Here is a 72089-nt window from a genome sequence, read left to right on the forward strand (position 1 = left end):
ATCTAAGAATTACAACTTAAATACAGAGAATGAAATGTGCTACAATACTAAACTTATTTCTAAGTAAAGCTATTCCTTCAACGGATAGCCAAAATGGTCTTATCCGTTGAGGCTACAAATACTAGATTTCTACTTAAGTGTTTTGTTTAACTTATCATCAAACTAATACACATATTCCTAACAACCTCCCCCTATTTATGTCTACTAGAACTGTAGGCATAAATTTGGGTTTAACTTGATGATAACAAAACACTTGACAAACATATGAACTGAAAGAAAGTAGAAATTCAAAAGTGTTGCAAAAATGTGTATACTGAGATAGAATTGAAGAATTACATTGTTTCCAAGGGTGCTCCTTTGGCCTGAGCAGATTAATTCCTTTTTCTTTGATCCCTTGTTTTCTTCCCTAGCCTCATGTCATTCTCCTCTATTTGGAGTTGGAGTTGTCTGTAGAATTCAGCTTCATCTTCTTCATTGATGTCCAACTTAGATTGCATATCCTTGAGAGTTTCATTACTGACAATCTTTAGCTGATCTTCAAGTCTGAAAAATCTTCTGACTCTTTATTGTCTCTGAACTCCATCAACCAATGAGGTGATTTATGAACTATAATTCCTCTCTCTGGGATGAGTAATGTTCTAGGTAAGGCATTGGACTCCCACCAAGTTTTCCTTATGCTGGCAATCTTGTTGAGAATCTCAGTTTTGGCAGTCCTGGTAAAGCCAGAATCCCTTTTTATAGCTGAGTAGACTCTAACCAAGGTAGAATAGCCTTCATTCAGAATTCTGTAAAGAGGCCAAGTCCTTTCCCCACTTCCTTTATATTTGAACACTAGTCTTTCTGGAAGCTGTCTGTAGGCATCTATTCCCCTTACTTCCTCCAGCTCATCCAGATAGAGTTCAATGTCTGTAAATTCCTTTATGTCACAAATGTGAACATAATCATCCTTTGAGGCATGTGGCTTAGGCTTAGGTTTCTGAGTGAATTTGATTGAGGTTAGAGGAGGTGTTGATTTGATTTTTCTTTTCTGTTTCTTTGATAGTGGAGAAGTGGTTAAGAAAGTGGGAAATTTGATGGTGTCCCAGTCAATTGGTTCCTCCTTAGGAGTGATTGTTTCACCATGGATGTTTATGAAGGGGTCAGACACAATGGGTTCAGGAATAGAAGGTAGTGGTTTGGATTTTTATTGGGTTTCTTCAGTTTCATCTACAATCTTCCTTTTTGCATTGGCCTTCTTTTTGTTCCCTTTCTTCCATTCCTTTCTTTCCTTGCTTCTTTCTTCCACATCATCATTAAGCATGTCCCCCATACCTACATCTTCACCCTTGTCTTCAATTCAATTTCTTTATTTTCTTCAGCTTGACTTGACTTTAGCTATTTTTCAAGCTTTGCTTGTGCTCTTTTGTCAGCCTTTAGCTTTTTAGCTTCTTCCTTCAACCTTCTGGCTTCTTTCCTCTTGGCTATTGAGAATTTGGGATGCCCTTGTATCACACAGATACACTTTCCCTCTCTAAAGATAATAGCCATATTCATTCTTTCAACCACATCCTTGGTCTCCTTGTGCTTCATGATATTACCACCCAAAACCTTGTCTTCATCAGGCTTTGGAAGAGGAAAATCCACTCCTTTCAACTGAACAAGGCTCAGAGGGTTCTTTGTAGAGTCCTTATTGGATCTGTTGTTGGGCTTGAGAACCATAGGTTTCAGATTCTTGGAAGAAGTCTCTCCAACCTTATTCCTCCTTACTGGCTTGAGCTCCATAATGATTGGCTCCACCTTTGTGCTATGCTTCACAGATTGTGATTTTGAAGTTGTAGAACCAAAAATTTGTTACATCCTTTCATCAATTTTCCTCCTTTGCTCTTTGACTTTCATATCAGCTGCTGCTATCTGGATTAGATCAATTCCATCAAGTTTTCCTTTGATCCAAAGAAATAGAGTCATCATCATTAGAATTTACTTCAAATTCTTTAGATGGCTCACCAGCTTGAGAAGGCATCCTATTAACAGCAGCTTTATCTCTTTGAAGAGATTCTGAAGTGTGCATTATGTTCAAAGTCTGCCCTGCCTCCATATTGCCCTGAGCAGCCAACAGTTGATAGGATGAAACAGGATGCGTAAAAGTGTCAGCATCCAAGGAAATGTTATCAATTTCATCTTTGTAATGTTGCTGAAATTGTCTTTCCTTTTCAGCATCATCCACAATCATTGACTCACTAGCAATGGCTGGATCCACCCTTATAGCTTCTGTACCTGCTTTTCTCTCATTTTCTCTATATTCTTGCATCAGGGGCTCCCCCTGGCTCACACACACCCTCACACCCTCACCCACACCTACTAAGGTGGCACCCCCCTCACTCACTTTTGCCATGCTGGAAGAAATAGCATGCATAGTTTGACTCTCAACCTCTCCTTTTGCCTGGGAGCAACCCAGCCTCTCACTCAAATTATCACTCCCTTCCCTCAATCCTAGAAGTGATTGTACAGTAACCATGTCTTCTACACTTGGAACTGATTCAGTTATATGTGTAGAGACCATCAACGGATAGGGAGTATCCGTTGAAGTGGAAACTGATGATATTAACGGATAACTGCTGTTAAGCTTATCCGTCGAAGAACAACCACTTGTCAACGGATGAGAGATATCCGATTAAGAAGGAAAAGATGTAGATATTGAAAGTGACATAATTGTTGAATCTGTGTGAATTGATTTTAAGTGAGGTGACACAGATTCTTCAACTAAGTCTGAAAGAATTGGCTGATGATCCAACAAATCATCTAAAAGATGATGATCACCAGGATTTGAGTGGGGCTCCTCCCTGAGTTTTAAAGAGGGAGAATCAGGAATTAATGTGAATATCATATCCACATCCAGAGATGGTGATGGAGAATTTGGTGATTGATGTGTGTCTATTATGAGAGAATGGGGCTGTGACTCCACATTTGCTGGAGCCACATCAAGCTGAATTTGAGAAGGCAAAGATACAGGTGGATGTATCTATGCAGTGTGTGCCCCCTATGTTGAAACTAGGGTTTTAGCCTTCTTTCTTCTTGAAAAGGCTTTGATAGGTGACTGTGTGGCTTCAGTGTCCCTCCCTCTTTTGTTATGTGTCCCTGGTTGGGGACTATTTGCTATAGCTGCATCCATTTGGGAGGATGCAACTAGGGATGTGTTTGACTCCTTTTGAACCACCACAGTCTTTTGAGAAATTGTGGCTTGGCTGGCTAGGGTACCACTCACCTCTCCCACCTTATCCTGGAGGGTTTTTTGATGTTCACCCCTCCCCTCACCACTCACACCCTGTTCACTCCCTTCAGGGTTTATGGTAGTTGCTACAACTGTTGTCTTTTGAGAAACAACAGAGGTGGTTTTTTTTACTTGTGTTTTGGAATTTTAGGTTTGGTGGTTTTGGTAGTGATAGGTATAAATAAGTCCTGATTTTATAATTAATGGGCTGATAGGCCCAATAAGAAGATGTATGATATTCAGACCAGAAAGGTTAAGCCTGATGGACCAGATCAGGTCTGATGGAATAAAAGAGGCCCAAAAGCCCTGATTATTAATTAATTTCGTAATTAATTAATAAGGGAAAAATCAGCTATTGAGAAGAGTCCTGATAAGGATATAAATCCTTATAGATTATCCTCAAGGGGACCTAAAAGGATAAGGAATCAGTTTCCTACTATCTAGGACTCCAAAGTCCATTCTAATTATGAGACTTGCCCACCAAGTCTCCTATACCAAGTCCAATTCAAGGACCACCAACATCTATATAAGGGGCCTCACCCCACAAATCAGAACTACGTTTTTTGGCTTGATTCTCTAATTCACAGAGATACGTAGGCATCTCGTAAAGGCAGATTGAGTCACGAAGCACGAGAGCAGCCATTAAAGGCCTTGAGCTCCCGAATCTTAGTAATAAATACAGCAAATAATAACCTTAGCTTTTTATCCATAACATTTGGCGCCGTCTGTGGGAAAAACAACAACCATGGAGAGAACACGGAGAACAATTGGAGCTCTAGAGGAAGGAACACCATCAGAGACAACCCAGGTGATTTCATCAACCGTGGAGGTTCCTCCCCATTCAACTTATGCATCTACTCAGGGGGAAGCCCAGACAGGGGCAACTCAACCTCAGCCACAAGGGACAACTCCCCCGACTATTCAAGGTACGAATCCTCAAGTTCAACAAGTACATATACCTGTGAATTCTCGACCCGTCGGGTATGAATATTCAACTGTTGTTACTACTAACCCCCCTTATGGGATGCCCCTTCACCCTGAGGTTGGAGGAAGCGGATATGTTGGGCGAAGTGAAGCACGAGGGCGGTCGCCCCCCTATATACGAGGTTTGGATCCTATCCCTGAGGATCGGGAATTTTCTGGTCCATACACTGAGAGAGACTCCGAATCTTCGGATGATGAAGTGGCCCCGAGAAGGAGGCGTCCTGGAAAAGAGCCAATGGTCGATGGAAGGCAACGCCCCCAAAGCACCCCAGGGGTGAATCCCCAAGAAGTGCAGGAAAAGATCAGGGCTCATGAGGCTGAAATCCAAAGGCTGAGGCGTGATTTGGAGGCTCACCAAGCCACCAGACCCCACATACCTCCTAGGGGGAGAAATCATCCTCCTATCATAGACCTGGATGGTCCGGTAAGAAGAAGGGCTGCTGTCCCAAGAACTGATCCAAGCAATCTCATTCCCCTTGGAGATCCTGACGATCCAACTCCACCCTTCACAGAAGAGATAATGAATTCCCATATCTCAAGGAAATTCAAGATGCCCACTATCAAAGCCTATGATGGCACGGGAGACCCCGCTAATCATGTTAGGACATTCTCTAATGCACTGTTGCTGCAACCCGTGAATGATGCTATAAAATGTCGGGCCTTCCCTCAAACCCTGTCGGGTATGGCTCAAAGATGGTACAGTCGCCTACCCCCAAATTCTATTGGATCATTCAGAGAATTAAGTCAGGCTTTTATTAAGCAATTCATCAGTGGAAGAGTCCATGAAAAAAGTTCAGCATCTCTTATGAGTCTTGTGCAGGGAGCTAAGGAATCCTTAAGAGATTACCTGAATCGTTTTACAAAGGAAGCTTTAAAAGTCCCAGACCTTGATGATAAGGTAGCCATGATAGCACTGCAACAAGGAACTAGGGATGAGTTTTTCAAGATGTCTTTGGCCAAATGACCCCCTGAGAGCATGTTGCAGCTCCAAGAGAGGGCAGGGAAGTATATCAAGGTTGAAGAAAGTATGAGGAAGACCGTAGTAAGTAATGAGCCCACTGGAGGCAAGAAACGAAAAACTGATTTGGAGTATATCGCTAAGGACAAATATCCTAGAACCGAACAAAACCCTGATTCAACCCCCAAGAAGGGAGGACCTGGGCAAAAGTTCACTGAATACGCTAAGCTGAATGCTCCCAGAAGTCAGATTTTGATGGAGATTGAGAAAGACAGAGATATTCGCTGGCCTAAGCCCTTGAAGGTTGATCCCGCCAAGCTAGATAAGGGCAAGTATTGCAGGTTTCACAAAGATGTTGGCCATGACACCGATGAGTGTAGGCAATTGAAAGATGAAATTGAGTTTTTGATTCGAAAAGGAAGATTGAACAAGTATACTGGAGATGGAGGGGACAGAAATAATAATGGAAGGAAGAACTTTGAAGATCGTAGGAGGGACCAAGATGATCAGGGGCGAAACCCCCAGCCTAGAGGACCAGTTATAAACACCATTTATGGAGGGCCGAGACCTCGAGGGCCTGTGATAAACACGATCTTTGGAGGTCCAACTGCTGCTGGATTGTCCAAAAATTCCAGAAAGGCATATACTAGAGAGGTTATGCATATTGTTGGAGAAGCCCCGAAGAGGGCCAGGACAGAAGTAACATTGGCTTTTGATGATTCCGACCTAGAGGGTGTGAAGTTTCCCCATGACGACCCGCTGGTCATAACACCAATAATAGGAAATAGCCCGGTTAAGAGGGTCCTTGTGGATAATGGTGCTTCTGTGGATATCTTGCTCCACGACACCTTTCTAAGGATGGGGTATAACGACTCCCAGTTAACACCAACCGACATGCCGATATATGGATTTGCTGGAGTAGAATGTCATGTGGAAGGGATAATCAAATTGCCAACCACCATAGGTACGGAGCCAAGGCAAGCAACGCAGATGCTGGATTTCGTGGTGGTAAAGGCTAGTTCGACTTATAATGCTATCATGGGAAGAATAGGGATACATGCCTTCAAGGCAGTTCCCTCTTCCTACCACTCAGTCATGAAGTTTCCCACCCGAAACGGGATTGGAGAAGAAAGAGGAGATCAAAAAATGGCTAGAAGCTGTTATGTGGCCTCTTTGAGGGCAGATGGAGTCGGGGGGCAGGTTCTTCCTATTGAAGATATGGATGTTCGAGAAAATGATGAGAATAGAGGAAGGCCAACAGAAGAATTGGTCTCGGTTCCTTTAGACCCCGAGAATCCTGAGAGGACGACTTTCATTGGAGCCACATTAGAGGAGCCCCTTAGAGGGAAGTTAGTGAAATTTTTGCAAGAAAATAGTGATGTGTTTGCATGGTCAGCAGCTGATATGCCAGGCATAGACCCGGAGTTGATTACTCACAAGCTAAACGTAGATCCAAGCCGGAAGACAGTGAAACAAAAGAAAAGAAATTTTGCCCCGGAAAGACAAGAGGCTATAAAGCAGGAAGTGGAAAAGCTCTTAGAGGCCGGTTTCATTGAGGAGATTCAATTTCCGGAGTGGTTAGCAAACCCTGTAATGGTGAAGAAGGCTAATGGAAAGTGGAGGATGTGTATAGACTTCACCGATCTGAATGATGCATGCCCCAAAGACTATTTTCCGCTGCCTAGAATTGATACTTTGATTGATGCCACCGCTGGACATGAGATGCTGAGTTTCATGGATGGGTTTAGCGGATACAACCAGATCAAAATGCATAAGAATGACATTCCAAAGGTATCATTTATCACTGACTTTGGTGTTTATTGTTATCTTGTTATGGCGTTTGGTCTCAAGAATGCAGGAGCCACCTATCAGAGGTTGGTGAATAAAATTTTTAAGGATCTTATTGGGAAGACGATGGAAGTCTATGTTGATGACATGCTAGTCAAGAGTCTAGTAAAGACTGATCATATAACCCATTTGAGGGAAGCTTTTGAGGTCCTGAGGTACCACAAGATGATGTTGAATCCTACGAAGTGTGCTTTCGGAGTAGGATCTGGAAAATTCTTGGGATTGATGGTCTCAAAGAGGGGAATTGAGGCTAACCCCGATAAAATAAAGGCAATCCTGGACATGGAACCCCCAAAAACTGTCAAGGATGTTCAGAAACTCACAGGAAGGGTTGTTGCGCTAGGACGATTCATCTCCAAGTCAGGAGATAAGTGCTTGTCATTCTTCAAGTCATTAAAGAACATTAAAGACTTTGTATGGAGTGAGGAAAATCAGAAGGCATTTGAAGAGTTAAAGAAGTATATGGGCCAGGCCCCGTTGTTGGCCAAGCCAGTTCTGAGTGAAGTTTTATTCTTGTACTTGGCTGTTTCAGAAAGCGCCTTGAGCGCGGTGTTGGTTAAGGAGGAACTGAAAGTCCAGAAACCCGTATACTATGTCAGCAAAATTTTGCATGGTGCTGAGTTGAATTATTCAGCCATTGAGAAATTCGCTTTAGCCTTGGTAATGGCTTCAAGAAAGCTGCATCCTTATTTTCAAGCTCACCAAATTGAAGTGCTAACAAATCAGCCACTGAGAAATATCATTCACAATCCCAAGGCAAGTGGGAGACTGATTAAGTGGGCAATAGAGTTGGGAGAGTTCGATCTCAAGTATAAGCCATGTACGGCCATAAAAGCCCAGGCACTAGCTGACTTCGTGGTGGAATGTACCATACCCAACCAAGAAGTCGGGGGGCAGGAAGATACCATACCTCAAGACAAGAGAGTCGACAATGGGGACAGGGAGAAGAATGACAAGGAGAAAGAATATTGGGTTCTCTATTTTGATGGAGCATCAAAAACAAATTCCAGTGGAGCAGGGTTGGTTTTGCAAAGCCCTGATGGGTTCTTAATTGAGTATGCTATGAAGTTAGATTTTCCAACCACAAACAATGAGGCAGAGTATGAAGCCCTGATAGCTGGCCTTGGTCTAGCTGGGACACTTAGAGTCAAAAACTTAAAGGTCCGTGGAGACTCGAAGCTGATCATATCCCAGGTAAAGGGAGAATTTGAGGCAAGGGATGATACGATGGCTAAGTATGTCCGCCTAGTAAGGGCTGTGATGACCCAATTTAATGAATGCCATGTTGAACACATTCCGAGGGAAGAAACTGTTAAGGCAGATGCGCTATCAAAGTTCGCTTCGTCTGAGATTGAAGAAAGTTCAGGAAGTGTGTACTTCCGTGTTTTGAAGACACGGAGCATAGATGTTAAGCTAGTGGCTCCCATAGGCTTGGGGACGTCATGGATTGATCCCATCAAGGCTCACATTCAGACCGGTTGGTTGCCAAGTGATGCAACTGAAGCACGGAAGTTAACTGTTCGGGCACTAAGATACTCTTTGATAGATGGGATTCTTTACAAAAGATCTTTCGTGGTTCCCTACTTGAGGTGTCTCAGGCCCGATGAGGCACGCTTGGCTCTTGAAGAAGTGCATGAAGGTATTTGTGGACAACACTTGGGGGGCAGGGCCTTGGCTCATAAGATAACTCGTTTAGGCTTCTATTGGCCAGAAATGATGGCTGATACCAAAGAATATGTAAAGAAGTGTGACCGCTGTCAGAAGCATGCACCAATTGTTAGACAACCCCCTGAGATGCTGACCTCTATCAACTCGCCTATTCCCTTTGCCATGTGGGGGATGGATATTCTAGGGCCTTTTCCTATGGCCACGGCACAAAGGAAATTTCTGATTGTAGCCATTGATTATTTCACCAAGTGGATCGAAGCCAAACCCTTGGCCAAAATCACTACTAAGCAGGTTGCACAATTCCTGTGGGAAAACATTATGTGCCGATATGGAATTCCCCGTGAACACAATTCAACAATGAGGAATTCAAGAAGTATTGTGAAGAAAATGAAATTGAGTTATGATTCACCTCTGTGGCTCACCCGCAAGCCAATGGACAAGCAGAGGTAGCAAATCGGATAATCCTGGATGGACTAAAGAAGAGGATCGAGAAGTCAAGAAATAATTGGGTAGATGAGATACTTCCAATATTATGGGCCTACAGGACTACTTGTAGAGTCACGACAGATGCAACTCCTTTCATGTTGGCATATGGGGCGGAAGCAGTAGTTCCCATGGAGATATCACATTCCTCTCCAAGGATTCAGGCTTTCGATGAGAAAGAAAATGAGGAAGGGCAGAGATTAGCCCTGGATTTAATTGATGAAGTGCGAGATAAAGCACATGCAAAGATAGTAGAATATCATAAAAAAGCTTCATTCTACTACAACCTAAGGGTTAAAGAAAGGTTTTTTAAACAAGGCGATCTAATCTTGAGGAAGATAGAAGCATCTGGTGTAGGACAAAAAGGGAAGCTTGCCCCGAATTAGGAAGGGCCGTACAGAGTCAAGAGTGTTCAAGGTAGAGGAACCTACAAGCTAGAGACTATGGATGGTTTTGAAGTCCCGAGAACTTGGCATGCACAAAACCTGAAGGTTTACTATGTGTAGGGAAGCCGGATACGATTCTCACTCGTCAGGATGGCGAGTAGGTTGAAAAGCACCTTGAAGCTTTGCTTGCTTAGGATTTATATGTTTTAGTTTTATTACGAAGTTTATTAAGACTTGTGTAAGGGACGAATCCCAGACAATTTTATGAAATTCATGAGTTCTTCAAAGTATGTTTGTGGCCTAACAAATAAAAATCAAATGCATGGATGCAAGCATAAAAGGTGATAAATGAAATAGATCTGATAGATGTTACAAAAGTTTGATAAATAAAGTCTCGAAAACAAGCCACGCAGGGCTGAAAAAGCTCTAAGGAGCTGAAGTACCCTCGGCATCCATATCATCATCCTCTCCACTCTCGCTGGATGTCTCTGTCGTCTCGGAGGAGGAGGAAGAGCTGTCGTCCTCAGCAGGTCTGGAAGAAGACTCGGGAGGAGGAAGGAGTGGATCCTGAGGAACATGGTCCGAGACAACTACTCGGGTACGAAACCTCTGTAGCAAAGCCTCGTCATCAGGGCAGATATAGTCCGCCGGGTTAATATCAGGACAAGCCTCGTTCACGGTCCCAAGGGTCGTGTCCCAACCAGTCCTAAAAAACCCAGGAAAGACTGAATCATCCCTAATCCTCATGGATTGGGCAAACTCCTCCGAGTCCAGATAGTTGTCTATAGCTTTATCCTTCTCCGCCCGAAGTACCACCAGCTCGGCGTTAGACTCTCCGAGTTCTTCCTCCTTGCGCTTGAGCTTCTTCTCCAGGGTAGCGTACTTCTTCTGTTGCCTCCTGAGGGCATTATCGGCCTTATCAGAAGCCCGCTTCCATGATTCGGCTTGCCTCACAGCGCCTTGAAAATAGGCGTTAGACTGAAACAAAGCAATTAACAAAGTATAAGGCAAGAAAATGCTACAAGAACGAAAAATAAGTTCAAAAAAGAGAAGGCATACCGAAGCCAGAGACTGAGCTCCCATGAGCTTGATCCTCTCAAGATCAGGGGTGGCCACCACATCAGTAAAATCCTTGGGGGTCACTCTATGGTAAGACCAATCCCAAGCATGTTTCGTGGAACCAACTACGGTGTCCCCTCGGCGGAATCCCCAGAGAGGCTGAAAGGCGCCTGTGGCAGCAGCAGTAGGGGCAGCAGCAGTGATAGGAGTACCATGGCCTCCAGCTCCTTCAGTTGAGGCCTCCCCTATAGGCTCTTTGTGCTTCTTCAAAAAGATAGGCTCCGTGGCCTTTCCCCGGGTGTCTAGGCCTGCGAGCCGAGTTTCTTCATCCTAGCTGTTTCCTCAACCAAAGGAACATTGTCCTCGTTAATCTCCTTAGCAGCTGAAACAAAGCAAAGGACAAAATAAGTGAAGTTAATAATGCATGAAATGAAGTAAAATTGAGAAGGGAAGAAAAATACCCTGTTGAGAAACAGAGGATAGTCCCACATGAATCAGGGAAAACTCCTCTAAGAGAGTCCAGCTGGTGGTCGAGCCATCATCCTGAGTAAGCCCATTATAAATAATAGTTTCTTCAGGAGTTAAGTGAATGGATTTGAGGCTACCATCACTGACCTTCCCAAAAGAAGATCGAAAAAGTGTGCCCCGGTCACCATTCTCCCAACGTAACCCGACGAAACTATTCCTCCAATTTTAATTATTATCAGGAATAGAGGCACTGTTAAAGATATGTTTGCTTTTGGGCCTTTGCTTGACATAGACCCAGCCGCAGATATTGGAAGAACTATTGTAACACTGAAAGACTTTCCTAAAAACAGCTACGGAAAGAGGAAAGCCCTCCCTAAGACAGCAGACCATAAAACATAGAATGTTCCTCCAGGCGTTTGGAGGAAGCTGACACGGGTTGATTTGTAAATCATCCAAAAGATGAGGAATAAAGGGGTGAAAAGGAAACCTAAGCCCAGCATTAAGGGCATCTGTGTAAATGAAAAGAGTATCGGGTCTCCAGTGGCAAGTACGATCACCACCAGAGACTGGAACTAATCTAAGAGGAGGAAGGACGTTATAACGAGCATTTAGTTTATTGAAGTCTATGTTGTGCCAAGTATTACAATGATTAAAAGAGTCGAGATGTGCAGTGGAGGGATATTCATCCCCCCTAGTGTTAATCATATCGATTAAAGACATATACGAAGAAAGAATATCGATATCCTTACCTCGTTTTGAAGCCGAGGCTATCTTTGCCGCCCTCTCAGAATTCTTGTCAGCCATTAGTAAGCTAGAAAAAGCCTGAAGGAGAGGTTGGAAAACTAAGGGAGGGGATTTGAGAGAGGAAAGGTTAGAAAGTTGGAGGAAGGATGAGGAGAAGTTGTAGAATGAGTAGAGAGGTGAAATGAGAGGTGTGGAGAAATCAAACTCTCACCCCACCTTTATATAGCCAAGGAAGGGGGATAATGGGCCTTAAAAAGCCCATTTGGGCCCAAAACTTAGAAGGTTCTGGAATTATCCAGGAAATTCCTGGAAAATTCAAGAGAATTCTAGCAAAAATCAGAAGAAAACTTGATTTTTTGAAGAATCTGGAAGGATCCAGAAACACCCCAGAAGAATTTGGAGCCTATAAATAAGAGCCCAGTAAGAGGTTTGACCCGAAGAGAGCCCAGTGAAAGGTTTGACCCAAAATAAAAGCCCAGTTCAGGAAAAATAATGAAATTAAATATTATTGGGCCTAAAAAAAATATCAAGCTCAGATAAGGGCCCAAATATTCAAATCAAAGCCCTGGACCAGGGTCCAAAATCTGGAAGAAAATATATGTGAGTATTATCTTCAAAAAACCAGGAAAAACTAGGGGCCCAATTAACAAGGCCTGTGGAAAAGATGCCCAATAAGAAACAAGCCCAGAAAAGGGCCCAGATAATTGAAGTTGGAGGCCCAGGGATAAGGCCCACTATATTTAAGAAAGGGGTTATATCAGGCCCATGAGCCAAAGCCCTGTTGAAAAAATAAGCCCAAAGATCAGCCCAACAAATTCAGCCCAGGGTTAAGGGCCCAAATCCAAGTGTATGCAAAAAAATAAATAAATAATATATATATAAATATGTATATATTCCTGACCTGTTCGACCAGAAAACACGAAGAAATCCTGGTCGAATGGCCTGAGGTCGAAACCCTGTCGATCAGGGGTAAAAAACGGCCTTAATTCGACCAGGACCAGGACTAATTCGACCAGAAATAATGAAGAATTCCTGATCGAAATCCTCGAGCCCGAATTGGCGTCGACCTGGGCAACCAAAAGGGGGTTAATTCGGTCAAAAATGGAGATCCTGACCGAAAATTCTGATCGAAATTGAATCCTGACCGAAAGAAGAAAATCCTGATCGAAATAGAATCCTGACCGAAGGGAGGAAATCCTGGCCGAAATTCGACCAGGATTCCTGATCGAAAGCATCCTGCCCGAAACCCTGTCGACCAGGGCAATCTGAAGGTTAATTCGACCAGGATCCTGGTCGAATGGATTCCTGGTCGAAATTTTTATATATAAAAAAAAAATCTGAAAAATTACAGAAAAATAAGGAAATTCCTTAAATAATTTCTGAAAAATGTTAATATTTTCAGAAATAAGGAATAAATCCAGAAAATTAAAGGATAAATCCCAGAAATTAGGGAAAAAATCCAGAAAATAAGGAAATTCCTTAAATAATTTCTGAAAAATGTTAATATTTTCAGAAATAAGGAATAAATCCAGAAAAATTAAAGGATAAATCCCAGAAATTTAGGGAAAAAATCCAGAAATTTAGGGAAAAAATCCAGAAATTAAGGATAAATCCCAAAAAATTAGGGAAAATCCCAGAAAATTAGGGAAAAATCCCAGAAAATTAGGGAAAATCCCAGAAAATTAGGGAAAAATTCCTGGAAATTAAGATAATTTCTGAACAAAAGGAAGATTCATTGTAAATGTGTAGGTCGCTCCACACTTTACGCAAAGACGAAACCCTGAAAGGGAACGAATAGATTTAACTTCTGCGAAACCTAATCAATGTTTCCCAAAAGTTGGGGGGCAAATGATAGGGATAAATAAGTCCTGATTTTATAATTAATGGGCTGATAGGCCCAATAAGAAGATGTATGATATTCAGACCAGAAAGGTTAAGCCTGATGGACCAGATCAGGTCTGATGGAATAAAAGAGGCCCAAAAGCCCTGATTATTAATTAATTTCGTAATTAATTAATAAGGGAAAAATCAGCTATTGAGAAGAGTCCTGATAAGGATATAAATCCTTATAGATTATCCTCAAGGGGACCTAAAAGGATAAGGAATCAGTTTCCTACTATCTAGGACTCCAAAGTCCATTCTAATTATGAGACTTGCCCACCAAGTCTCCTATACCAAGTCCAATTCAAGGACCACCAACATCTATATAAGGGGCCTCACCCCACAAATCAGAACTACGTTTTTTGGCTTGATTCTCTAATTCACAGAGATACGTAGGCATCTCGTAAAGGCAGATTGAGTCACGAAGCACGAGAGCAGCCATTAAAGGCCTTGAGCTCCCGAATCTTAGTAATAAATACAGCAAATAATAACCTTAGCTTTTTATCCATAACAGGTAGGAATCTGTTGGGACAAAGACATAGATTCCATTGCCACTCTAGAAGGCAAAGAAACAATGGGGTTGGAAGAGGTATGAGTTGCAGAAGTATTTACCTCACTTACCTGAGGTGCATTCATTATTGGCAAATATACCAATGGCACCTGGCTGTTGAAATTAATTCTCAAAAGGTCTGCACGGACCCTTTTCTCTTGTGCCCAACATTTGAGTTTATTGCTCTCATTAGTTATGACCAAACCGTTATCAACATGGTTAGCCAATAACATAAAGAATCTAGCATAGTAGATGTTATGAGGTCTATTAGCTTTGTTACCTAACCTGGAACCTAATTCTAGCATGACATAGTTGCTAAAATTAAAGTACCTATCAGAAACTAGCATATAGAGCATATTAACAAGAGATGAAGTTATGGCATCAAAATTTCTAATCTTCCCAGAGAAAACCTTGATAAAGGCATCTCCAAGAAAACTCCATTCTTTCCTAAGGCCCTTTCTTCTAATGCTCCCTAAACTAGCATAATCAAAAGAATAGCCTATGGAATCTAACATAGCAGATACATCATTATCAGTGTATGGTGTCATGGCATTATTCTCAGGTAACTTAAAGCAAGACTGTATATCATCACAGTTAATACAGTAATCCTTACCTTTGAGAGAGAAAGCAATGGTCATATATGTGGAGTTGAACTCTGCAGTTGTCCAAATCTCCTCAATTACCTCACAATAGATAGTTGGGGCTTCCAGCATTGCATAGCTTAGTTTGCAGTTCTTGATGAAGTCCATCATCTTGTGATAATCTGAGTGGACTTCATTCTTTTCCACCAAGGCTACAAAATTGTTCTTTTCATAAACAAAGCCAGACTGAGACATAATCTTGACTACTGGTGCCATTGTTGTGAGTAGAGGTTGCAGAGAAAAGATTGAGAGTTTTGGGAGAGAAAGAGAGTAAAAAATTGCAAGAAAGCGTAAAGTGAAAATAAGAATTCAATGGGCTTTTATACTTTCTCGAATTAAAACGTAAATAAAATGATTAAATGATACTTTTAAGTAAATTACAACTGTTTGAGAATAAAGAAAACTGTAAAAATTCTGAAAACTGCCTTTAATACAAATACATGCAACTGTGTATATATGTATCAACGGTTAAGTAAATGAATCAACAGTTGTGACTCACTTAAAGTAACTGATGTGACACTTCAACGGATGAGGTAAATAGTTATTCATTGAAGATTAACACTATTTTATCCGTTGAAGGATAAAATTACCAGAAATGTATTTGTCTTTTAACGGATAATGAACATCCGTTGATAGAACAATTTTGGCTTTCAACGAATAGGGAATATCCATTGATAGAATAATCTTTACTTAAAGCCAACTTTGTTCTTGCAATAAATTCATTTCAGGCTCCAAAGCAGATTATAATGAGGACATGAATTTATGAATAATTAATCATACCTAGCTCACTTACTAATCTTGTGAATGTTGATTCATCAAGTGGCTTGGTAAATATGTCTGCAATCTGCTTTTCACTTATAACAAAATGAAGTTCCACTGTACCTTTCATCACATGTTCCCTTATGAAGTGGTACTTGATGTCAATGTGCTTGGTTCTTGAGTGTTGCACTGGATTTTCAGTAATGGCAATGGCACTTGTGTTGTCACAAAATATAGGAATTTTGTCAACAGTTAGACCATAGTCAAATAGTTGATTCATCATCCACAGTATCTGTGCATAGCAACTACCAGCAGCAATGTACTCAGCTTCAGCTGTTGATGTTGAAACAAAATTTTGCTTCTTGCTGAACCATGACACAAGCTTATTCCCTAGAAATTGACAGGTGCCAGTTGTGCTTTTCCTGTCTATTTTGCAACCTGCATAATCTGCATCTGAGTAGCCAATTAGATCAAAACCAGATTCTCTAGGGTACCAAATTCCTAGATTTGGAGTCCCTTTGAGATATCTGAAAATCCTTTTAATAGCTACTAAGTGAGACTCTTTAGGGTCAGCTTGAAATCTAGCACAGAGATATGTAGAAAACATTATATCAGGTCTACTAGCAGTTAAATATAAAAGTGAGCCAACCATGCCTCTATAACTTGAAATGTCTACAGACTTTTCAGCCTTGTTTAATTCAAGCTTGGTGGCAGTGGCCATGGGAGTTTTTGCAGATGAACAATCCATTAAGTCAAACTTCTTTAAAAGATCATAAATATATTTAGTTTGACTAATGAAAATTCAACCACTAACTTGTTTAACTTGTAAACCAAGAAAATAAGTTAGCTCTCCCATCATGCTCATTTCATATTTACTTTGCATTAACTTAGCAAACTTTTTACAAAGCTTATCATCTGTAGACCCAAATATAATATCATCTACATAAATTTGAACAAGTATTGTAGAGCCATTAACATTTCTAAAGAAAAGAGTTTTGTCAACAGTACCTCTTGTGAAGTGATTATCTAGAAGAAATTTTGACAAAGTCTCATACCAGGCTCTAGGTGCTTGCTTTAGTCCATAGAGTGCTTTCAACAGATAATACACATAGTCTGGAAAATTTGGATCTTCAAATCCTGGAGGTTGGCTTACATAAACTTCTTCCTCCAATTCCCCATTCAGAAATGCACTCTTGACATCCATTTGATAGACCTTGAAATTGGCATGGGCTGCATAGGCTAGAAAGATTTGATGGCTTCAAGTCTTGCAACTGGAGCAAATATCTCATCAAAATCTATTCCCTCTTATTGAGAATAGCCTTTAGCAACCAATCTGGCTTTATTCCTTATGACAATGCCATTTTCATCCATCTTGTTTCTGAATACCCATTTTGTGTCAATAAAACTCTTGTTCTTTGGCTTGGGTACCAGCTTTCATACTTTGTTTCTTTCAAATTGGTTTAGCTCCTCTTGCATTGCTAAAATCCAATCTGGATCCAATAGAGCTTCTTCCACTCTCTTAGGTTCCTCCTGTGATAGAAAGCTACTATACAGACATTCATCTTGAGTAGCTCTTCTAGTTTGCACTTTAGATGTAGCATCACCAATGATCAGTTCAAAAGGGTGATTCTTGGTCTATTTCCTTTGAGGTGGTAGATTAGCTCTAGATGAGGTTGCCTCAGTATTGTCATGATGTGAGATAGAGTGTTAATTGGTTGAAACTCCCCCTGAGTTGCTGATCCTTTGAAAGGAATTGGGAGTTCTATCAACTGATGAAGTGAAATGATTATCCGTTGACAGACTGTGATCAACGGATGCTTCATTATGAACTTCAACGGATGATGCACTTTGTCTTTCAACGGATGCTGCATTGCTTCTATCAACGAAAGCTGAATTATGACTTTCAACGAATGCAGCATTCTGTGCATTATCCAAAGGCAGATTTTGAATTCTTTTCGAGGTGCCTTCTCCATCATTCTCATCTTCACTATCATCACAATATATTACAATGTTGTCAAATTTGAGTCCTTCATGATGTCCCTCATCTGTTAGTCCATCAATCTTTTTATCATCAAACACAACATGCACAGATTCCATGACAATGTTGGTTCTTAGATTGTAGACCCTATATGATTTTCCAGCAGAATAACCAACAAATATTCCTTCATCAGCCTTTGCATCAAACTTCCCTTTGTGATCAGGTTGATTCCTTAGAATGTAGTATTTGCAACCAAAGACATGCAGAAAGTTTAAAGTTGGTTTTCTTCTCTTGAACAATTGATAGGGAGTCATGCCTTTTGCCTGATTAATTAGAGAAATATTCTGAGTGTAACATGCACAGTTAACAGCCTCAGCCCAAAAGTATGTTGGGAGCTTTGACTCTTCAAGCATTATTCTTGCAGCTTTAATTAGTGATCTGTTTTTCCTTTCCATCACACCATTTTGTTGTGGAGTCCTTGGAGCTAAGAACTTATGCATGATCCCATTTTCTTCACAGAACAACTTCATGGTTGAATTCTTGAACTCAGTTCCATTATCACTCCTGATATTCCTTACTTTGAAATCTGGATGATTGTTGACTTGCTTGATATGATTGATAATGATTTCACTAGCTTCATCCTTTGATCCAAGAAAGTAAGTCCATGAAAACTTTGAGAAATCATCTATAATCACTAGGCAATATCTTTTTCTTGAAATTGACAATACATTGACTGGTCCAAAAAGATCCATGTGTAGCAGTTGTAATGGTTCATCAATTGCAGATTCAAGCTTCTTACTGAATGATGCTTTCTTTTGCTTTCCTTTATGACAAGCATCACACAGTCCATCCCTTGTGAATTCCACTAGAGGGATTCCTCTAACTAAGTCTTTTTTGACTAGATCATTCATTGTCTTGAAATTCAAATGGGACAGCTTCTTGTGCCATAGCCAACTTTCATCTGGATTTGCTTTGATGAGAAGACAAGTAATTGATTATGAATCTGTAGAGTTGAAGTCAGCTAAGTACACATTCCCTTTTCTAACTCCAGTTAGAACCACTTTGTTGTCCTTCTTACTTGTGACAACACAGGCTTCAGAATTGAAGGAAACAGTATTCCCTCTGTCACATAGTTGACTGATGCTCAATAGATTGTGTTTGAGACCATCAACTAATGCAACTTCATCAATGATGATATTTTCTTTTGAAATCAAGACATATCCCATAGTGAACCCTTTGTTGTCATCTCCAAAGGTTATGCTAGGGCCAGCTCTCTCCTTGAACTCTGTGAGCAGGGTGAAATCTCCTGTCATGTGTCTTGAACAACCACTGTCCAAGTACCATAGATTCCTTCTTCTTCCCTGCACACAACAAAATTAATCAAGTTGATTTTGGTACCCAAATTTCCTTGGGTCCAGCCTTGTTAGTCTTTTTCCTAGACTTCATTCCTCCTGCATCTTTTGACTTAGGTAACTTTGGGTCAGCCTTGGTCTCAGATGTAGTTGATTGAGGTGTAGGGTTAGTCACAGAATCATTTAGCACATTTGATTGAATTTGATAAGGCATAGATTGTGCAAACATATTATTCCACATAGGCATGTTGTATGGCATCTGAGGCATACTGAATGCAGTAAAATAAGGATTATTAACATATGGCATGTTTGCAAAATGTGCATGAGGATTCTAATGAGACATAACAGGCATAGCATGCAGAGGTGACATAGACATGTTAGGCATGGAGGGAGTTAAAGGCATGGGAGCATTCTTAACATATTTGCAGTTATCAGATAGATGATTAACACTTTTACAATGCACACAGCTTTTTCTAGGAGCATACTTATCAGGTGTGTAATTATTGTGTTTGTTAATCCCTACCTTCCCATTTCTATTAGATTTTCTTTTAGTTTCCTTTTTATCCTCAACCAACTTAAGCCTATTTTTCAACTAATCTAAAGTCATGTGTCCTATATTCACCTTACTGGCATCTTTGGATGTGCTAGCTCCTTCTTTGACAAAGTTCTTGAAAGTTGAACCAACCTTCTTATTGAGATTTTTCTTTTTAGAATCACTTGCCTGTTTTAATTGATGAGCCTTCAACGGATGCTCTTTTTCTTCCTTATCCGTTGACAATCCATCAATTAATTATAACTCCTTTTTGTTTTTCTTCTAGGCATTCTCATAGAATGATTCAATTCCCTGAACCTTGACAATTTGAGCACTAACATCCCTAGATGTTTTCCAGGCCTTGATTACCTCTTGCTCACTTTCTAACTATTTAGAAAGAATTTCTAATTTCTTAACAGCTTCTTCTAGTTCACTCTCAACAGTCAAGCATTTAATTTTAATCTTTTCAAGCTCAATCACCTGATTCTCTAACACAACATTCCTATCACTTAAAAACAAATTATTCTCTTTGATTCTTCTGTTTTCTTTAGCTAGTGATTTAAGGGAAACACGCAAATGATATAATTCATTGGACATATCATTTATGGCTTCATTGCATTCAATCTTAGAAAGCTGAGAGAGATCAGTAGTAATTACCTGGTTGCTTGATGAACTAGTTTCATTTTCATCAGAATTAGCCATCAGGGCTAGGTTGACATATTCCATATCATCATCTTCATTGACTCCATCTGCTGCCCAATCATCTTGAGTCAAAAAAGCTCTTTCCTTTTGTTTGAGCAAATCAAAATACTTCTTTTTGTAATCAACTTGCTCAAATTTCTTCTTATCAGAGGTTGGCTTCCTGCACTCATTTGCAAAGTGTCCACTAATGCCACAGTTATAACATTTGAACTTAGATTTGTCCACCATGTTTTTGTTTGACTTAGTGAATTTTGTATATTTCTTGAATTTCATCTTTGCAAAACTCCTGGACAGAAAAGCCAGATGTTCATCAACATCATCAGAGTCATCTTGACTGTAATTGTCTTCATTCTCAGCCACTTGCTCCTTTCCCTTGCTTGATTCTGATTTGCTTGTGCCAATTTTGAGACTTGGCATTGTCTTTTCCTCATTCCTGGCTTCAATCTTCTCATTGTCAGCTACAAGTGCAACTGATCCTCCTTTCCTCTTTCCCTTTTCCAACAGCTCATCTTGCTCCATCTCAAGTTCATAGGTCTTCAAAATTCCATATAATCTTTCAAGTGTGAAGTCCTTATAATCTTGAGAATTTCTTAGAGAAACAGTCATAGGCTTCCATTCCTTTGGTAGAGACCTTAGAAATTTTAAATTGGAGTCCTTGACTTGGTACACTCTGCCATACAGCTTCAATCCATTCAACAGTTTCTGAAATCTGTTGAAGGTATCATTCAATGATTCTCCTTCTTCAAAATGAAAATATTCATACTGTTGAATGAGAAGCTGCATTTTGTTTTCTCTAACTTGCTCAGTACCTTCACAGATAAGTTGCACAGTATCCCAAATTTCCTTAGCAGTTTGGCTGTTAATGACATTGTCAAACATATCTTGATCTAGGCCATTAAACAGAATGTTCATGGCTTTCTTGTCCTTGTGAACCTCTTCAATATCTTCAACAGTCCATTCTGCTTTTGGCTTGGGAATAGACTGTCCAACAGCAACTGTTGCAGTAGCAGCTTTGGCCACCTTGTGAGGGATGTGAGAACCATTTTCAAGGCAGTTGATGTAGCTTTCATCTTGAGAGAGAAGATGTAAATGCATCTTCACTTTCCAGTGATGATAGTTATCTCTTTCCAGGATTGGAATCTTTACACCAATATCCTTCTTACTCATGATGTTAGCAGAATAGATCTTTAAACTCTTTGTATGTTAAGAGCCTGCTCTGATACCAATTGTTATTCCCAGTGAACTAACAATGAGATTTACAGAAGGGGGGTTGAATGTAAATCTCAAAACTTTTTCAAGTTTTGAGCAGTTTCTAGGCTATGTGTTTTGATGAACAAGTGTGTGTGAATTGCTTTGAGCTAATGCAGACAGATATATATTCAAACACAAATGTAAAGAACACAACAGACTTAAAAACTTTTCTGGTGGATTTGTTGTTCCACCAGAGATGTGTTATTTCAGAAAATCTGTGATTCAAAGAATTAAATCACAGGTGCTTCCTAGTACAAACTAGATGATTTTCTCTCTGGATTTTTCTAAACAGCTCTGGAAAATTCACCATCTAATTACTAGCTGCTACTTGGTTTATATATCACCAAGTTTACAAGTGAAGACAAAACTGTAAAATACAATTAAAAGATTCTTCACATGTTTCTTCTTCATTTCTCTATCCAATGCAATTTAGGTTTAGCTGTGAATCTTTGAATACTTCCTTGTTTGCACTAGAATGGAAATGCTGCATTTTCTTGATTCCTCCTAGAGGCTGCCACATTCCAGTTTGTCTCTGTCAACCCATGTGCCTCTGTCAGCTTATGAATTGTCACTATCAACTGCTATTGAACTAAGCATCCGTTGAAGCTTTCATCCGTTGATGACTTTATCCGTTGAAGCTTTATTCGTTGAAGCTTTATCCGTTGATGCATTAGCAGTTGAAGCACTCATTCGTTGATGGATGTTATCCATTGAAGCTTTAGAGACATCCGTTGAAGCTTTGTTTCTCATCCGTTGAAGGTCTTTAATATCATTTGATACTACTTCACTTATACAAAATTACAAGGCATGAAATATTTACACTTAGCCCTCCTATTTGCATATCCACTAGTAGTCAACATGACTGATAATTTCCCACAACATCTTAGAATTACAACTTAAATACAGAGAATAAAACGTGCTACAATACTAAACTTATTTCTAAGTAAAGCTACTCCTTCAACGGATTGCCAAAATGGTCTTATCCGTTGAGGCTACAAACACTAGATTTCTACTTAAGTATTTTGTTTAACTTATCATCAAACTAATACACATATTCCTAACACAAACATTCATATCACTATCAGAGTTTAGAAATTCACATCAGACAACAATCAGCACTTAAGTAAATTTCAATTTAAGCACAGATTACATAAAGATAGTAATATCTGTAAATACTGATCATAAAGTATGATGTATCATAACATAAACTAAACAGATTTAGAGAAAGAACCTGAAATCATTCCAAGTTCATTTACCAATCTTGTAAAAGTAGCTTCACACGGTGGTTTTGTTGGACCCTTGAATAATTTAAGAAGTATTGGGAAGTTAGCATATGAGCTAGCCTTACCCCAGAACATGTAGCAAGTCATAACGTGTTTCACGTATCAATGTTAAGGAAGTGTAATTCGGATGCCAGATAATTAGGGGCATATGAGCGCATAGACATGCAACCAGACGTAACCTATATGGAGTAACCAGGAAGGGTTATAGATTGAAAAAGGAACAAGTGCTTAGGAGAAGGGTTATCAAACTATTCAGAGTTTGATGGAAGAACCACAATGTGGGAAAATTTACTTGAGAGTTAGAAAGTGCCCCCATTTGTTTTCTATCTGATTCCGGGACGGAATCCTTTTAAGGAGGGGAGACTGTAATAACCCCAATTTTTGGAAAATTTTTGAAACTCTTATGAATAGTGTTTTTGCTGAATGAGAAAACTTTTCATGCCAAACTATGTAGGGATTCTGTTATTGATCTTCCGGGATATTATTAGTACTCTATGTGGTATATAAGTGTATGTAAAGATCGTCAGAATCCAATTTCCGAACACTTTGATTTTCCCGGAAATCCACTAGATACGGAAAGAATTGAGAAAAAGGTAACAGGATAAAAAGGATTTAAATTAAAAGATTATAAGAGAGGATCATAAAAAGGAATATAATGTATTGAGATAGGTTAAGGGAACCTAAGTAATAAGATCCCGGGTATGATCCCTCAAACGATAAACGAAAATGAAAGTTAAGCGAACCGTATAGCATATCAGCGGTCATTAGGCAAACAATTAAAAGCTAATCAAAGGGATTAGTGGGGATGAAGTCATCCAACCAATAGAAAGAGGACAAAGGAGGGGTGATGACATCACAAAGTTATGTAGGCATGACATGGGAAGGAAGGAGGTGTGGTTGAATGAGAACCACACAAATTCAAGGGCAACAAGGTAATTGACTAAATCAAACAACAAAAATCAACCAACCAAGCCAAAACATTTCATTTCACCAAACAAAACACAAAAATCTCTCTTCTTCTTCTTCATGCTCTCGGGTGCTTTTCTTAAAAAATGAAAGTCCAAGCTCCTCCACTTACTATTTAGCAAGGTAATTATCTAAGCTTCCCCATGGATAGTTACATACTTCCTATAAGTTTAAGCTTCTAATTCCAAGCCAATCTTTTTCTATAAATCATGAAAGAAGATGGTGAATAGTGTTTTCAAGAACTAAAAATTGTGTTCTTGAAGTTTTGTTTAGATTAAGCTTGGATAAGGACTTTAAGGGTGATTCCAAGCCATTCTCTTGATTCTCCACTCTTCAAGGAAGGTATACCATCTCCAAACCCTAGATTCCTATGTATTATAAGATGATTTTGATTAGTAGGATGATATTGTAGCTTGATGTTGGTGATTTAGAGTTTGGGATTGAATTTGGTATTGAAGTGGAATGGTAAATGTTGTGGTTTTGATTAAAAGAACTTAAGTATGATTAAAGTTAAGCTTAGGCATAAGTATGAATATTAAAATTGAATTGGTTGGGGTTGTTATGATGTGATAAGGATGGATGTTGGTTGTATGTTGGATTGGAGGTTGAATTGGGTTGGTTTTGAATGGTTTTAAATTTGGAAATCGCGTAAACATAGCCGTCGTAACGTCCGATTTTCTTTAGACTGTTTTTGTGCATAACATTAGGACCCGAGAATCCCCTACTAGATTATGACCACTTCCATGTTTAGATAGCTCATGTTACGAGCTTCGTTTTGATATGTAGTTCGTTCGATTCCGATGCACGGTTTAGCAGAAACGACCGTTTCAAGTAACGGCGTTTCGCGAACAACACTTTTCCCTTCGCCTTACTTTGAAACAAAGGTTAAAGACCAAAAAGGGTTAATTAATGTATGAAACATTTATGGTAAGTGTGTTAGGCAGTTGGTAAGACACTCGCGAAGGAATCGCCTTAAAATTCATAAAGGTTAAATTATTAAAAATGGTGGAGCCGAGGGTACCCGAGTGACTTAAGAGAATCAGTAAGCGCAAAACAAGCGTTAGAGTCTAAGTTAGTTAAAGTATAGATTTACAAGTGACTTTGGTTTAATTCCAACTTGCTTGTTGTTTATAGGTTACCAGACTCGTCCCGAGCCTTTTATCACCCCAAGTCGCTCAGGCAAGTTTTCTACCCGTTATAACTGTTGTGGTGATGTATATGTGTATATGCATTATCCTGTGATAGTGCATGATTGTTATTAGCAAATTTTGCGATATATTGGAGCATGCTGATATGGTATATATGCATGTCTGTTTCGTAATCTGGTTATCTATCTGTTGATTTCAATGCTTATAGTTGCATAATACCTATGCTAGAAATAAGCAAGTAGTGGCGTATACCCTTAGTATAGGGGATAAAAGGTGAACATATTTCTAAACCGGGAGTCGATGTTCCCGAGTATATTATATATATATATATTTATATATATATATATGGATATAGTTTTTAAAACTATTGATCGAATAAGGTTTATTCGATACCTTTATTTTACTTAATTGAATATTAATTTGAGTATTCATTCAAGGGCTTATGACTCAGTTTATTTTATTAAATGAATATTATTTGAATATTCATTCGAGGGCTTATGACTTCTTTATTTTATTTAATGAATACTATTTGAATATTCATTCGAGGGCTTATGACTCTTTATATTATTTATTGAATATTATTTCGAATATTATTCGAGGGCTTATGACTCTTTATATTATTATTGGATATTACTTGGATATTCATTTGAGGATGTATGACTCCTTTATTTTATGAATGTTATCTATAATATTCATTCGAGGTATTATGACTCCGCTTATTACTGCAATATATTCTTTATTTTATTAAAGAATAAGGTGTCAATAATCAAACTTATTTTCGATTATTCAAATAAAGATAGTACTTTCATATAAGTATATCTTTGGTTATTTAATACTCATTTCAAGTATAAGTTTTAATACTTCTACTTCAATTATTTTATAAAGATTATTCTTTATGGGAATATTATTTAAATAATAATATTCAGTCATTTTCTAAATATTCTGGGGACTGATTTACTTCATTAAATCAGCTTTACTCCAAACACTCTATAAAGTGTTTTCGAGTCTTCAAAATGATTTTTAAAAGTTAGAGCGGATCCCAAAACTCATTTTTTATATTTAAGATCTTCCTTTTTAAGGGGATTTAAATACTCGCTCAAAACCTGAGGGATCCGGCTCTGTGGTGTATTTTATATTCGCAACACGGTTGCAGTTTTGGTAAATGAATTGATTACTTACCCAACGTTCAGGAAGTAAGTCCATCTATTGAGTCGGCATAAGCAACATGGGCTCAGTGGGCGTCCATGATAGTGTAAGTGGCTCAGTGGGAGTCCATCAAATGCATAAGTGGCTGAGTGGCAGTCCAGCATAAGGTCCTATTACGACCAGGGTGATGACCAGTGGGGAATTCGTCCATCTACTAGTAGAAAAGGTTACTTATTGGTATCTTTGCCTGATCAGCAAGATATCTGGTTTATGCCAAATTCTTTTCCTTTCCAAATTTATTGGATATTGCAATTCTGTTCATACTTTACATGACAGAGGTTTCAGGAAATTGTATAAAGAAGATGTATATGTGGATATATATATATATCAGAACTTAATGAAGTATATCATGACTTCATTTCCTTTAATAAAATTTCAAAGATTTAATCTATTCAAATCTTGTCTTGTAGTCTCATCTATGTGATGAACTGTTGAAAACTCTTTATACTTTGAACAGTGGTAGTTCAAGTAGCTTTATAAATGATATAAGTGTAGTGAAGTATTTGGTAACTTCATCCCTTGTTTTTACTTATATCTAGTAAGTAATTATCTTACACTTGGTAAAAGATTTTAGTAAGTATCCATTTAGATACTTATATTATTGTTATCACTATGTATTATCTTGTGAGCTGTAAGGCTCACTCTTGCTTTATTTCTTCATCACACAATAACAGTTAGGAAAGATGGCCAGACTCCAGCAGACCCAGCGCAAGCGCGTGGGAAGCGTCCCGCATCTTCCCGATGATGTTGTAGCTGCTATAGCTGCAGAGGTAGATCTATTGTAGATCAGACCATCTACTTTTGAGAATCAATTATGTATAATTATAACTTGTGGCAGATAATGGCAATTAACTGTAAATTTATCAAGTAATCATTTTGGGTTGTAAAAACTTTAAATTGTGGATTCAAAAACTTGTGATTATTTTGGATATTCATCTTTGAGACTATAACGTGTGGTGTGTGTGTTTATTGTGGGGTCACAGTACAGGGTAGTTGAGTAATTATTAAGATTGGGTGTTATTAAGGGAAATGGAACTCGTGACAACCCGGATCCCCGACCCCGGATTTGGGGGTGTTACAGAAGTGGTATCAGAGCCAAGCGTTATAAACCTCAGAGATGATGTGACGTTAAGATAATAAGTTAACCAAGATAATAAGAACTCTTGCCAAGTTTATAGTCGGACTACCTAACGTAGTACTGACAGTTAAAACCCTTACGGGAACCCTTATAAATATCGTGATAGGAGCGTAGTTCGTTATCGTATATGGTAGCGGAACTCCGAACCCTGAGGTTGAGGAGCAACAACGCGATGATGTTTTATTAGTTATTGGAGATCAGATTGTGGATCCGATAGAGCGTCCTAACGCGGGACCAGATGATGTTCATATTGAGGATGTAGCGGTTGAGGATGTTGTCCTAGAAGGGATAGTTGTTGAGGAGGATCCCATGGAGGATCCTGACAAGATTGGATAAAGGACCACTGATGAATTGATGACCATGGTTAGGTCGACTACCGGAGGTTTGTTCAAGTTTGTAAAGATAGTAGCCCCTTTAACGCGGCTTACTCGTAAGACTGAGAAGTTCGAATGGACAGAGAAATGCGAGAACAGCTTTCAAGAACTGAAGCAGAGGTTGGTGATGGCCCCTATGCTGGCGTTGCCGGATGGAAAAGGAGATTTTGTGAAGTGTAGTGACGCTTCGCACAAGGGCTTAGGGTGCGTGCTTATGCAGCACGGTAAGGAAATCGTGTACATGTCAAGACAATTAAGGTAATATGAAATTCGATATCTCCACCCATGAGCTTAGGCTCGTGGCAATAGTTTTACCCTAAAGATTGGAGGCACTACTTGTATGGAGAGAAGTGCGAGAATTACCTAAGCCATAAGTGCTCTAGTACATTTTCACGTAGAAAGAGCTCAACATATGCCAGAGGAGGCAGTTAGAGCTAATCAAGAATAATGATTGGGAGATTCTTTATCATTCGGGGAAAGCCAATGTGGTGGCTGATGCCCTTAGTAAAAAGGAGAGACTCAAGATGATAATGTCTTTGGGAGAGTTCATAAGAGATTTTGGAAATAGTAGTGAAGGTAACCGGAGCCGGTACCGAAAAGCTGTTTGAGATTGCAATAGAGACCGAATATTTGGAAAAGAGCATACGGTGCCAGAGAAAGGTGATGAATGAAGGCAGAGAGCCAACAATAAATATGAGATTAATACCGAGAAAGATGATAAGGGAATAATGAGGTATTCCTATAGAATTTGGGTTCCGAAAGTTCAAGAGCTTAAGGATGAGAACTTAGATGAGAGCCATAGTTTGAGGAATAGGATTTAGGGCAAACCCAGAATGTGATAGTCAGGGAGGTTGCCATCAAGAAAGAAAGAACCCGAAATATAATAAAGTGGAAAATGAAGATTTTAAATTAAAAGATGACTCCAATTATGGGGAGTAGGAAGAAATATTTAGACTAAGAAAGCAAAAGTCGAGCGAGATAAGGAGACCCGAGACGGTACTCCTATACGGAAATTCATAAACCTGTCTAGACAGAACTTATATTTTATTCCCAACCACCACCTTGAGGAAACAATGTGGTGTGAAATTCTTTCATGACCTTTAAATCGCTAAGCTCTCAGAGTTCCAAGGAACAGGCTGACCCAGCCGAGGCAAGAGCCTGGCTAAAGGAAATATAGGAATCATTTGAGATTCAAAATGATTGATGAACCACAAAAGACTGTTTTTGTCACTTACCCTCCTAAGAGAGAGACCACCCGCTGGTGAAAGACCAAGAAAGGCACGGAGCCAGAGGTTAGAATAAAGTGATTTAAGCTCAGTCAATTGTTTTCAGGAAAGTAATTCCCAAAGATAAGGAGATAGTGTAAAAGCTTTAGAGCCAGAACAAAGGCAGATGAGTATGATGAATTATGAATCTAAGATGTAAAAGTTGTCAAGATTCGTTCTGAGGACACGAATCCAGAATGACGGGATGTTTGAAATCAATGCTTATGTTGTGTTGGTTCATGAAATAATGATAAGAGAAAGGAATATAACGGCAATAGAGTTTGAGGAATGATAAGGGAGTTGGGTATGAGGAAACCCTAAAGACTCATAGCAATAGAAATAGAAAAGTATGTAATCGTCAGGATGAGGGTGATTTACCATGAGTTAAAATTGATGGTTGAGGGCATAAGATATACATATATTTTATCCCCTATAAGTTGGGAAGATTCGAGGAAACGTTGAGATAATTCGAAGGATAAATAATGAGACGCGGATAGACTGAGGACACAAGAAAGTAAGAAATTAAGAAAATTGGATGAAGGAAGTGACCTTCAAGAAGGTGAAGTGTAAGACCGGTGGCAGGATACCCAGAAAGGGAGACGCCAGGTATGGGAGATATCCCAACATTGAGATGACTGTTGAGATAAACAACAAAAGTAAATAAGGAATTATTAAGAAGAAGTTCACGTTGAACACGACCAATATCTTCCAGAACATCCTTGTTATCGTTACCAAATTAGGCAAGAAAAGCGGATAACCGTTGTTATCTTTTGGAGGCCATATTGATTGACCTCATTTTGAATGCAGATGTTATTGTGAAATTCGGCATATACTATCGAGGTGGGAATGATTGAATAGGACACCCTTATCAGGGATATATGACTTGGTTTATCCATAGAAGGATGCAGGTACCTTTTAAAGGTGGAATTAAGGATAGAACATTGGTAACTTAAAATGAATCCTAGGGGACTGCATAAAGGTTGGCATGTCACCCTTAATAGGGACAGTATGAGTTTTGACAGTATGATTGGGAAAGGGTTAAGGTAACAACAACCTTTAAGAATCAGTGGAGAAGTTTTTCAAAAGTATATAGACAATGATTCTGGTATTAATAAATGGTATTTTGATATGCCCTGTATCTAGGGAATACAGGAGGAACGATTCAAGGATAACCTTAGAGGTTTTACAAGGAGAAAGGTAATATTCAAAATTCTCAAGAATAGAAATGTGGATAAAGGAAATATGACGTAATTATAATGTTGCCAAGTGGGGCACGTGTTAAACCACGAGAAAGTATGGATCGAACCAGTAATGGTTGAAATTATTCAGGGCAATTAGGACTTAAGATAAAAGATGTTCTAATTATGATTGAGAGTCAGTCATGACAGTGATTAACCTCTAAAGACTGAGGCAATAACTTATGGAAAAATGGTGATTTTTTTTTACTCATCAGATTTTAAGGAAAGCATTTTCACATAAGCTGTGATTGAAATAAGGTAGAAAATTTATTTGGAGGTGGTTAAAGTGACATTGACTGTAAGGAAATTTTACTATCAGGAAAGGCCAAAGAGGTGGCCGACACTTTAAAGGTAAGAGGATAATTATAGGCGCTTGTGCCAAAAGAATACAGTGATGATGGTTAAAACTGTGAAGGTTGTATTATGGTTTGGAAGAGTGACATTCCTTCTGATGACTGTGCAATACCCAACCGTAATAGTAGTTGGTAAAGGTTTAATTCGTGTAATCGCCATGAACGGGCTATCTATCTTAGGAGGTCCTATCTTGAGATAAGCCAGGACCATGTTTCAAAAAGGACTAGACGAACCTTTGAGTTAAGTCTTCTATTTAAGGCATATGATTAAGAATGGTATTAACCTACTATCGTTGCTTTGATTGAAACTCTTCTGCAATTTTATCTGCTTCATGTCATGAAAGTACGTCAGAGTTTGGAGTGTTCTTCATGAATTGTGATTGGTGGTTATGTTAACTCCTTAGAAGGATTTGATACGACATGTATGGACTCCGTATGGTTAGATATTAAGACTTCATGGAAAATGAATGACTACAGTAGGTCAGTGGTGGACCATAGTAAGGCAGCTATGATTCTGCGAGTATTGAGCTGAATACAACCGTGAGAGTTGTATTGGAATGGGTGTTGAGATTGAGTACCACTAATCGGGTCGTGGTAGTGTATAAGTTATCATTGATAGACTAATTAAGTAGAATATCTACCTAGTGAATTATTATTCTTTCTTATCAATAAAGAGTCGTATTATTATACGAGGAAGGTTGCGGTGCAAGCATAGAATTCTAGTAACGATGATGTATAGAATGAGATCCCAGATTCGATTTTCGATGTCGAGGGAGTTTCAAAGGTGATTGTGTATAAGCTCGAGGAAGAGTGTGGGTCCATAGAATGATGGACGGGATAGCGAAAATATTTAGGCATGGGAAATACGATGCTATAATACTTGATGCTGATATAAATACGTATATGTTTTGTTCTCCTATGACAAACCTCTATAGTTCAGAGGTAGGTTTCAAGCCAGATATTTTGCGGCAGTATATTTTTTTCATATATACAATTCTCTTCAATTCGTTCTTTTCTCTTCTTTTCATTTCATGTAAGCTAAGAAGAACAACCCTTCCAGAAGGGGAGGTATTGCCGAATGACTATCTATCTGTGTGATAGAAGCCTAGTAGGATACCATCTATTGTTTAATTGCTTGTCAAGTACTAAAGGCTGGCCACCTTTTGTACTAACTATGCGATATAACAAGTGTTCATGATCATAGTGATCTCTCAATAAATTCTTTTACTTCTATATGAAGGATTAAGCTTTCGAAGATAGAAGCAGCTGAAAAAGGATAATAAAATTGTGATAGTATTCGGGATGGAAACACATTCGTGATACTAAGGTTGACGTGGTTATTAAAAGGTTATAGAACGCTAACGAGCAAAAGTATAACCAATATAATATTACGAACGGAAGGTGATAGCGATTACAAACTGGAAAAGAATGGGTATTGAGAAGCAAAAGCTATAATGATTAGAAGCTATGATGAGATTCTGTGTAATAGACTTGAAAGAATTTGGAATGATCACTTAACGCGGATTAAGTTATCTTACGACAATAGATCATATGTCAGTATTGAGGTATCGCCTTATGAGATCCTTAAGGGAAGACAATGTCGATCTCCCTTATGTTAGGATGAAGTTGTAGAGTGCAAGATGCTCGGACCCGCAGTAGTCCAAAGGACCAGGGATATAATAGATCTAATCAGAGGATGACTGGTAGTAGCCAGGAAGGACATAAGAAGTATGTCGATTTGACACGAAAGGACAAAGAATAGGAAGGAGGCAACCTTGTATTGTTAAAAGTATTCCCTTGAAAAGAATTAATGAGATTCGGAAAGAAAGGAAAGCTAAGTCCACAAATTGTTGGACCCTTGAATAATTTAAGAAGTATTGGGAAGTTAGCATATGAGCTAGCCTTACCCCAGAACATGTAGCAAGTCATAACGTGTTTCACGTATCAATGTTAAGGAAGTGTAATTCGGATGCCAGATAATTAGGGGCATATGAGCGCATAGACATGCAACCAGACGTAACCTATATGGAGTAACCAGGAAGGGTTATAGATTGAAAAAGGAACAAGTGCTTAGGAGAAGGGTTATCAAACTATTCAGAGTTTGATGGAAGAACCACAATGTGGGAAAATTTACTTGAGAGTTAGAAAGTGCCCCCATTTGTTTTCTATCTGATTCCGGGACGGAATCCTTTTAAGGAGGGGAGACTGTAATAACCCCAATTTTTGGAAAATTTTTGAAACCCTTATGAATAGTGTTTTTGTTGAATGAGAAAACTTTTCATGCCACACTATGTAGGGATTCTGTTATTGATCTTCCGGGATATTATTAGTACTCTGTGGTATATAAGTGTATGTAAAGATCGTCAGAATCCAATTTCCGAAAACTTTGATTTTCCCGGAAATCCACTAGATACGGAAAGAATTGAGAAAAAGGTAACAGGATAAAAAGGATTTAAATTAAAAGATTATAAGAGAGGATCATAAAAAGGAATATAATGTATTGAGATAGGTTAAGGGAACCTAAGTAATAAGATCCCGGGTATGATCCCTCAAACGATAAACGAAAACGAAAGTTAAGCGAACCGTATAGCATATCAGCGGTCATTAGGCAAACAATTAAAAGCTAATCAAAGGGATTAGTGGGGATGATGTGATCCAACCAATAGAAAGAGGACAAAGGAGGGGTGATGACATCACAAAGTGATGTAGGCATGACATGGGAAGGAAGGAGGTGTGGTTGAATGAGAACCACACAAATTCAAGGGCAACAAGGTAATTGACTAAATCAAATAACAAAAATCAACCAACCAAGCCAAAACATTTCATTTCACCAAACAAAACACAAAAATCTCTCTTCTTCTTCTTCATGCTCTCGGGTGCTTTTCTTAAAAAATGAAAGTCCAAGCTCCTCCACTTACTATTTAGCAAGGTAATTATCTAAGCTTCCCCATGGATAGTTACATACTTCCTATAAGTTTAAGCTTCTAATTCCAAGCCAATATTTTTCTATAAATCATGAAAGAAGATGGTGAATAGTGTTTTCAAGAACTAAAAATTGTGTTCTTGAAGTTTTGTTTAGATTAAGCTTGGATAAGGACTTTAAGGCTGATTCCAAGCCATTCTCTTGATTCTCCACTCTTCAAGGAAGGTATACCATCTCCAAACCCTAGATTCTTATGTATTATAAGATGATTTTGATTAGTAGGATGATATTGTAGCTTGATGTTGGTGATTTAGAGTTTGGGATTGAATTTGGTATTGAAGTGGAATGGTAAATGTTGTGGTTTTGATTAAAAGAACTTAAGTATGATTAAAGTTAAGCTTAGGCATAAGTATGAATGTTAAAATTGAATTGGTTGGGGTTGTTATGATGTGATAAGGATGGATGTTGGTTGTATGTTGGATTGGAGGTTGAATTGGGTTGGTTTTGAATGGTTTTAAATTTGGAAATCGCATAAACATAGCCGTCGTAACGTCCGATTTTCTTTAGACTGTTTTTGTGCATAACATTAGGACCCAAGAACCCCCTGATAGATTATGACCACTGCTATGTTTAGATAGCTCATGTTACGAGCTTCGTTTTGATATGTAGTTCGTTCGATTCCGATGCACGGTTTAGGAGAAACGACCGTTTCAAGTAACGGCGTTTCGCGAACGAAAATTTTCCCCTCGCCTTACTTTGAAACAAAGGTTAAAGACTAAAAAGGGTTAATTAATGTATGAAACATTTATGGTAAGTGTGTTAGGCAGTTGGTAAGACACTCGCGAAGGAATCGCCTTAAAACTCGTAAAGGTTAAATTATTAAAAATGGTGGAGCCGAGGGTACCCGAGTGACTTAAGAGAATCAGTAAGCGCAAAACAAGCGTTAGAGTCTAAGTTAGTTAAAGTATAGATTTACAAGTGACTTTGGTTTAATTCCAACTTGCTTGTTGTTTATAGGTTACCAGACTCGTCCCGAGCCTTTTATCACCCCAAGTCGCTCAGGCAAGTTTTCTACCCGTTATAACTGTTGTGGTGATGTATATGTGTATATGCATTATCCTGTGATAGTGCATGATTGTTATTAGCAAATTTTGCGATATATTGGAGCATGCTGATATGGTATATATGCATGTCTGTTTCGTAATCTGGTTATCTATCTGTTGATTTCAATGCTTATAGTTGCATAATACCTATGCTAGAAATAAGCAAGTAGTGGCGTATACCCTTAGTATAGGGGATAAAAGGTGAACATATTTCTAAACCGGGAGTCGATGTTCCCGAGTATATTATTGTTATGGATAAAAAACTAAGTTTATTACTTGCTGTATTTATTACTAAGATTCGGGAGCTCAAGGCTTTTAATGGCTGCTCTCGTGTTTCGTAGCTTAATTCTGCCTTTACGAGATGCTACGTATCTCTGTGAATTAGAGAATCAAGCCAAAAAATGTAGTTCTGATCTGTGGGGTGAGGCCCCTTATATAGATGTTGGGAGTCCTTGAATTGGACTTGGTATAGGAGACTTGGTGGGCAAGTCTCATAATTAGAATGGACTTTGTAGTCCTAGATAGTAGGAAACTGATTCCTTATCCTTTTAGGTCCCCTTGAGGCTAATCTCTAAGGATTTATATCCTTATCGGGACTCTTCCCAACATCTGATTTTTCCCTTATTAATTAATTACGAAATTAATTAATAATCAGGGCTTTTGGGCCTTTTTTATTCCATCAGGCCTGATCTGGTCCATCAGGCTTAACCTTTCTGGTCTGAGTATCATATATCTTTTTATTGGGCCTAGCAGCCCACAGCTTGTACAATTAATGCAGTATTTAATTATACAAGCATAATTTATTTATCCCTATCAATTATATATATATATATATTTATATATATATATGGATATAGTTTTTAAAACTATTGATCGAATAAGGTTTATTCGATACCTTTATTTTACTTAATTGAATATTAATTTGAGTATTCATTCAAGGGCTTATGACTCAGTTTATTTTATTAAATGAATATTATTTGAATATTCATTCGAGGGCTTATGACTTCTTTATTTTATTTAATGAATACTATTTGAATATTCATTCGAGGGCTTATGACTCTTTATATTATTTATTGAATATTATTTCGAATATTATTCGAGGGCTTATGACTCTTTATATTATTATTGGATATTACTTGGATATTCATTTGAGGATGTATGACTCCTTTATTTTATGAATGTTATCTATAATATTCATTCGAGGTATTATGACTCCGCTTATTACTGCAATATATTCTTTATTTTATTAAAGAATAAGGTGTCAATAATCAAACTTATTTTTTATTATTCAAATAAAGATAGTACTTTCAAATAAAGATAGTCTGGTTATTTTCCGTAAAGTGTGGAGCGACCTACACATTTACAATGAATTTTTCCTTTTATTCAGGAATTATCTTAATTTCCAGGAATTTTTCCCGTATTTCCGGGATTTTTCCCTTATTTTCTGGATTTTTCCCTAATTTTCTGGGATTTTCCCTAATTTTCTGGAATTTTTCCCTAATTTTATGGGATTTTCCCTAATTTTCTGGGATTTTTCCCTAATTTTCTGGGATTTTCCCTAATTTCCGGGATTTTTCCCTAATTTTCTGGGATTTTCCCTAATTTCCGGGATTTTTCCCTAATTTTCTGGGATTTTTCCCTAATTTTCCCTAATTTTCTGGAATTTTCCCTATTTTTCAGATTTTCAGCCCTTTTTCGACCAGGATCCTAGTCAAAATTTTGACCTGGATCCTAGTCGAAAATAGGGGTCAGCCTTGCCATCCTGGTCGAAGGAATTCGACTAGGATCCACGACCTGGAATTCGACCAGGATCCTAGTCGAAATTTCGACCTGGATCTAGGACCTGGAATTCGACCAGGATCCTAGTCGAAAATTCGACCTGGATCTAGGTCGAAAATTCCACCTTTTTTTTTTTAGCTTCTTGCCATGAGCCTATCGACTAGGATTTCGACTAGGATTCTAGTCGATATTTCGACCTGAATCCTGTTCGAAAATTCTTTGATTTTCTTGCTTCCTAGTCGAAGGATTTCGACTAGGATTCACGACCTGGAATTCGACCAGGATCCTAGTCGAACTTCGACCTGGGTTTTTAATATCCATTTTTTTGAAAGATGCTTGGTTTATTCGACCTCATTCCTGGTCGAAGCTTCGACCTCAATTCAGTCCCGTTATTCCAGCTTCTTGTCGTGAGCCTATCGACTAGGATTTTGACTAGGATTCTAGTCGATATTTCGACCTGAATCCTGTTCGAAAATTCTTTGATTTTCTTGCTTCCTGGTCGAAGGATTTCGACTAGGATTCACGACCTGGATTTCGACCTGGATTCTGGTCTTTTTTACCCGTTATTTTCGGGTGTCTGCTCGAAAGATTTCGGGCAGGATTCACGACCTGGAATTCGACCTGGATTCTGGTCTTTTTCTAGCCTTCTTTATTTAGCTTTCATTTAGGGTATTGTATTTTCCAAATCCTAATTGGATTTGGGCCTGGCCTTTTTTGTTGGGCCTTATTAAATTTTACTGAGCCTCTATTATTGGGCTTTTCCAAATCTTATTGGGCCTCTTTTATTGGGCCTTTTCAAATCTTATTGGGCCTCTTTTATTGATCTGGGCTTAATACACCCTGTTTAGAATGCTCTAGAATCCCTAGGAATATTCTGGAATATTCTTTTTTCTGGGCTTTTCCCTATGGGCTTTTGTTCTCAATGGGCTTTTCGTCCCTTCAACTTCCTTTTCCTCTTATATAAAGGAATGAGGAAAGGCTATTACTCCTCACTTTCTCATTTCTTAGTTTTCTTCTTCATCTTCCTGCTAAGATTCTCAGAGGAATAACAGCAAGTCGGAGCTCAAAGCCTTTTTCAGGAGCGCTTCTTCAGGTAAGATTCCTTCCTTTACTTTTCGTGTCTATTTTTCCATTGTGTGCCACTTTAAGATAGCCTATTTACGTGCCCCTTACTTTTTTTCCAGATGGCTGACAAAAGAATGACTCGTTTGGCCAAGATGAATGTGGCTAGAAAGTCCAACGATTTTCCTATTCGATCGAGGTATACTTCCTTAATCGACATGATCAACACTCGAGGGGACGAGTATCCGTCTGATGCGCATCTGGACGCGCACGATCATATCAGTGCTTTACGGGATCCCAAGGAGCTGGAAAAGTTGAGCAGCTGCTTCAAAATCAAGGAGCCTTTTAAGCTGGTTCTTGCGGGTCCGGCCGACAGGGCCTGTCAGTGGAAGAAGGACGCGCTATGCGTCTATAGGGATACTCTAAGGGCAGGTATTAGACTCCCTTTTCATCCATTCATTCCTTTGCTACTGGCTGATGTGGGCATCAGCCCTTGCCAACTTCCCCCTAATTCCTGGAGGTTGATTCTGTGCTATCTGTCGCAATGCGCCAAGCACAACGTCCCCACATCTGTTGCTGTCTTCAGGAAGATTTTTCAGTTCAAAAACAGCCCTGATAAAAGTCCGGGTTGGGTTTCTATCAACCAGCGCCCCACTATCCCCCATATCGTGAATGGGAAGTCCATCCCTGACAACAACTTGGGGTGGAAGAAAGATTTTTTGTTTGTTATTTGGGAAGGTGGAGATTGGGGCTCCCTGTTTCGATCATCCTTTGGGCTGGCCGTGGACGGGAGCCCAAATGACATAACTTTGTCTGAGGAGGAGGCTAGAGGTTTCAACCTCCTTATGCAAGACAACGGCACTTCCCATTGTTGGGACCTTATCCGGGAGACGGTCCTGGTAGAACGCGGCCTTTCGCCCATTGACAAGAAAAGTAAGTTCCCTTTCTTATCTCCTTTATTTCCTGCACTTTTATTTCATTGGTTTTCAACTGACTTTGTTTGTTGCAGTGGCTGAGAAGATTGAGGAGGCTACCAAGCCGAAGGACCTGGAGACAACCAGGATGAAGAGGGCTGGGAAGGTCTTTAAAGACCCTCGACTTGGTGATCGCTTCCCTGAGTTCCTCCTTCAGGCAATGGAGCCAAGCGAGGAAGGCCCCAGCCAAGTTTTGCGCACCAAGCAGAGGCCAGGGGCCTATTTTCAACCTGCCTGGGGGATCCGGGGCAAGGACTCAATCGTGGGCAGCACGACGCTGTCCAAGGAATGGTCTAAGCATTCCATCTCCCCGGTGGACTATCAAGATTTTGTCCTTCAACAGGACTTAGAGGGGAATAAGCTATTTGGAGCCCAGGCTCTGGCGACGGTACGTCCTTTACTTATGCCCTTCTTACTTATTTTTCCATGTTTCTTTTCTGAACTTTCGCCGTTTCTCTTGCAGGCTAACGCCCATTTCCAGGGGGCAATTCACCAAGCTAAAGCTTGGAAGGTTGGCCTGGAAGATGCCAACAAGAAGTTGGAAGAGGCCAACCAAAAAATAGAGGCCCTTGAAGCTCAACTGGCCTCTTCCACTTCTGACCTAGAGACGGCCCGGGCCGAAAATGTCATTCTGAAGGCGCAGAAGGACAAAGCCTTTGATGGCTGGATGGACACCCAAGAATTCAAGGACTTGATGGTGGAGCATGATGCCCTTCTTCACCCAGTTAGCTATAAAGAGGGCTGGGATGCTGCTGTGGAGGCCATCCAGGATGAGTTTCCAGAGGTCCTTGAGCAGTCCCCCTTTCCTTGCCCTGTGCGGGTTCCAGAGCTTGGAGGTGTTACTGAGAAGCTTGCTGTTATGATCAAGGATAGAGAGGAGGAAAATTCTTCCGAAGAGGAGTTTGAGCCTGTCGCTAAGAAGGCCAGCGTGGAAGAGCCTCCAAAAGCAGCGCCTCAACAGCCAGCATCTCCTGCAGAGGGAACTTCTACAGGGACTTCGGAGGGGACAACCGAGACGTCCGAAGAAACGACTGAGACTTCTGAGGAGACTTCGGATAGTGGTTCTGAGGAATCTCAGCCTTCCAAGGCCTAAATTTTTGTATATCTTCTTTTTGAACTTTATTCATATCTAAACTTGTTACCCTTCGGGGTTATATTTTATATGTTGCTTTTCTTGCCTCTTTCTGTTTAACTTTACAATCTTAATACGCATTTGAACTTTAAACATCCTTAGATAGAAATAATTTCAAACTCTTTAATATGAAGTCTGGTTTTCCAAAACCTTACATAGCATGGGTTCGACCCTAATCAACAATAACTAGACAATGTAAATTCTACTGGAATATAAAATCCTATGCAAGCAAAGCTTCAAGGTGCTTTTAAACCTACTTGTCAATGACAAGTGAGAATCGTACTTCACCTATCTTACACGTAGTAAACCTTCAGGTTTTGTGCGTGCCAGGTCCTCGGGACTTCAAAACCTTCCATAGTTTCCAGCTTGTAGGTTCCTCTACCCTGAACGCTCTTGACTTTGTACGGCCCTTCCCAATTCGGGGCAAGCTTTCCTTTCTGTCGAACACCAGAAGCCTCTATTTTTCTCAAGACTAGATCTCCTTGTTTAAAAAATCTCTCTTTAACCCTTAGGTTGTAATAGAATGAAGCCTTTTTCTGATATTCTACTATCTTTGCATGTGCCTCATCCCGCACTTCATCAATTAGATCCAGGGCTAACCTCTGCCCTTCCTCATTTTCTACAGCATTGAAAGTCTGAATCCTTGGAGAGGAATGCGATATCTCCACGGGAACTACTGCTTCTGCCCCATATGCCAACATGAAAGGAGTTGCTCCTGTCGTGACTCTACAGGTAGTCCTATAGGCCCATAATATTGGAAGTATCTCATCCACCCAATTATTTCTTGACTTCTCGATCCTCTTTTTTAGTCCATCCAGGATTATCCGATTTGCTACCTCTGCTTGCCCATTGGCTTGCGGGTGAGCCACAGAGGTGAATCGTAACTCAATTTCATTTTCTTCACAATACTTCTTGAATTCCTCATTGTTGAATTGTGTTCCATTGTCAGTGACGAGGATACGGGGAATTCCATATCGGCACATAATGTTTTCCCACAGGAATTGTGCAACCTGCTTAGTTGTGATTTTGGCCAAGGGTTTGGCTTCGATCCACTTGGTGAAATAATCAATGGCTACAATCAGAAATTTCCTTTGTGCCGTGGCCATAGGAAAAGGCCCTAGAATATCCATCCCCCACATGGCAAAGGGAATAGGCGAGTTGATAGAGGTCAGCATCTCGGGGGGTTGTCTAACAACTGGTGCATGCTTCTGACAGCGATCACACTTCTTCACATATTCTTTGGCATCAGCCATCATTTCTGGCCAATAGAAGCCTAAACGAGTTATCTTATGAGCCAAGGCCCTGCCCCCCAAGTGTTGTCCACAAATACCTTCATGCACTTTTTCAAGAGCCAAGCGTGCCTCATCGGGCCTGAGACACCACAAGTAGGGAACCACGAAAGATCTTTTGTAAAGAATCCCATCTATCAAAGAGTACCTTAGTGCCCGAACAGTTAACTTCCGTGCTTCAGTTGCATCACTTGGCAACCAACCGGTCTGAATATGAGCCTTGATGGGATCAATCCATGACGTCCCCAAGCCTATGGGAGCCACCAGCTTAACATCTATGCTTCGTGTCTTCAAAACACGGAAGTACACACTTCCTGAACTTTCTTCAATCTCAGACGAAGCGAACTTTGATAGCGCATCTGCCTTAACATTTTCTTCCCTTGGAATGTGTTCAACATGGCACTCATTAAATTGGGTCATCACAGCCCTTACTAGGTGGACATACTTAGCCATCGTATCATCCCTTGCCTCAAATTCTCCCTTTACCTGGGATATGATCAGCTTCGAGTCTCCACGGACCTTTAAGTTTTTGACTCTAAGTGTCCCAGCTAGACCAAGGCCAGCTATCAGGGCTTCATACTCTGCCTCATTGTTTGTGGTTGGAAAATCTAGCTTCATAGCATACTCAATTAAGAACCCATCAGGGCTTTGCAAAACCAACCCTGCTCCACTGGAATTTGTTTTTGATGCTCCATCAAAATAGAGAACCCAATATTCTTTCTCCTTGTCATTCTTCTCCCTGTCCCCATTGTCGACTCCCTTGTCTTGAGGTATGGTATCTTCCTGCCCCCCGACTTCTTGGTTGGGTATGGTACATTCCACCACGAAGTCAGCTAGTGCCTGGGCTTTTATAGCCATACGTGGCTTATACTTGAGATCAAACTCTCCCAACTCTATTGCCCACTTAATCAGTCTCCCACTTGCCTTGGGACTGTGAATGATATTTCTCAGTGGCTGATTTGTTAGCACTTCAATCTGGTGAGCTTGAAAATAAGGACGCAGCTTTCTTGAAGCCATTACCAAGGCTAAAGCGAATTTCTCTATAGTTGAATAATTCAACTCAGCACCATGCAAAATTTTACTGACATAGTATACGGGTTTCTGGACTTTCAGTTCTTCCTTAACCAACACCGCGCTCAAGGCGCTCTCTGAAACAGCCAAGTACAAGAATAAAATTTCACTCAGAACTGGCTTGGCCAACAACGGGGCCTAGGCCATATACTTCTTTAACTCTTCAAATGCCTTCTGGTTTTCTTCATTCCATACAAAATCTTTGATGCTCTTTAGCGATTTGAAGAATGACAAACACTTTTCCCCCGACTTGGAGATGAATCATCCTAGCGCAGCAACCCTTCCTGTAAGCTTCTGAACATCCTTAACAGTTTTTGGTGGTTCCATGTCCAGGATCGCCTTTATCTTATCCGGGTTAGCCTCAATTCCCCTCTTTGAGACCATCAGTCCCAAGAATTTTCCAGATCCTACTCCGAAAGCACACTTCATCGGATTCAACATCATCTTGTGGTACCTCAGGACCTCAAAAGCTTCCCTTAAATGGGCTATATGATCAGTCTTTACTAGACTCTTGACTAACATGTCATCAACATAGACTTCCATAGTCTTACCAATAAGATCCTTAAAAATTCTATTCACCAACCTTTGATAGGTGGCTCCTGCATTCTTGAGACCAAACGCCATAACAAGATAACAAAAAACACCAAAGTCAGTGATAAATGATACCTTTGGAATGTCATCCTTATGCATTTTGATCTGGTTGTATCCGCTAAACCCATCCATGAAACTCAGCATCTCATGTCCAGCGGTGGCATCAATCAAAGTATCAATTCTAGGCAGCGGAAAACAGTCTTTGGGGCATGCATCATTCAGATCAGTGAAGTCTATACACATCCTCCACTTTCCATTAGCCTTCTTCACCATTACAGGGTTTGCTAACCACTCCGGAAATTGAATCTCCTCAATGAAACCAGCCTCTAAGAGCTTTTCCACTTCCTGCTTTATAGCCTCTTGTCTTTTTGGGGCAAAATTTCTTTTCTTTTGTTTCACTGTCTTCCGGCTTGGATCTACGTTTAGCTTGTGAGTAATTAACTCCGGGTCTATGCCTGGCATATCAGCTGCTGACCATGCAAACACATCACTATTTTCTTGCAAAAATTTCACTAACTTCCCTCTAAGGGGCTCCTCTAATGTGGCTCCAATGAAAGTCGTCCTCTCAGGATTCTCGGGGTCTAAAGGAACCGAAACCAATTCTTCTGCTGGCCTTCCTCTATTCTCATCATTTTCTCGAACATCCATATCTTCAATAGGAAGAACCTGCCCCCCGACTCCATCTGCCCTCAAAGAGGCCACATAACAGCTTCTAGCCATTTTTTGATCTCCTCTCTCTTCTCCAATCCCGTTTCGGGTGGGAAACTTCATGACTGAATGGTAGGAAGAGGGGACTGCCTTGAAGGCATGTATCCCTGTTCTCCCCATGATAGCATTATAAGTTGAACTAGCCTTTACCACCACGAAATCCAGCATCTGCGTTGCTTGCCTTGGCTCCGTACCTATGGTGGTTGGCAATTTGATTATCCCTTCCACAGGACATTCTACTCCAGCAAATCCATATATCGGCATGTCGGTTGGTGTTAACTGGGAGTCGTTATACCCCATCCTTAGAAAGGTGTCGTGGAGCAAGATATCCACAGAAGCACCATTATCCACAAGGACCCTCTTAACCGGGCTATTTCCTATTATTGGTGTTATGACCAGCGGGTCGTCATGGGGAAACTTCACACCCTCTAGGTCGGAATCATCAAAAGCCAATGTTACTTCTGTCCTGGCCCTCTTCGGGGCTTCTCCAACAATATGCATAACCTCTCTAGTATATGCCTTTCTGGAATTTTTGGACAATCCAGCAGCAGTTGGACCTCCAAAGATCGTATTTATCACAGGCCCTCGAGGTCTCGGCCCTCCATAAATGGTGTTTATAACTGGTCCTCTAGGCTGGGGGTTTCGCCCCTGATCGTCTTGGTCCCTCCTTCGATCCTCAAAGTTCTTCCTTCCATTATTATTCCTATCCCCTCCTTCTCCAGTGTATTTGTTCAATCTTCCTTTTCGAATGAGGAACTCAATTTCATCTTTCAATTGCCTACACTCATCGGTGTCATGGCCAACATCTTTGTGAAACCTGCAATACTTGCTTTTATCTAGCTTGGCGGGATCAGCCTTCAAGGGCTTAGGCCAGCGAACATCTCTGTCTTTCTCAATCTCCATCAAAATCTGACTTCTAGGAGCTTTAAGCTTAGCGTATTCAGTGAACTTTTGCCCAGGTCCTCCCTTCTTGGGGGTTGAATCAGGGTTTTGTTCGATTCTAGGATATTTGTCCTTTGCAATATATTCTAAATCAGTTTTTCGCTTCTTGCCTCCAGTGGGCTCATTACTTACTACGGTCTTCCTCATGCTTTCTTCCACCTTGATATACTTCCCTGCCCTCTCTTGGAGTTGCAACATATTTTCAGGGGGACGTTTGGCCAAGGACATCTTGAAAAACTCATCCCTGGTTCCTTGTTGTAGTGCTATCATGGCTACCTTATCATCAAGGTCCGGGACTTTTAAAGCCTCCTTTGTAAAACGATTCAGGTAATCTCTCAAGGATTCCTTAGCTCTCTGCACAAGACTCATAAGGGATGCTGAACTTTTCTCATGGACTCTTCCACTGATGAATTGCTTAATAAAAGCCTGACTTAATTCTCTGAACGATCCAATAGAATTTGGGGGCAGGCGACTGTACCATCTTTGAGCCATACCCGACAGGGTTTGAGGGAAGGCCTGACACTTTATAGCATCATTCACAGGTTGCAGCAGCAGTGCATTAGAGAATGTCCTAACATGATTAGCGGGGTCTCCCGTGCCATCATAGGCTTTGATAGTGGGCATCTTGAATTTCCTTGAGATATGGGCATTCATTATCTCTTCTGTGAAGGGTGGAGTTGGATCATCAGGATCTCCAAGGGGAAGGAGATTGCTTGGATCAGTTCTTGGGACAACAGCCCTTCTTCTTACCGGACCATCCAGGTCTATGACAGGAGGAGGATTTCTGCCCCTAGGAGGTATCTGGGGTCTGGTGGCCTGGTGAGCCTCCAAATCACGCCTCAGCCTTTGGATTTCAGCCTCATGAGCCCTGATCCTTTCCTGCACTTCTTGGGGATTCGCCCCTGGGGTGCTTTGGGGGCGTTGCCTTCCATCAGCCATTGGCTCTTTTCCAGGACGCCTCCTTCTCGGGGCCACTTCATCATCCGAAGATTCGGAGTCTCTCTCAGTATAAGGACCAGAAAATTCCCGATCCTCAGGAATAGGACCCAAACCTCGTATATAGGGGGGTGAATGCCCTCGTGCTTCGCCTCGCCCAGCATATCCGCTTCCTCCAACCTCAGGGCGAAGGGGCATCCCATAAGGGGGGTTAGTAGTAACAACAGTTGAATATTCATACCCGACGGGTCGAGAATTCACAGGTATATGTACTTGTTGAACTTGAGGATTCGTACCTTGAATAGTCGGGGGAGTTGTCCCTTGTGGCTGAGGTTGAGTTGCCCCTGTCCGGGCTTCCCCCTGAGTAGATGCATAAGTTGAATGGGGAGGAACCTCCACGGTTGATGAAATCACCTGGGTTGTCTCTGATGGTGTTCCTTCCTCTAGAGCTCCAATTGTTCTCCGTGTTCTCGCCATGGTTGTTGTTGCGTTTTCCCACAGACGGCGCCAAATATTATGGATAAAAAACTAAGGTTATTATTTGCTGTATTTATTACTAAGATTCGGGAGCTCAAGGCTTTTAATGGCTGCTCTCGTGTTTCGTAGCTTAATTCTGCCTTTACGAGATGCCTACGTATCTCTGTGAATTAGAGAATCAAGCCAAAAAATGTAGTTCTGATCTGTGGGGTGAGGCCCCTTATATAGATGTTGGGAGTCCTTGAATTGGACTTGGTATAGGAGACTTGGTGGGCAAGTCTCATAATTAGAATGGACTTTGTAGTCCTAGATAGTAGGAAACTGATTCCTTATCCTTTTAGGTCCCCTTGAGGCTAATCTCTAAGGATTTATATCCTTATCGGGACTCTTCCCAACATCTGATTTTTCCCTTATTAATTAATTACGAAATTAATTAATAATCAGGGCTTTTGGGCCTTTTTTATTCCATCAGGCCTGATCTGGTCCATCAGGCTTAACCTTTCTGGTCTGAGTATCATATATCTTTTTATTGGGCCTAGCAGCCCACAGCTTGTACAATTAATGCAGTATTTAATTATACAAGCATAATTTATTTATCCCTATCAATTATATATATATATATATATATATATATATATATGGATATAGTTTTTAAAACTATTGATCGAATAAGGTTTATTCGATACCTTTATTTTACTTAATTGAATATTAATTTGAGTATTCATTCAAGGGCTTATGACTCAGTTTATTTTGTTAAATGAATATTATTTGAATATTCATTCGAGGGCTTATGACTTCTTTATTTTATTTAATGAATACTATTTGAATATTCATTCGAGGGCTTATGACTCTTTATATTATTTATTGAATATTATTTCGAATATTATTCGAGGGCTTATGACTCTTTATATTATTATTGGATATTACTTGGATATTCATTTGAGGATGTATGACTCCTTTATTTTATGAATGTTATCTATAATATTCATTCGAGGTATTATGACTCCGCTTATTACTGCAATATATTCTTTATTTTATTAAAGAATAAGGTGTCAATAATCAAACTTATTTTTGATTATTCAAATAAAGATAGTACTTTCATATAAGTATATCTTTGGTTATTTAATACTCATTTCAAGTATAAGTTTTAATACTTCTACTTCAATTATTTTATAAAGATTATTCTTTATGGGAATATTATTTAAATAATAATATTCAGTCATTTTCTAAATATTCTGGGGACTGATTTACTTCATTAAATCAGCTTTACTCCAAACACTCTATAAAGTGTTTTCGAGTCTTCAAAATGATTTTTAAAAGTTAGAGCGGATCCCAAAACTCATTTTTTATATTTAAGATCTTCCTTTTTAAGGGGATTTAAATACTCGCTCAAAACCTGAGGGATCCGGCTCTGTGGTGTATTTTATATTCGCAACACGGTTGCAGTTTTGGTAAATGAATTGATTACTTACCCAATGTTCGGGAAGTAAGTCCATCTATTGAGTCGGCATAAGCAACATGGGCTCAGTGGGCGTCCATGATAGTGTAAGTGGCTCAGTGGGAGTCCATCAAATGCATAAGTGGCTGAGTGGCAGTCCAGCATAAGGTCCTATTACGACCAGGGTGATGACCAGTGGGGAATTCGTCCATCTACTAGTAGAAAAGGTTACTTATTGGTATCTTTGCCTGATCAGCAAGATATCTGGTTTATGCCAAATTCTTTTCCTTTCCAAATTTATTGGATATTGCAATTCTGTTCATACTTTACATGACAGAGGTTTCAGGAAATTGTATAAAGAAGATGTATATGTGGATATATATATATATATCAGAACTTAATGAAGTATATCATGACTTCATTTCCTTTAATAAAATTTCAAAGATTTAATCTATTCAAATCTTGTCTTGTAGTCTCATCTATGTGATGAACTGTTGAAAACTCTTTATACTTTGAACAGTGGTAGTTCAAGTAGCTTTATAAATGATATAAGTGTAGTGAAGTATTTGGTAACTTCATCCCTTATTTTTACTTATATCTAGTAAGTAATTATCTTACACTTGGTAAAAGATTTTAGTAAGTATCCATTTAGATACTTATATTATTGTTATCACTATGTATTATCTTGCGAGCTGTAAGGCTCACTCTTGCTTTATTTCTTCATCACACAACAATAGTTAGGAAAGATGGCCAGACTCCAGCAGACCCAGCGCAAGCGCGTGGGAAGCGTCCCGCGTCTTCCCGATGATGTTGTAACTGCTATAGCTGCAGAGGTAGATCTATTGTAGATCAGACCATCTACTTTTGAGAATCAATTATGTATAATTATAACTTGTGGCAGATAATGGCAATTAACTGTAAATTTATCAAGTAATCATTTTGGGTTGTAATAACTTTAAATTGTGGATTCAAAGACTTGTGATTATTTTGGATATTCATCTCTGAGACTATAACATGTGGTGTGTGTGTTTATTGTGGGGTCACAGTACAGGGTAGTTGAGTAATTATTAAGATTGGGTGTTATTAAGGGAAATGGAACTCGTGACAACCCGGATCCCCGACCCCAGATTTGGGGGTGTTACAACTTACACTAGAAGTAATAATGCTAACTTTCTTTAAAGAAGGTTTTTATTTGATAATAATCATAGTACAAACTATGATATTTCTTAAAAGTATGAATGAAATGTCATAAACTACCACAATGAAAACAAGGATTTTGTGGCTTAAACCTAACAGACTGACTCTTAACTCCTGACTTAGAAGGTAAGGAGTTTATATTCTTATTCTTCCTGTAAAAAGAAGCCAAATGGTTAGAATTTCCACAGTTATAGCATTTCTTGCTAGGAGGATTAGTAACAGGCATATAATTATTGCTTTTATTCACACCTTCCTTTCCATTCCTATTTTTCCTAGGTGGTTTTACCTTGTTTACATTCTTAATCTCTTTCAGCTTATACTTAAGCTGCTTATTTATCATTAAGCCTATGTTAACTTCAGCTAGTTTATCCTGTTTTAATTTGTCAGAAGTTGACTCTGCCTTAACTTCTGTATCAATATCTTTCATCTTTTCAGAATTAGAATTTACAATTTTAGCTACAAACTTAACATGATTTACCTTTGGCTTAGTAGTCTGTTTAACAATAATTGGCTTAATTTGTTCAGTTCCTGTTTCACTTTTATCATCTCCATAACCTAAGCCCTCTTTCCAGTTTTCACTTCTTAGCAAATTCTGAGTTGTTCTGCCAGAGTTAGTCCAAGTCCTAATTATCTCTCTTTCCTTTTTTAACTCAGTTTTTAGATATTGATTCAATTTTAACACTTCATCTCTAACATAAAAAGCATCATCTCTTTCTTTCTGAGTTTGATGGAACAAAACTAACTCCTTTTCTAAATAGTCATTCCTTTTCTTAAAAGCCAGATTTTCAGAAGTTAACCTATCACATGTTAAAGTCTGATCTCTATAGCTAATGAATATGGTTTTAAGATAAGATCTCAACTCAGTAATATCATCAGTATGAAAAGCAAAAGTTGTTTGAGGTACCTTTAACTCAACAGCTTCAGAACTGCTATCAGCATTTGCCATCAAGGCATAGTTCACCTCATTTTCAGAATCTGAAGTGTCTGTCCAGTTTTTCTTCTTTGTGACAAGTCTCTTGCCTTTGTCACTTTTTCCTTTCTTGCAATCAGGAGATATGTGGCATTTCTCACCATAATTGTAGCATTTAACATATGAGTAATCTCCTTTGTCAAACTTTCCTGCTTTGTCTTCAGATTTTCTGAATCCCTTCTTATCAGAACTTCCACTTTTCTTGGAAAACTTCTTTCCCCTTCTGAATTTCCTGTAGGCTATCTTTGTGATACCCTTCACCATAAGAGCACAGAATTTCATCATCTCTTCATCAGCATCCATCTCAGATAGACTTTCAGTTTCTGAATCCTCATCACTATCAGAACTTGATGACTCAGTATCAGACTTTGTGATGAGAGCCTTCCTTTGGCTTTCTTTGAGACATCCACTTTGGGAGATTCCTCCTCAGCCTTAAGAGCAACTGTTCTTGACTTTCTCCCATGTCTCTTCCTTCTTTGATCCATCTCAAGTTCATGAGTTTTGAGCATACCATAAATTTCATCAAGAGCATAGTTGTCTCTTATAGTAGTTGCCTTCAAATCCCAACTTTCAGGAAGAGCTAAAAGAAATTTAAGATTAGTATCTTCAAGATCATATTCCTTATCCACCAGTGACAGATCATTCAAGAGTTTGACAAATCTGTCATATAAACCAGTTAATGACTCATCGGGTTTTGAGTCAAAGTTCTCATACTCTTGAGTGAGTATAGTCCTCATGTTCTTCTTAATTGTATCAGTTCCATGGCATCTTATTTCCAAGGCATCCCATATCTCCTTTGTAGTCTTGCAGTTAATTACCCTGTTTGACATGACATTATCAATGGCACTATGCAGCAAATATCTTACCTTTGCATCCTTGGCAATAGATGAGATATCTTCAGCTGTATATTCACTTTTCTCCTTTGGTACAGTCTTTGCTGGCTGATCTGCAACTACAACAGAGAGCTTGGTTGGCTTATGTGGTCCTTCTTTAATTCTGTCAAGGTATTCTGGATCTGTAGCTTCCAGAAACATAGTCATCCTCACTTTCCATATGAGATACTCAAAAGGTCTCAGTATGGGAACCCTAATAGTCTCATATCAATTATGAATTTGAGTCTTTGGAGTTTCTTCAGTTTTGGTGGGCTTAGTTGGAGTTTGCTCTTCTTCATACATGATTGTTTTGGATCTTTACTGTATATGTGTTAACAGATTGGCTCTGATACCACTTGTTAGGTCACACACACTGTAGAAGTGGGTTGAATACAGTGTATACTACAATCAAATCGAATTAAGAACACAAGTATGAAACATAGAATAATCTTATTAATAAAACAATATTGCAATGGAACTGTTCTCTCTCAGTGATGAACAAATATCACGAGAGCTGTTAGGGTTACAATGAATAATATTCTCGATTAAGATAACACTTCTAGTGTAAACTCTATGCTGTGTTTATATAGACACATAGTTACAGGATAATCTTCTAATTGATATCGAATATGATTCTATATCCTAAAATATATCAACTAGTTATCTTTTCCTCCAAGTCTTCTATTCTTCATAAAATTCTTCTCCATGCATATATCTTCTTGTTTTAGTCTTGATCTTCTTTCATTTCAATCAGCCGCCTTCCTTATCTGAAAGTCTTCTTAAGTCCTGATATTATCTTCTGATGAATATCTTCTGATATCTTAAGTTCTGATAACTTAAGTTCTGACTTCAGTATAAGTACTGATTTCCAGTTAAATTCTGATTTGTCCTGTTAGTCAAGATCTAAAAACTAAACACAAATCACTATTAGACATGACATCACAAATATATCTAACATAATATTTTACTTGTTCTTATGTAATTTATTATCTTTTTATAAGCAAAATATTTTGTTTTTGTGTAATTACTTAAATGTTACTTATAAAATATTTAGATTGTAATAATTGTTGAAATGTTACTTCCTATTATTCAAAATACAACTTAATTGTATGTTTCAGAAAAAAATTAATTGTATGTGGGTTATTGTTGATTAAGGATTATGACTTAGAATTAACCGTTAAGTTTTTTTATCATTGCTTATTTATATTGAGGAAACAAAATGAATTTTTTAGTATTAATTTAATTTTAGATGAATTTTATAATTGGAAGTTTTGAAGAGCTCCAATATAAAATTTTTGCTAATATTTTTGTATATATTTCATTGAATATATTACTATGTTGATGATTTTTTTTACCCCCATATCTAGATTTGTTAGTTTCGTCCCTTAATCTAAACGCCCCTACATGTAGTTAAAGGAAATGATAATTCAAAATCAAAAAAGATTAAACAGATGAGAAAGAACAAAAGAAAATGATGCATCATTTTGGATAAGACATCTCCAATAATAATTCTAAAATCCCTCAACTTTTTTTTTTAAAAGTTGAAACCTTCGAAAACAATCTCCAACCATTCTCATCTCTGTTTTTAAATTTAAGGGAATCAACTGTTTAACTTCATATAAAAGCAACATTGTGCATAGGAAGCAGGGAGTTCGATTGAAATGTGAACCGACCTAAATAACGAAAAACCGAAATTGTATTTTCTTTTTTAATTGAACCGGACTGAAATAACAATTTAAATCGGTCCAAAATCGAACCAAATTATTTCGTTTTATTTGGTTCCATTAAACTGAAATTTTAAAAAACTTGTATCATATCATGATTAACAAACACGATTTACTTTATATTACAAATATTATGAAGTAATATTATTTGTTTAAAGATATATATAAAAGAGTGGTTGGAGATGATATAGTAATAGGAAGTGAATAAAGTAAAAACTTGAAAATAGAGTTTTTATAAAATGAAGTTATCACTCGAAATACGGGCTTAAGAGCAAGTCGAACAGCTCAAGCTCTTAAGTTCTATTATAAGGATTTTTACAAAAAAATAGCAATTCAACAGTATACATACTAGTGCTTTCTTAAATAACTAAGACATGACCTTGGAACTTTTAGTACTCCTTTATAATATTTATAACAATAAAAAAAATCATTTCTCTTTTTTTTTTTACTTTTTTCTATCTCTTTCTTTTAACTTATTAAAGCCAGATCATTGGAACTTTATGTTATAGTACTACCATTTGTGCTGGTACTTATATCAAAACCATATTTTTCAAATTTATTAATATAATAATAATAAGGAATAAAGATAAAAATTATTGTTTAAATTAAAATTCAAATCATATCTTAAATCACTAAAAATTAATATTTTATAATATTTATAAGAAGACACTAGAATACCGTTGGATTTGCTCTAAACAAGGTCGACCGCAAGGGGTTTGTAAGATAGAGTGACACAATACAAGCACTAAACTATACCAAAGCCGTTTACTAATTAATTAACAATATTAATATAACTCAAGTACTAACCCTTCAATCTCCCCTTTAAACAACTTCTATGATTGACTTGCCACATGTGATTAACATATTTACATTATACAAATTAAAAAAAAAATTGCGACACTAAACATGATTAAAAGTAATACCCTAGCAACTAGATATGTGGGATTCTCTAAATTACAGTAATTAACAAATAACAAGAATCGCAAGCACTCAGAGGATAGATATTAAACCCATAATGTATTATTTTTTTTCATATCTGTTAACATAATCCAAAGATGAAATTACAGGACAATCTCTAAAAAGTCCTTTGCTTTTGCTTGATTACACATTCGGACTCCAAAGATTCCATAAACGAGAATTTAATAAGCCCATTATGTCCGGCAATACCTTTCTTGCCAAACCCTTATGTGCAATCTCTGTGTTTGACCGCACAACCATTCCCGGTTCAGCTTTCGGCAACACTTCCGGCGATATCACCACCGCCTTCTCTGGATCCACTTGGACAAAATGGCTTTCAGACCAACTTATATTTTCAGGTTCTTTCTCCAGCGCAGAAATTTCAGGCAAAACAACCGCCTTTCCGGCAAGTTGACGGCGACCCGTTTTGTCCTTTTTCTTGACCCGATTGCTTTTTTTGAACTGCTCATCATTATTCAAGTGCTCATCAAACGCTTCAATGGCTTGTGTGATGATTTCACGGTTAACTGAAGAGTCCCATTTGTACCAATAGCTAGTATAACAATTGAAACAGTCACAATCAAACGCCGGCGTTTGGTGTTGATTCTCCGGCAAGAGGCTTGTCTTCTCTTGGTTCTTTTTTCCGGTGGAAGATGGGGTTGCTGATTTGAGTGACCTAGTTATCAAAAAGGCCAAAACTTCACGGTCTTGGAGAGAGAGAACGGAAACAAGAACAAGAATGGCCGCCGGTAAAAGCTTGAGAACGGAGAAAAAGTCATTAGCCGGAGAGAGAGAGTGGCCGGAAGGAGATGGGTGGACTTTACCTTTGCCTTTTTTTCCAACCTTCATTGTTTATTTTTGGGGGAAGAAGAGAGAGTTAAAAAAGAGTGAAAAGGCAGAGGAGGGAATGGAAGATAAATATGTATGAGAGGGAGAGGGAGATGAGTGATGAGTGGTGAGTGGTGAGTGGTGAGTGGTGGTGTTTGGCGTTTTAATATTTTCTTGGGAAGCACGTAGGCGGTCAATCTACCTAAACCCTTTTCCCTGGATTCTTAATTCTCATTTTCATTTTTTTGCTAGGCTATTTTCATATTTCTTTTTAACACTCAAGATAGTAAATATTGAGCTATATATTTATTTGTTTTCATAAATTACTTCCTGGTTTTAAATAAATATATGTATTATTGGTTTTTGATTTTCTATACAACTTTATTTGAAAAAGTACTATATGCAGTTATAATATTAATTTTTAATATAATCAAACTCTTTTACAAACATATAAATTTTTTAATATACATAATATATTTAAAAATGTGATACTATCTTGAAATGAAAAAAAAGTATTAGTAAAAGTTCTAAATGTAGATATAATTTAATAACTTGCAATTATTTTCAAATTAAAAATATATTGTCTTAAGATTTTACTTCCAAACAAACGCGTATACTTAGATTAACAAACGCGTATACTTAGAGATATCTATTACGTTACGTGAGAATTAATTGGAACTTGGCTTTTTCGTATGTTACATATCCCAGAAAATGCGTATACTTCGACTATTTATTATATTATGGGAATAATTGAAATTTTATGTGTAAATGCAAAGAAAGGATTTCAGTTACTACACAATCTGATATTTTAATACGATGTGATATAGTGTAAGACTTTAAGCTTACCATTTAATAGATAAACTAGCATAATAACTCGTACGAGACACAAATCATTTTATAAGATTTTTTGTGTAATGCGTAATTATATGTTTTTGTTATATATTTATTAATAAAATTATGTAAAATCTCAAGTATATCTAATATAAGTCGATTAACTATCAATACGTGAGATTAACATAGCGGATCTAGGGAATCCATATATCCTGAGACCCCCCCCCCCAAATTTTTAATATCATCGGTGCAGTGTGGTGTTATTCACTAATAATCAACTTAGATTAATTTGTAGTCAAATTAAAATTTCCAACTTGAATTTGTATTTGGGAATTGTAAACTGAAGACATATATTCAAAATTTTCAGGTGGTTTGTTTTTCGATTAGCCACATGAGGTTTATATTCAATAAATAATCTGTTATGATTACAAAGTAATCTCACAGCTGCAATTTATAATGATTCACTCAAGATGGGATATCTCTCGTTTGCTCTTGTGATTGTAAATTTATTTCTTAAGTGATACTACTATTTTTACGTGGTTTATATATCATCAAATTACAATGATTGCTAGATAATGCATGACACAGTGTTCTAGATCGAGTAAGATTGCTTCTGCATTCTTTTCTGTGAGACTTGACAAACGAGCCTAGATTTATTTTAATATATCTTTGAATATCCCTCTAATTTTTAATGCCTGGAAATAAAATGTTTCATTTTCTTCATAATCCAAGATCACATGCAAAGTTTGTCTTGACTTCCAATTTCTTTACTGAGATTCCCATCAACCCATGTGCTTTGTCAGACTCGGGATTTGACCGATATCAAGTTACTATCATCAACTATTTGGTTTCCTTAGTCGCTGATAGTAATTGGATTAGCCATTGGTGAGTTGATATAGTTAGCCGTTGATACTATAGCTTCACTTAGCAGTTGATAGCTTACTTCACTTAATCAGAATTACATGGTATAGAATATTTACAATTAGCCACCATATTCTAGATTATCCATTGAGTCAATATTACTTCTAAATGAATAACAACATTACTATCTATAACAAGAATCTCACAGAAAATGTTACAAAAACCTCATCAGTTGATGGGCTACTCATTCAACGGCTAACCTTTAAGATGATTAGCCGTTGAAGGCTACAATTCAACTTAACATAATTATGCCATGTGATTTGATTATCATCAAGATTTAGGATTGATTCCTAACAATCTCCCCCAATTTATGATTGATATAATAATAACCATAAATTAAAGTCTTGACGCTAACAAAACATATTATGACTTTTAAATATTAAGAGTGAATAATTATATTATGTTAAGCTACTCATAAATAAAGTGTACAAGAAAATAGTTTTGAGGAAAATACATTACTCTGAAAGTAGCTCATTTAGACTGAGCAGATGACAGATTAGTTTCTTCTAGATTTCCTTGCTCTTGATATTCCAATCTGCCTTTTTAAGAACTTCAAGAAAGATTCCTTCACCATTTACCTTAACATTCAACTTCTTCAAGAGAAATATTGAAGCTTCATTGATTCTTTGAAGTACTAGACTTTTGGAAGTGGGAGTGAATCCTCCAACTCTTTTTAAGACTAGAAATGCCTTTTGTCAAGATTTTGCATCTTTCTTTCAAGATGTGATGTATAAGTCATATGTTGTTGATTCCTTCTTTGTGATCAAATAATGGCCTTTCAGACAGTTTTGAGGTGGAATGCAGTCTTCAAACTTCATGGATTCCATCATTATGAAGATCGATACGAGAGTGCTCATCTGTGTCAGCTGGATGAGTGAGTCTCTTTTTGTCTTTGGGCTTGTTCTCTGAATTAGAGATTTCATACCTGAAGATTGATTTCTTTGGAACTTCCTTATTCTTGATAACATACAATTCCTTTTAGAAAAGTTGGTAACACATTTTCCTTATGATTGATAGGCTCTCCTTTGGACAGAATTGGATCCTCATTAAATCTAGGAGTTATTGTTATAAAATCATTCAAGGATGAATGAAGTAGTAGTGACAATTGAATACCATTTCTTCCTTGCAACTGTATCGATCCTCTTTCCCTAGGGCTTTTTAACTGCATCTCAGCTTTCGGTTATAAGTCTAGCTTTGTGGCCAACTTCATTTGGGTTGTGTTAGCTATTGAGTACAATACAGGGGGATGAGTTTTCTTGATTTTTAGCCTTTTTGAAGTTTGGATAATGGTGTGTGAACAAAGCAGTTTAATTGTAGAGATATTTTGTTAGCGGAATTAACATAACAAGCATAGCAAACACAATATTTCAAAACTCACTTAATTTGTATTAATTAAGTTTGTCTTGCTACAAATTATATGTTCTTAAAAATATAAGAACTCAACTTCTTTCTTGAGAAAATACAAGAAAATATGAATATGTTTGTTACAACTAAACTAAGGACCAGTGCATGTTTTATACACTAGCAACACAGGTTTACAAAATTTGCACTAAAATGTACTAAACTCTTTTCTAAAATAACCTTTTTCTATTTCCAGTTCTAGCTTAGCAAATCTGTGCAGAATCTTGCAGGTGTGTGGCCATCCTTTTTCTAGTTAATCTTGGCCTTTGATTTTGTATTCTCCCCAGCTACTTTGTAGACTTTTCAATCTTAGTTGATAGATCGTTTGTTGACTGATAATCTTGAATCTTCATTTGTTTGCATTATGTATTTGAGAGGCATGTCGAGATCTCCATTTTTTTCTATAGAGAAGTGACATCTCGATAAGTATAATGACTTATCGAGATCTCTGAGTTCTCTATAGGTATATTTAACGGGTCGAGGTCTCTTGATCTTTGCATGTTGAATGACTTGTCGATATATCTGAGATCTCTACATGTAGGATTGAATTGTTGATATCTTAGAGATCTCTATATACAATTTGACCTGTAGATATCTCTGAGATCTCTAATGATAAATTGACTTGTCAATATCTCCAATCTTCACATCTTCATTTTGACTTGTCGATATCTCTGAGTTCTCTACATGCAGAAATGACTTGTCAATATCTCCAATCTTCATATCTTCATTTGACTTATCGATATCTCTAAACCTTCTCTATAAGTCATTTTGGACTTCTCGATAAGTCATTCTGGAGTTCTCGAATGACTTCAGTGATATCCCGTATTTTTCAGAATTATTATTATTTTAATATATTTATGTGATTTTCTGAATTTAGAAGGAATAAAATTATGGATATTTTATTCCTGTTTGACGTGTTCGTTTCATTAAATAATAATGTGCTAATTGGTAGTTGGTCTCAATCCCTGTTATTATTGTGCGAAAGTATTTAATTACTCTTACAATTTAAATTTTTTATCTGAAAGTCGATTGTTTTATCGATATCGGTAAAACTGAGCGTGTTTTTAAATCTCGGTGAGCGAGTGGATATTTTACTCGCCTCAATATTTTATTTGTGTCTGAAATATTATTTCGTATTTTAAACCATGTCCACCCGGGTATAGGGTGAGGTTTAAAAATATTTAAAAATATTTTACAGCTATTTTTTTAAGTGTTAAATGAATTATTATGTGTTTAATTTTATTAAAAATGTGTTTGACCATGATTTAACATTCAGTGGAGTTGTATATGGTCCTGTAAGGAGCATAGTTTTTTTGGGATATACATTACGTGTTTAAAATGAATTTGTATAAAATTTCCCGCAATATGGACGCGTGTTAAAGTGCGTTTTTATCGAGGTACTTGTTTTATCTCGTTTTGCGGATATTTGCATATATTATATGTGTTTTCGGGATTTATTATTAATTTAGAAAATATTTCGATTTTATAAAAATTATCGGACCGGGCCCCTATCGGGACGTCAAACCCCACAAAAATTGTATTTTCATTTTTATAAAATCGCGGGATTGTTAAATATTTTTATATTTTCGCATTTTTAGAATATTCCTAATTTTTGGGGAATTTTGATATAAATTTTATATTTATTTGATTAAATATTATTCCCTGTTAATTATTTATTTTGGGATTTGTTTAAATGCTGTATTAATTTTAATTTATAAAAGAGAAAAGAAAAAAAACAAAAACAAAAACGAAAAAAAAAACCAAAAACGTGGCAAACCACCCCATGCCCACCCTTTCCCCTGCCACGTAACCCCCCACCACCCGCGTTCCCTTACCCCTTATCTCTATTTCCTTTCATTTTCCTTTACCCCTTCTCCTTTATCCCTTTTATCCCTCTCTGTTTTATATTTTATATTTTCAAAAATTCATATCTTCTAAACCGTCCGTCCAAATTTCAATTGTTATATATATAAACGATCAGCGCTTCGATACCTACGCAAAGGTATATATATTGCAAGGTTTTGAGGAGATAATTTGTGTAGCATATTTCCGTGTTAAATTATTTTCGCGGCATAGAAAGAGTTTGACGACGTTGATTACTCCACATGGCATTTCAGCGTGTATATCTTTATGGCCATGAATTTCAGATTTTACTGGAGATATTTTTCGGACATCAGATATTATCTTCGGGGTGATCGAAATTTATTTTGGGTAACGATTTTGAAATTCCGCCTCCGTACTCGTGTATATTATAGCATGTTAGTGTTTATATATTTATTTCATAATTTTCAGAGGTTGTTGTAGAAGTCATTTTTGGCCGTATTTTTTGTTTCTGGCGTGTTTATACGTGCAAATATAAATTATTGTGTGTTTTAAATTTATTGATTTTATTAGAGTATAATTGGATTGTATTGTTTGAAATTGATTTTGAGGAGTTCTGACCCCGGGGTAAGTCCGTTTTATAAAGATGTTATTTCGATTTTTTTATAAAATGTCCATTTTAATTTCAAATCATTATCTTTTATTATTTTCGAAAATTATAATTTGAATTAATTATTTATAATTTTTTTTGATTAATTATTTATTCATTTAATTAATATATTAATTCATTTAATCAATTAATTTTTTTTATAAATAGTTGAATGAAGTGTAATTATTTATTATTAAGCCAAATAATATTTTAGGATTATTTTGAGTTTTTAAAAATCTATTGGTATTGAATATTCAATTAATATTAGTATTAATTGAATTATTCTTATTTTATTCGTGGAAACTAGACCGTTCATCCGTTTAATATGAAACAAACGCGTCTAGACTCAGAAAAATATTTCATTTTCATTAAAAATACTTTCGATACATAAATCCTTTTGTCTCTAAAGGCCGCTTGTTTTGCAAGTCAGTTCTGAGTAGCATATTTATCAAAATATCGTATTTCGACTCGATTTCAGTTTTAAACATACCGAGTCGAATGTTTTGATGAATTGAGTCATGTATTATATGAATTATGCGATACGTGAATTATTTGTTTACATGCTATATAAATTACGTGTGTACGTGGTTCCAGGGTCTTGTGCTTGACTGTTTCCTTTATGTGTGAGCTATCGTGTAGGTAGACGATAGGGTTTTGACGCGCAGTTCGTCGAATGATTATCGTTTAGACGATTAAAGTTGTACCTTTTGATTATAGACGCGGATCATTCGAGTTGATCAGGACCATACATTGGAGAGAATGAAATGAAATGGTATTGGGTATCTGGCTTCTAGCAATCGCAGGAGCAGCACATCAATGAATTATTGAAATAAAAGATGGTGATGTCATGAGATGTCAAAATGCGGGATTGTGTTACTGCAAGTGTGACTAACTACTAAAAATCCAAAGGCAAGTATTTCTATACTATTCTAATTCCAGAATAGTTTAATATTTACTTATCAAACTGCTTAGATTTCTAAATATTTACATACTCGAAAATTTAGAGTATTTTATAAAGATTTTGGGAGACATTTCATGCATATAATCACTGGATTATTGAAATCATGCTATTCTAGAAACTGTTCTACTAGAATATAATTCATTTTCAGATAGATAGTGAATAACTATTTTATCAAGATTTACTCTATACAGTGTATTTTGATTCCATATTTAGCGAATAACTTATCATTCTAGTTATTTCGCCATCAGTTGTTGAAATTACTCCGGACCATGAGAAATGGGGAGTATATTATGATAAGATATCGATTGATTCGATTCCTTTATGACGGAAAATAATTTTGATTGGAAGATGCGTAAGTGGCCCGGGCAGACGGTCCAGCATTATCAGCATAATATTGTTGATGATAATCATACATAAATGATTTATCCCGTGCTTCTGTTTAGAATAAAAGCTGAAAATGCAGTTTTGATTCAGTTTCTGAGCGATATTGATATTTAGTTTGTTGTTAAATGTCAAAGGTGGTATTAATATAGATGATTGATATTGACTTCAGTATGGGATATTGTTAGCATCAAAGTACGTATTAATATCTAATTTGGTATGTCATCAAAATGAGTATTAATGTCAAGAGTTGGGTTTTGAATGAGTTTATGATTCAATCTATAATCATTCTTTCATATTGTTGTTTATGATATTTCTGTAAACACCGTTATATGAGTTTTATTCTCATCGAGATTTAAAGTATTGCTGAAGCATTTTTGCTTGAAATTATCAAAAGGATTTTAAATACATTTAAGGAACCAATTTTGGAAAACTTTCCTAGTTCAACAATTATGATTTAAAATGTTCTGCCCTAATGCAAATGTCAGTTTTATATCAAAAGACCATATATATGCTATAATGAATTTGCTGAGCATTTCTTTCGCTCATACTTACCTATTTTCAAATTTAACCTTCCAGTGAGGATTAGCTTGCACTGTTTAGCCGCGCAATTGGAGAAAGCAAAGAAGAAGCTTTTGGAAGGTGGTTGGTCCAAGGTTTGCGGACTAGTGCAAGCTATATTGTATAAAGTTGTTTATATATATTAGTTATGTTATCTTATATTTGGGCCTAGTATACTTCCTTTCGAAGTTATACTAGTGGGTTTAGCTTGGAGTTTGTAATTTATTGAAATAGATGTTTTAAAAGAAAGTGAAAAATTTATTTGTGGAATTTGAAATTCTTGTTTCTAGAACTGTAACCTAAAAAGATCTTGGTGTAGTTTGGGGTCGCAGATGCTATATTTCAACTGTTGGCATTTGTTTATTGATTAAACAGGTTATTTTGGATTGAGGTTTTATAGTGACGACCAAATCCCATGACCGCGAATTTGGGGGCGTTACAGGTTGGTATCAGAGCTAAGGTTATAGTAAACTAGAAACGAGAGTGTGTAAGAGTGTGTATAGTTATTTAAGGACGCCAGAGCTTTTATCGAGTTCGTATTGGACTATTGGATTTAGTATGAATAGTTAAGTTAAAATAGGTGTGCTTGTTTGTGATAGTTGTGTGGAGTTAGATAGAATTTCCGGTAGCTACGAATGTCTATTATGGAATCTTCCGAGGCTACTAAGAGTCGACAGTGACGTAGATTATCAATAAATTGAAGATACGGAGAAGAAGACTTTGGAAGCGGATGACGAGTCATTTGAAGAGTCGATAAAGAAGTTAAGTATGAAGACTTTGGAAATACCTTTTATTTCTATAAATTATTTTGACATTTCTCAAAAAGAGGTATCTGTTAGAAGATATATTCCCTAACACTTATTTTCAAATCACGTATGTGTTTTAAATGTGCCAGAGGCTATTATGATGCCTATTTTCAGGATTTGACAGCTCTGTCAAGTTATGATATTGGACTTCCATTTTTCTTATATGGTGGATAGTTTTATCGGTATGTGACATCACATGGTTGTTTTGTACCAGAATCTTATTTTCTGGATTTCATTTTCCTCCAGAAATATCAGCATTGAAATCTATTCAGTTTTGATCCAAGGAATGCATTCAAGAGTTATTTATTATAAACCCTTGATTATTCATTTGATTTTGAATTCTTTTTATATTCTTTTACTCTGACTGAGATGAACAACCTTATTTATAAGGGACGCCAGGACTCTCTGTCTGTGTGATAGAAGTTAGATGGGATGCCATTACTGGTGTGTTGTGCATTTAAAAAGGCTAATTACCTTCACTTGTAAGTGTTTTAACTAAGGCACACAACATAAGTTCTTTTAATCATATTGATCTCTCGGTTATTCTTTTATTCCAACAAATTATACTAAAAAAATCATCATATTTTGATAATCACAGTTGTGGAACATGTGTTAGATATGAGATCCTTTTCTTTTCAGAACTTCATTATTTTATCATTTGAAATATTGAAAGGTATGCCAATTGACTTGAGATGAGTTATGCTAATCAAGTCAAAGTAAGATTTTGTAATGGGATTACCAAGAACGACAATGGTGAATGGCAATGTGATTATAATATCAGGGGTGTATAGCGAAGTCAACTTGTTCTTTCTTTCTTTCTCTCTATCTCCTTTTCTTTTTCTTTCTTTTTTATCCCTCTCTATCTTTCTCTCTTTATCAGTGAAGGATATCCTATTAAGAAGTTGGTCAAATGGTATGTGGATGGAACAATTGTGAGGAGTGAAACTCCCGTGATAATTATATTATACAAGGAATTCAAGTTTTTATTTGAGATTTTCAGAAAGGTTGTTTATGCAAGGTTAGAAAGTTAGTGAGAAGATCCCTAATGTTCTCTTCTGCTGATTCCGAGGACGGAATCCTTATAAGGAGGCTACATTGTGATATCCAGTATTTTTCAGAATTATAGTAATAATTATTATTTTAATATGTTTATTTTATTTTCTGAATTTAGAAGGAATAAAATTATGGATATTTTATTCCTGTTTGACGTGTTCGTTTCATTAAATGATAATGTACTAATTGGTAGTTGGTCTCAATCCTTGTTATTATTGTGAAAGTATTTAATTACTCTTACAATTTAAATTTTTATCTGAAAGCCGATTATTTTATCGATATCGGTAAAACTGAGTGTGTTTTTAAATCCTGGGGATCGAGTGAATAATTTACTCGCCTCAATATTTTATTTGTGTCTGAAATATTATTTCGTATTTTAAACCATGTCCACCCGGGTAAAGGGTGAGGTTTAAAAGTATTTAAAAATAATATTTTTACAGCTATTTTGTTAAGTGTTAAATGAATTATTATGTGTTTAATATTATTAAAAATGTGTTTGACCATGATTTAACATTCGGTGGAGTTGTATATGGTCCTGTAAGGAGTAAAGTATTTTTCGGATATTCATTACGTGTTTAAAATGTATTTGTATAAAATTTTCCGCAATCTAGACGCATGTTAAAGTGCGTTTTTATCGAGTTACTTTTTTTATCTCGTTTTGCGGGCATTTGCATATATTATTTGTTTTCGGGATTTATTGTTAATTTAGAAAATATTTCGATTTTATAAAAATTATCGGACCGGGCCCCTATCGAGGTGTCAAACCCCACAAAAATTGTATTTCCATTTTATTAAAATCATGGGATTGTTAAATATTTTATATTTTTGCATTTTTAGAATATTCGTAATTTTTGGGGAATTTTGATATAAATTTTATATTTATTTGATTAAATATTATTCCCCGTTAATTATTAATTTTGGGCTAATTGTTTAAATGTTGTATTGATTTTAGTTTATAAAAGAGAAAAAAAAAGAAAAAAATCAAAAACGTGGCAAACCACCCCATCCCCACTCCTGCCCCTACCACGTAACCCCCCACCACCCGCGTTCCCTTCCCCCCTTATATCTGTTTCCTTTCATTTCCTTTACCCCTTCTCCTCTCTCCCTTCTATCCCTCTCTATTTATATTTTTAATTTTCAAAAATTCATATCTTCTAAACCGTCCGTCCATATTTCAGTTGTTATATATATAAACGATCTGTGCTTCGATACCTACACAAAGGTATATATATTGCAAGGTTTTGAAGAGATAATTTGTGTAGCATATTTCCGTGATAATTTATTTTTGGGGCATAGAAAAGGGGTTTGACGGCGTTGATTACTCCACATGGCATTTCAGCGTGTATATCTTTATGGCCATGAATTTCGGATTTTTCTGGAGATATTTTCCGGATATCAAATATTCTCTTCGGGGTGATCAAAATTTATTTTGGGTAACGATTTTGAAATTCCGCCTTCGTACTTGTGTATATTATAACATGTTAATGTTTATATATTTATTTCATAATTTTCAGAAGTTGTTGTAGAAGTCGCTTTTGACTGTATTTTTCGTTTCTGACGTGTTTATACGTGCAAATATAAATTATTGTGTGTTTTAAATTTATTGATTTTATTAGAGTATAGTTGAATTGTATTGTTTAGAATTAATTTTGAGGGGTTCTAACCCCGGGGAAAAATCCATTTTACAAAGATGTTATTTCAATTTTTTTATAAAATATCTATTGTAATTTCAAACCATTATCTTTTATTATTTTTCGAAAATTATAATTTGAATTAATTATTTATTATTTGTTTTGATTATTTATTTATTTATTTAATATATTAATTCATTTAATCAATTAATTTTCTTTATAAATAGTTGAACGAAGTGTAGTTATTTATTTTTAAGCCAAATAATATTTTAGGATTATTTTGAGTATTTAAAAAATATATTGGTATTGAATATTCAATTAATAATAGTATTAATTAAATTATTCTTATTTTATTCGTAAAATATAGACCGTTCATCCGTTTAATACGAAACAAACGCGTCTAGACTCAGAAAAATATTTCGCTTACATTAAAAATACTTTCGAGACATAAATCCTTTTGTTTCTAAAGGTCGCTTGTTTTGCAAGTCAGTTCTGAGTCGCGTATTTATCAAAATATCGTATTTCGACTCGATTCCAATTTTAAACATACCGAGTCGAATGTTTTGATGAATTGAGTCATGTATTATATGAATTATGTGATACATGAATTATGTGTTAACTGAAATATGTTAACACAATTTTTTCCTTTGGCCATAGTGTGCCTTTTCATTAAAGTACATATCGGTTGTGGCCGGTATGTAGCTTTTGTTTGAGTATCTGTGTTTGGGATCTGAATTCTATGAATTATGATCCAGCTCTATCCCAGTGGCTGATCAGCATGTGATAAGGCATCCACCGAAATATTGTGATTCCCAATCTAAAACTTATTTCTTACTGTTTTATAAGCTTACTGTTAGCTTCAATTATTCTTCAGATATCATTGATTAATTATCTGTTGTTCTTTCTTTATCAGCATAATACTGATGCTGATAATCATACATAAATGATTTATCCTGTGCTTCTGTTTTGAATAAAAGGTGAAAATGAAGTTTTATTTCAGTTTCTGGGTGATATTGATATTTAGTTTGTTGTTAAATATCAAAGTTGATATTAATATAGATGATTGATATTGACTTCAGTATGGGATGTTGTTAGCATCAAAGTTCGTATTAATATCTAATTTGATATGATATCAAAATGAGTATTAATTTCAAAAATTGGGTTTTGAATAAGTTTATGATTCAGTCTATAATCACTGTTTCATATTGTTGTTTAAGATATTTCTGTAAACACTGTTTTACGAGTTTTATTCTCGTCGAGATTTAAACTATTGCTGAAGCATTTTCGCTCGAAAATATTAAAAGAATTTTAAATACATTTAAGGAACCAATTTCGGGATTCCTTAACTAAAACTTTTCTAGTTCAGCAATTATGATTTAAAATTTTCTGCCCTAGTGCAGATGTCGGTTTTATATCAAAAGACCATATATATGCTATAATGAACTTGAAAGGCATATGTCATAGCCTATTTGTTTATTCGAGGATTTAACTCAACTCAAATAAGAATGTAATAAGTAAATAGTGGATTTGTCGTCAGAGAGATCTCACAAAGTAACATCTGTCAAAGGGTTAAGGAACATTATTTATCTACAGACTTGAAGACTTAATTCACTGGAAGAAGCTCAAGAAATTGATCAAGCCTCAGTGATATAAATCAAGATTGTGGATTTAATCAAGTGACAGAGAACTCGTCAGGGTATCAATTAATTGCAAGGATTTAGTCTGAAGAAAATCAAGAGTATCAAGGTCAAGGCTTGAAGAAACGTCACGAAAGTTAGTCACTCATGAACCAGACAATACATCGAGTGTCAACATTGAAGTGGTGGAATTGATTCATAATTGACAGTAATTTTCAGAAGATTTTCAGAAGAATGGATGTTGCTCAGGGTTAGTGTTAATTCTCTATTAATTAATTAAGTCATATAATTTAATTAAGAAAATAAATTATATCTGCAAAGATTAATTTATTGATTAATTAAATTAATTGATTAATTAATTCAGAATCAATATTAAGGTTTTTCAGAATTTTAATTGATTTAAAATATGTTATTAATTCAAAAAGACAACTGATTGTATTAGTATGACAATCGGTATGACAATCAATAGTCATACCGAAAGTCATGCTAATTCAAAAGGATTGTCTTATCAGATTTTTTATTATATTAAAATCTATTATTAATTCAGTAAGACAATCTGATTTTGAACTACTATGACAATCGGTATGACAATTGATAGTCATACCGAAAGTCTTGCTAGTTCACTTTGATTGTCTTGCCAGTTCAAAGAGATTGTCATGCCAGTACATTCTACTCGACTGTTGGATTAAAAGAAGCAGAAGAAGCAGTTCATTCAGATATCATAAAAAATACACAAGTCAAGAACACAGCAGAAACAAAAAGCAGGACATATCATTTTTCATCTGTTTTATTCAAGATCAAAATTCTAGATTGTAAAGTTAAATCCAAACCACTAGAATTATTTATCTTGTTCTTGTGTAACAATCTAGCGGATCAAAATCCCTAGAACTTAATCTCAAATCGCTTATAGCATTTGATCTTTTTATTGCAAAAATAGAAAAAGTTCATGTTGGATTTATTCTAGATTTGTGATAATTGATTTGAGATTAATCCCTTGTAAATGATACCGTTGTTGTAACACCTTTCAAGTTTAATAATAATTTTATTTAACTTGAATTTTGTTTCACATTTTTATTCCGCATTTTATTCGATTAAACGGTATTGTTTGTATTCAACCCCCCTTCTACAAACATATTGAGACCTAACAATTGGTATCAGAGCCTTCTGATTAACGTACAAATCAAGATCCTAGACTTTTGTGTTTCTTTCACTCCTTGAATTTTTTATTCACTCAAAAATTCATAATGACTACACAAAAAGTTGGAACCGTTAAAATTCCACTTTTCGATAAAGAAAATTATGTTATGTGGAAGAAGAAGATGCTATTGTTTTTACAAGTTGCTAATCCCAAATATCTGCAAGTGTTAAAGAAGGGTCCAAAAATTCCTATGGTTATTGAACCAGAGGTAATAGAAAATGATGTGGTGATCACCAAAGCGAGAACTTATGTGAAAGATCCTGAGGATTTCTCTCCTGCTGAAATAGAAGAAGCCTCCCTGGATGCTAGCCTTCAATTAATTTTAGTAGATTCCCTTGATCCCTTGATGAATAGACATGTGATGAATTGTAAAGATTCCAAACATATCTGGGAAACTATTGAGGTTATTAATGAAGGCACAGAGGAAGTTAGGGAGAACAAGTTAGAAATCCTAACCTCTGAGTATGAATACTTTAAATCCAATCCAGGAGAAGGAATCACTGAAGTGTTTGAGAGGTACAATGCATTGATCAACAACCTGAACATTAATGGTAAATACTATTCTATCAGGGAGGTCAACAAAAAGTTCCTTTTAACACTGCCAACTCATCTCGAACATAGAATCACTGCGATAAGAGAAGCAAGAGATCTGAGTGAGATTTCTTTGGAAAGGCTCTATGGTGTGTTAAAGACTTATGAGTTGGAGCAGATTCAGCAGAAGGAAGTTTACGGGAAAGGAAGAGTGGTTAGCACGTCTACTGCTCTAGTAGCTGATGAACAACAACAACAACCACAATATCAACAACAATCTCAACAGTCAGAAAGAATGGTACAGTCTTCCAAGGTTGAAGAAAATGTGATAGTAGCAGAATTTGATCCTTCTACTACAAATCAATCAGGAGATGATTTTTATTCCTTGGAAGAACTGGAGCAATTGGAGGATGAGTCAATGGCCCTGATTGTCAAGAGATTCTCAAATGTCAGATTCAAAAGGAATCCCAAGTTCAAGTACAAATCCAACTACAACAGATTCCAGAAAGGTGGATCTTCATCCTCTAACACCAGCAGTGGTGGGTACAAAACATGGATGGTTGATCGAAGCACCATTCGATGCTTCAACTGTAATGAGTTGGGACACTTTGCCACAGAATGCAGGAAGCCAAAACAAGTTAGGAAGAACTCTTACGATTCTAATCAGAAGAGTAAATCTGAAAGGGCTTACCTGGCAAAGGGAAGAAGCTGGGATGATACTGACAGTGAAGATGAAGAAGTTGGGAATCTTGCTCTCATGGCTAGTGATGCAAACACCTCATCGTCAAGAAAAGAGGGCATTAAACAGGTACAACCGGTAGTGTGGATTCTTGACAGCGGATCGTCAAGATATATGACCGGAGATAGAGCCCTGCTATCAAATGTGGTTGAGAAAGCTGGCCCAGTAGTTACCTTTGGAGATAACAACAAAGGTTTAACGGAGGGATATGGCTGTTTGCTAGCTGGAAATGTTATCATTGAAAATATGTATGTTGTGCAAGGACTTGAACACAATCTACTTAGCATTGGTCAGTTCTGTGACAACGACTACAATGTTGTATTCGACAAGCTGAAGTGTCAGATTCTGCATAAGAAAAGTGAAAAACCCTCCTTGATGGGAATCCGGAAAGGAAATCTGTTCGTAGCTGACATGAACTCTGGAAGCAATCCTGAAGTCAATTGTTTCTATGCAAAGGCATCGTCAGATGAGAGTTGGCTATGACACAAAAGACTTTCTCATCTCAATTTCAAAACAATGAATTCTCTTGTCAAAAGAGAATTGGTCAGAGGTCTGCCTCAGCTGGAATTCTCCCCAGAAGGACTATGTGAGGCTTGCCAGAAAGGAAAGTCAAAGAAAGCAAGTCACAGAGGCACTGACACATCTTCCATAACTGGTGTTCTGCAATTATTGCACATGGATTTATTTGGACCAGTTAATGTCCTTTCGATGTCAAAGAAGTGTTACTGTCTTGTGATAGTTGATGACTATTCCAAGTATACGTGGGTTTTATTTCTACACTCTAAGGATGAAACACCACAAGTTGTGATTGATCATATCAAGATGATTGAGTTAGATTCTAATGTCCCTGTTAGAGCAATAAGGTCAGATAATGGAACAGAATTCAAGAATTCACTTCTCAATGGATTCTGTACAGACAAAGGGATTACCAGACAATTTTCAGCTCCTAGAACCCCTCAGCAAAATGGAGTGGTAGAAAGGAAGAATCGTACATTGATTGAAGCTGCAAGAACGATGTTAAGTGAATCAGGTCTTCCAATGTACTTTTGGGCTGAAGCTGTCAATACTGCATGTTATACTCAGAATCGAACTCTACTCAACAAAGACTTCATGAAAACTCCTTATGAGATTTTGAATGAACAGAAACCTTCTATCAAATACTTTCATGTATTTGGTTCCAGATGCTTCGTGCTCAAGGATGGAGATGATCGTCGTGGTAAATTCGAGGCAAAGGCATATGAGGGTATTTTTGTTGGATATGGAAGAAGATCATATAGAGTGTATATCATTGATCAACACAAAGTAACTGAAAGTGTCAATGTTACATTTGATGACACTAAACTCCCTAGTATCCAAACTGAAGATCCTTCTGAGAAACTGAAGTTTGATGATATGTCAGATTCAGAATTAGAACATGGTCAAGAACCTGAGTTTGTTGCTGGTGAAGAACCTGTTAATCATGATGATACTCAAGGTAATAGTGATGGAAACTTTGGCAACAATGGAGATACCACTGCTACTGACGGAGAATCTTCAAGTCAACATGGCAACAACTCAGGGGGAGATGCTGAAGGATCATCTAGTAGGACACAACATCCCAATGAATTTCAAGGCGAATCATCAAGATCAAATCTTCCAAGACAGACTGTCTGGAATAAAGCTCATCCTTTTGAGTTGATTATTGGTGATCCAGATGTTGGAGTCAGAACTAGACGTGCTGCTCAAAATGAGTGTCTGTTCTCAGGATTTCTTTCTGAGATGGAACCTAAGAAGATTGAGGAAGCACTGACTGATCCAGATTGGGTGATTGCTATGCAAGATGAGCTCAATCAGTTTGAAAGTCAACAAGTCTGGAAACTGGTACCTAGACCTACACACAAGAAAGCTGTTGGTACTAGGTGGGTATTCAGGAATAAACTAGATGAAGATGGTGTGGTTATAAGAAACAAGGCAAGACTGGTAGCAAAAGGATATTCTCAAGCTGAAGGCATTGATTATGATGAAACCTATGCTCCAGTGGCTAGACTTGAGGCCATCAGGATATTTCTGGCATTCGCAGCATTCTCAAACTTTAAAGTTTATCAAATGGATGTCAAGAGCGCCTTTCTGAATGGAAAGCTGGATGAAGAGGTATATGTTGAGCAACCTCCTGGTTTTGAAGATCCAGATCATTTGGATTTTGTCTTCTTTCTTTTCAAGGCTATCTATGGGCTCAAACAGTCTCCAAGAAAATAAGATTTGCTAAGTTAATGTACAGCAAGTTTGAAATGAGCATGATGGGAGAGCTGAAGTTCTTTCTTGGATTACAAGTAAATCAAAGGTTAGATGGAACATTTATTTGTCAATCCAAGTATCTCAAGGAACTCCTCAAAAACTACAATCTAGAGGATTCTGCATCAGCAAGGACTCCATCAACTACAGCTGTCAAGCTTGGACCATGTGAAAACTCCATTAAGGTAGATGTCACAAGCTACAGAGGTATGATTGGCTCGTTACTCTATCTTACTGCAAGTAGACCAGATATTATGTATGCTACATGCTTATGTGCAAGGTTCCAAGCGGATCATAGAGATATTCATCTTGTTGTTGTTAAACGAATCTTAAGATATCTTAAGGGAACACCAAATCTAGGTATTTGGTACCCTAAAGAATCTGGTTTTAACCTTGTTGGATATACAGATTCAGATTATTCAGGAAGTGTTGTTGATAGGAAAAGCACCTCAGGGAGTTGTCAATTCCTAGGTAGCAGACTAGTCTCATGGTACAGCAAGAAACAGCAAACAGTTTCCAACTCAACGGCCGAGGCTGAATATATTGCTGCTGGAAGCTGCTGTGCTCAGATCTTGTGGATTAGGAACCAACTACAAGACTATGGCTCTGTATTGAACAAAATTCCTATTTTATGTGACAATACAAGTGCAATAGCCATCACCAACAACCCTGTGCAGCACTCGAGGACAAAGCACATTGACATCAGGTATCATTTTATTAGAGAGCACGTCATGAATGGTACTGTTGAACTATTTTTTGTTCCAACAGAAGAACAAATAGCAGATATTTTCACTAAACCACTTGATGAATCCACATTTACCAGATTAGTTGGTAAATTGGGCATGTTGAATAGTTTTAGTGATTAATTTAGTTAATATCTGAGATATGTTCTTGAATGAATTTACAAATGAATTTTTCTATGAAAAATTCATTTGTAAAATTTATTTTATCATTTTATCATATTTCTTGCTTAATTCTATGTAATTTATATTATCTTATCTGTTTTATTTACTCTTCTTGTTAATTTCAAATATCTCAGAATATTTTATTTTCTCTAAAAATATTTTTCTATGAATTTTATTTGCTAAAATTCAACAGAAATCTATTTTTGGAACAAAAATAATTAATTCTGAAATATTGTCTTTGTTTTTGTAAATATTTTCTGAATTTTTACTAAGTTATATAAGTCTTTATTTCAGTACATATTTATATATATGTGTGTTTCTGTGTTTATTTATCTTATTTTTTAAAGCTGATATGAC

The 72089-nt window shown here is 37.2% G+C and overlaps 2 protein-coding genes across 2 annotated transcripts; both read right to left on the bottom strand.

Annotated features, from left to right (window-relative positions):
• Positions 1–10000: 10000 nt before the first annotated feature.
• On the bottom strand, positions 10001–51287 carry LOC141660976 (uncharacterized). The gene is made up of 3 exons (XM_074467952.1): positions 51282–51287; positions 10634–10963; positions 10001–10552 (listed from the first exon to the last, which is right to left on the bottom strand). The coding sequence occupies exons 1-3, from the start codon at positions 51285–51287 to the stop codon at positions 10001–10003; spliced, it is 888 nt and encodes a 295-aa protein (XP_074324053.1).
• A 1363-nt stretch (positions 51288–52650) lies between these two features.
• On the bottom strand, positions 52651–53580 carry LOC141659056 (uncharacterized). The gene has a single exon (XM_074465790.1). It carries the CDS (start codon positions 53454–53456, stop codon positions 52752–52754), a length of 705 nt encoding a protein of 234 aa, XP_074321891.1. The 5' UTR covers positions 53457–53580; the 3' UTR covers positions 52651–52751.
• Between the last annotated feature and the right edge of the window lie 18509 nt (positions 53581–72089).

This window comes from Apium graveolens, chromosome 5 (assembly GCF_009905375.1).
Source record: "Apium graveolens cultivar Ventura chromosome 5, ASM990537v1, whole genome shotgun sequence".
Taxonomy (NCBI): domain Eukaryota; kingdom Viridiplantae; phylum Streptophyta; class Magnoliopsida; order Apiales; family Apiaceae; genus Apium; species Apium graveolens.

Coding starts and splice junctions, on each gene's coding strand:
- LOC141660976 (XM_074467952.1), bottom strand. Junction 10,553..10,633: donor GAGCTCAGTCTCTGGCTTCG/GTATGCCTTCTC, acceptor GCTTTGTTTCAG/TCTAACGCCTATTTTCAAGG.
- LOC141659056 (XM_074465790.1), bottom strand. CDS start 53,456: ATGAAGGTTGGAAAAAAAGGCAAAGGTAAAGTCCACCCATCTCCTTCC.